Here is a 71,469-nt window from a genome sequence, read left to right as displayed (position 1 = left end):
GCTGGTTTCGAACTCCTGACCTCGAGCAATCCGCCCGCCTCGGCCTTCCAGAGTGCTGGGATTACAGGCGTGAGCCACTGTGCCTGGCCTGATGCCAGTCTTCACTCCTGCTGACACTTGGCTGGTAAAGAAGGCATTTGTTTTCTCTCTTATTCCTAGAACACATTTTATAAGCACCTACCACAGGCTATTTTTAATTTCATGTTCATTCCTTTACAAACATTTAATAAGTACCTATTATATGCCAATTACTAGCATTACAAGGAAACATAAAAATAGGCCTTTCACCCTGTGTGGGGCAAGGCAGAAGGAAAGAAACCTTTCCTTTCTGGGCATGGTGGCTCACGCCTGTGATCCCAGCACCCTGGGAGGCTGAGGCAGGAGGATCGCTTGAGCCCAGGAGTTTGAGGTTGCTGTGAGCTAGGCTGACGCCACCACACTCTGGCCTGGGTGACAGAGTGAGAGTGAGACTTAGTCTTAAAAAAATAATGAAAGAAAACATTACAATGCAGGGACCATGTGCCAGATGTGTCCTCGGTACTGCCAAATGCTCGCCACGAGCCCACGCCAGCTGTCAAGGGGCAGGGAGGGCTTTCTAGGGAGGAAATGCCTGGCTTGGGCTTTGGAGAGCGTGCAGAATTGAGCCAGATAGGGAAAAAGAGATGCTTCTTTCTACTTTTCTACTCAGATTATAGTCTGTAAATTGTAAATTGTTTCCCACCTAAAGAAGCACGGCTCCTGGAAAGGTGGCTGTTTTTAGGCTGAAGAAATGCTCCTGTAACTGTACCAGAAAGCAAGGCTGGTGGCCAAAGGACTTAAGTACTCCAATGTCAAAGCTCCCCCAAGCCACAAATGAAACAAGTTGAGCATCCGTGAAGACAAGACTACATTGGCTGGAACAGATCAAAAATGTTCGTGATGATATTTTTAAAAACTCATTAATAGCTTCTTTAGGATATTAGAGAGACATACAATCAAAAATGGATAGTTTAGGCTGGGTGCAATAGCTCACACCTGTAATCCTAGCACTTTGGGAGGCCAAGGCAGGAGAATTGCTTGAGACCAGGAGTTCTAGACAAGCCTGAACAAGAGTGAGACTCTGTCTCTACAAAAATAATAAAATTAGCCAGGCGTGGTGGCACATACTTGTAGTCCCAGCTACTCAGGAGGCTGAGGCAGAAGTTTGAGGTTGCAGTGAGCTATGATGGGGAGCTAGCCTGGGTGACAGAGGGAACACTGTCTCAAAAAGAAAAAAAAAAGATGGTTAGTTTAGGTTATTGCCTCAGAAGAAAGAGTAAAAAGAAAAAATGGGTAATTTACAGAACCATCAGGAAAACATGAACATTAGATATTTGATGGTATTTTGGAGTAATTGTTAATTTTTTGTATGTGGTGATGGCATTGTAGTTCTGTTTAAAAGTATTTTTTAAGAAATGGATACAGATATATGTATTTATAGATGAAATTTATTAAATGTTTAAAAACACACGATTCCACCCAGCAACCACACTCCTGGAAACTTAACGTATAGAAATGAAACCACTAGTATGTTAGGGAAGGGTATGTGAACAAAAACATTAATTGTGGCATCATTTATAGAGGTGAAAATGGAAATTCAAATGCATGCCCATGATAGAAGAATGATTGAATAAATTATAATGCATCCCATAAAAGAAAAAATGGAAACTAAACTAGGTGACTTGAAGGATATCTCAGTAAAAAAGTCAAGATTCAGCAAATGACTACCAACTCGGCAAACCCATTGCGTGCATGTGCATGTATGTATGTTTGCGTAGAAAACAATGTAAAGACATACACTAGGTTATCGACATGGCTGAACTGTTGGGACGGAGCACAGGCTGGCAGACAGGCTGGGAGCAGGGCAGCAACGCAAACAAGAAAGCAAACAAAGGACTGCACCAAAAAAAACCCCACAAGAATGTCCTAGACTACCAACCATATGCATAGATTTATGCAAAATCATATGGGAATTTCTATGAAGAAATGATAAAATGTTTTAAATGAAAAAGATTCTAAAATCAGAAGCTTGGCCGGGTGCAGTGGCTCACGCCTGTAATCCTAGACTCCAGGAGGCCGAGGTGGGAGGATTATTTGAGCTCAGGAGTTTGAGATCAGCCTGAGCAAGTGTGAGACCCCATCTCTACTAAAATAAATAAATAAATAAAAAATAAAGAAATTAGCTGGACAACTAAAAATATATAGAAAAAATGAGCCGGGCATGGTGGCGCATGCCTGTAGTCCCAGCTACTCAGGAGGCTGAGGCAGGAGGATCGCTTGAGCCCAGGAGTTTGAGGTTGCTGTGAGCTAGGCTGATGCCACGGCACTCTAGCCTGGGCAACAGAGTGAGAATCTGTCTCAAAAAATAAAAATAAGAATAATAATAATAAAATTGGAAGCTCCCTTCTACATCTGAGAAAATAGTAACCTGAGAAATAATAATACATCTGAGAAAATAACAACCATGGAAAGGCATGAGGCCAGAGGCTTAGTGAGCAGCGTCTGGAGACTGCAGGAGACCCCACGATGGGCACCGAACACTGGAGCTACACCCAGCCCGACTCAGGGACGGAGGTAATTTCCCTCCTTCAGCTCTCTCTTCCACTCCCCATAACTGTCCTAAACCCCGGCAGGTCTCTAAAACACTGCATTCGAAGTTTGTAATCCTCCAGCCCCGTCTTTGCGCATTCCCCATCTTACTTCCAACAGAAAAGGTTCTATTGACCCCTCATAACTTCTTGCCTTCAAATCCACACGCTTGCTCACAGGGGCACCCCCTGCCCCCTGCCGGGGGCACCCATGGGTTTCCCTCCTGTCTGGTCCCTTCTCTCCCCCACCCACCTGAGGCCCACACCCTCTTAGGCTTTCTCAGCATCTCACCTTTTCTAAGCCATATCTTGGCTTAATTCTCCTCTTCTCTCTGATTTTTTTCAAAATAAACTTTGTTTTGGTACGAAATGTACATGGCTAATATTTTTTAGAATGCTGCTTTGCAGAGATATACATGACTATGCATGTGCAATGCCAGTTAAATAGATGAGTTAATCAGATATATTTATTTCTTCATTTCAAGAAAGGGTCTTGCTATGTTGCCCAGGCTGGACTCCTGGGCTTAAGTGATCCTCCTGCCTCAGCCTCCTGAGTAGCTGGCTCAACACCACCATACCAGCATATATATTAAGCACCTGCTAGATCCAGGCACTCTGGTGTTGGGAACATGACAGAGACATGAGCTCACAGCCAGTACAGCACCCAGATGAACACCAAGGACTCAAACTAAATACAGGATGATAGCTCCCAAACCACTGGCTTCTTGTTTCATAATACAGCATTTCTGATTCCTCATTTATTCACAAACCACTTTCATAACTGTAGTAAGCCAAACACAAAACAAATTACAATTTAGGAGAGACTTTATTCAAAAAAAGACTATTGGGGGGGAGGGCTGCTGTAAGGGGGGGGGGCGCTGCAGCGGGAGAGCACTCCCGCCGAGCTCTGCCTCGCCTCAGATGCCGGGCGGGAAGGAGCTGTTCTTCTAGAGCCAGGAAAGGCTATGAAGAACCAGGTGAGGAGAAATGGGATGAGCCGGAGGAAAGGAGAGCGAAAGGTGAGTAGATCAGAGAGTATTTTACCCCGAGGCCAGCCTATTCTCAGGACGGGCTGTCTGCTGCCTCCGCTGAGGGTAAATCAAGGAAGGAAGAATTTTAAGATAGTTTGGTTAACAAGCACTTTATTCTGGGGACAGGCAGTCAGCTAATTTGTGGGATAAGAAACGGGAATTTGTAGAAGAAAGACGTTTACGTGTAAAAGAAAAATAAAAAAAAAAAAAAAAAAAAAAAGAGAAAAAAATTAAAAAAAAAAAAAAAAAAAAAAAAAAGAAACGGGAATTTGGAAGGTTGTGTCTGACCTCGTACTAGGTAAACAAGGGGACATCCTCTAGTCTTCTCTAAGTCACATGGGGAAGGGTGTTCTTTGCTGTGTGAACCAAAATTAAGGCTGTTGAGCATGTTCCAGAGTCTGTCAGAAGGTGGCATGCTTCTATTAGGAAGTTCAGGAATAGGGAGGGGAACCTCATACCAGAGTTGTTTTCTTTTTTGTCAGAGGGTACAATGCAGCGGTTACAATCATCGGCTACAGATTACAACATGTAGACTTAAGTGTTTTATGTTCAAGTCAATTAGTAACACTTAATGATATAGATATAAATCAGTGTCTTCTTTAATGTCAGGAAATTATGTATTAATCAGCATGTCAACAGTGTGAGAAAGTCATGGTAAGATTTGAAGGACTGGCAATTTTTTTTTTTTGAGACAGAGTCTCACTTTGTTGCCCAGGCTAGAGTGAGTGCCGTGGCGTCAGCCTAGCTCACAACAACCTCACACTCCTGGGCTCAAGCAATCCTCCTGCCTCAGCCTCCTGAGTAGCTGGGATTACAGGCATGCGCCACCATCCGGCTAATTTATTTTTTCTATATATATTAGTTGGCCAATTAATTTCTTTCTATTTATAGTAGAGACGGGGTCTCGCTCTTGCTCAGGTTGGTTTCGAACTCCTGACCTCGAGCAGTCCGCCTGCCTCGGCCTCCCAGAGTGCTAGGATTACAGGCGTGAGCCACCTCGCCCGGCCGGCAATAAGATTTTTTACTCAGGGACAGGATGTAAGCCACACATCATTAAGACTTTCTGCAGGTGGTTAATTTGGAAGCCTACCCAATGTGCCCTATAGGTGATAAGCCATTTCCAGAACACAAAGGGGGAGGAGGGATAATTTTAACTCATACTCATAGCACTCAGATAAAAGTCAATATTGTCAACTACTACACTTAGTATTTTCTTCTTTTCAGAAACCATAATCAAGTTCCTTAAAGAAAGCTTCATATTACTCATACAAAAAGACAACCAGTAGCATTTGCCATACAGAAAGGGTGGCTTGGCTGGTGCGGTGGCTCACGCCTGTAATCCTAGCACTCTGGGAGGCCGAGGCGGGAGGATCGCTTGAGGTCAGGAGTTCGAGACCAGCCTGAGCAAGAGTGAGAGCCCATCTCTACTAAAAATAGAAACTTAGCCAGATGTGGTGGCACATTCCTGTAGTCCCAACTACCCAGGAGGCTGGGGCAGGAGAATTGCTTGAACCTGGGAGTTTGAGGTTGCTGTGAGCTAGGCTGACACCACATCACTCTACTCAGGGCAACAGAGTGAAACTGTGTCTCAAAAGAAATCCCCAAAAAACAAAAAAACAAGAGTGTGCGTTAAGATGAAAATAATACAGTGGTATTAAATTCTAGACACTGTTTTCTGCCTTGGACTATGAATTTGTCTTTATTAAATAATGGAGATTAGTAGTGCCAAGGAAGCCCTAAAGACCTCCTAGCACTGAGGGAGGCTCACTTTGTGTTCTAATCAGAGGGTTGGAATAAAGAATAATTATTCAGTATTTGATTCAATGTTTTTAATACTACGTCCATTTAGCACCTAAAATTGTCTCATTCATTCCTTACTTTGAGAATCCCAAATAATATGTTATGATGCTAGTGAAAATTTTCATGTCACTTTTTCTTTTTTTTTGAGAGAGTCTCACTCTGTTGCCCGGGCTAGAGTGCCGTGGTGTCAGCCTAGCTCACAGCAGCCTCACACTCCTGGGCTCAAGTGATCCTGCTGCCTCAGCCTCCTGAGGAGCTGGGCTACAGGCTCCTGGCACCACACCTGACCAATTTTTCCTATTTTTAGTAAAGACAAAGTCTCACTTTTCCTGAGGCTGGTCTCAAGCGACCCTCCTGCCTCAGCCTCCCAGAGTGCTAGGATTCCAGGCATGAGCCACCATGCATGGCCAACTTTTTTAACAAAATAAACTTTTTTTTTTTTCGACACAGGATCTCTCACTCTGTCACCCCAGCTAGAGTGCAGTGGCATCATTATAGCTCACTGCAACTGTTAGGTTTCAATCTGAAACCACAGGTTCTTGGCATGCTCGTGGTCAAAGAACGAAGAATGACCAGACACGCCAAAGTTAGGCAAGCACGAAAATGAGATTTCTTGAGGCGAGAAAGATAGGATCATAGAGCAAGAGCAGGATATAGGCTTACACGGCACGGCACGGCACGCCACAGATGACGGCCAGAGCCACTGTCAGCGCAGAGCAGGCATAAGGAAGGGCAAAGAGGGAGCTTGGCTGTGGTCTGTGTCCTATTTTATAGTGTCCAGACAGAGACCTCCCTCGTTGTTCAGAGGTCACCAAGGAACCACTTTGATTAGACAGTTGGGAGTGGCATGCGCTGCGCCTTAACTACGCATGTGGTTCCAGGTCACTTTCTGGACTTTATGGTGCCCATGCAGCTCGGCCTGTGGGCTAGAGTCCTCTGCATTACTTGTAGCAGGTGCGCCAAGTTCTGATTGGCAGATTTGCAGGTTATCACCTCCTCCCTCAGGTATAGAGACTTAGGGTGGGACAGGACCGGGATGGGGGTAACAGAACTCCCTTCATCCCTAGGAGACTCAGAATCCCTCACTGTCTATCTAACACAACCTCAAACTCCTGGGCCCAAGCAGTCCTCCTGACCCAGCCTCCCAGGTAGCTGGGACTACAGGTGTGCGTCACCATGCCCAGCTACTTTTATGAGTCTTGCTCTGCCTCAGGCTGGGCTCAAGCAATCCTCCCACCTCGGCCTCCCACAGTGCTAAAATTACAGTCATAAGCCACCGTGCTCGGCCTCAACTTTATTTTTTTAGAACAGTTTTATTTATTTATTTTTTGAGACAGAGTCTCGCTTTGTTGCCCAGGCTAGAGTGAGTGCCGGGGCGTCAGCCTAGCTCACAGCAACCTCAGACTCCTGGGCTCAGCGATCCTCCTGCCTCAGCCTCCCGAGTAGCTGGGACTACAGGCATGCGCCACCATGCCCGGCTCATTGTATGTATATATTAGCTGGCCAATTAATTTCTTTCTATTTATAGTAGAGACAGGGTCTTGCTCTTGCTCAGGCTGGTTTCGAACTGCTGACCTTGAGCAATCCACCAGTCTCAGCCTCCCACAGCGCTAGGATTACAGGCGTGAGCCACCACGCCCGGCCTGCTTTTTAGAACAGTTTTAGACATACGGAGAACTTGGTAAGATAATGCAGAGTTTCTATAAACCCTGCATCCATTTTCTCCTATTACTAATATTTTATGAATGTATTTATTTGGTACTTTTTTTTTTAAGCAAGCATGAAAACGAGGTTCATTGAGGAAAGACAGGATTATAGGGCAAGAGCAGGACACAGGTTTACAGCGCGTGATCCATGCGCCACCAAGGACGACCCAACCCACCGTGCAGCCAAGTGAGAGCCACAGGAAGGGCACAAAAAGAGGACTGGTGCGCTTGCTGCAAGTAACGGCCGGCGCTGCTGTGCTGTTGCTCACTAAAGCCCACACTGTGCCGGATTCCCCAGCCTCACCTCGCGCCTTCCCACTGTTGCAAGGCGGCCCGTTCGGAACACCGCATTAGGCCCAGCGTCCTGTCTCCTTGGTCTCCTCCCGACTGTGACGGTCTCTCAGACCTTCTTGTTTTTGAGGGGCTTGATGGTTTTGAGCGTCTCTGGTCAGGCATTTTGTAAACTGTAAACTCTCAGTAGGGTTTGTCTGGTGTTTTTCTCGTGATGAAGCTGGGTTTGGGGAGGAAGTCTTTTGGAAGGAAGACAGCAGAGGTAGTGCCCTTTTCACCCGCTTCAGTCAAGGGTTCAAACTGTCAAGTGACTTGTCACTGTCGAGGTTTACTTTTGTCACCTACCAGAGGTGGTAACTGTCAGGTGTCTGCACTGCACAGTGACCCCTTTCTGCTTGCCATGCTGCGTGCTTCACAAGAAAGTCACTATGCATAGCCCACACCTAAGGGTGGGGGCATTATGTCCCCCTCTTTGGGGGCAGATCATCTACCTAAATTATTTTGTGAACTAAAATAATATCTTAAGCTCCCTCCCCCAGCTGACTGAATGGACTCCCTCTTGGCCAAGGGGATACCCTAAAACTGAGTTGCTGGCCATGAGAAGGGAGGTCAGATAGGCCTCATCATGCCTCCCTCCCTTCTTAAAGGTCCTTTGTAACCCATTGACAGGCCTAAGGTTGTGAAGACAAAGCTTAAACCACACTTGCAGGTCCTCAATTTACTTAACAAATCACTCGAGTCTGGGTATGTGTCCAGCATATGCCTGGTGGCTTGCTTCTGATTAACAGAAGCCCTTATCTTAACACAAGCATCTGGGCAGATCTTTACCCTAACTCCAGGGATCCTCCTATCTTGGCCTACCTAGAGTGGTCAGACCCTTATCTTAACTCGAACATTCCTTTCCATTTACTCTGGGAGTTTTAGACAAAGCTTAACTCTTTCAGCCAACTGTCAACTAAAGAATCCTTAAACCAACCTGTGACTTATAAGCCTCACTTGGAAACGTCCTGCCTTTTCAGGCCAAACCAAGATTTATGACATTACTGTAACCCCTGTCTCCCTGAAATGTATAAAACCAAACAGTAACCCAGCCATGGCGAGACCACTTGCTCAAGGCCCCCTGGACGTGACTCCAGGCCCTGGTCCTCAAACTTGGCTCAGAATAACTCTCTTTAAATTATTTTACAGAGTCTGGCTTCTTTTCTGTTGACAATTTGTATTTCTTCATAGGTGATTTGTATCTACTCCATTTATTTATTCAATTTTTTGTTTTGAGAATATGAACTCGCTCTTGTGTTTTAAATGCCAACCAAGCCCTCTCCACCCAGGCTCTCCTGTCTGTGTCCTTCCTCCTCTGAGCATCTCAACTATTCTCGCAGCTGGAATTACAGCCACATAGCAGGACCCCCAGCATTTCTCTGGTGGTCTAAAGCTCTCTCTGTTTTGGGGACTTGCATGTCTTCCTGCCTCCTGCCCAGGGCGACCCCCAAGCTCAGCATGTCCCACACCAAACTTGTGCTGCAATATTCCTTCCTCCCTGGGACAGCACAGCTGTGTTTATGTTTGGAAACCTGAGAGTCCTCCTCAGCTTGCCTGCCAAGTACTTCCCAGCTCTCTATACTCCTCTTCCCCTAAAAAGTTGCCTCCACACTGCTCCAGGCTGGCATCTCACCTGTCCTAGCTCAGTGGCCTTGAAACTCACCTCCCCCTGTACCCCACTGCCCTCTTCCCTGTGTCCCCTGCCCCTTCGTACCTCTCCCCTGCACCTCACTGCCCTTTCCTGCTTCCCATCCCCTTCCCTGTACCCTCCCGCCTCCTGCGCCCCACCGCCCCCTGCGCCCCGCCGCCCCCTGCGCCCCACTGCAGCAGAGTCGTTAACACAGGAGCTTGGCGGGCGGCTGCCCAGGTGCACAGCAGGGCCTGTTGCCGCTCCGCCCTTGTGCCCCCAACCTCGTGGTTCCCCCTTAAGTCCTTCCAGCCATGGAAAGCCCTGCCTTCTGCCTTTTCCCTGCCACCTTTTACTCATCATCCACATCTCTTTCAGAGTCACTTATGTGAACTAAAATAAAATGTTAAGCCTACACCCCCACCCCCCAGCTGACTGAAGGGACCTCTTCTTGGCAATCCCAGAAATACCGCTGAGTTGCGGGCAATGAAAAGGGAAGTCAGTCACACCTCATTACACCTGGGCACTGCTCTTGGAGACATCCTTCCTAAGTAGTTCTTGTAAGTAGTTCACAGGCCTCAGGCTGTGCAAGGCAGAGCTCAAACCACACCTGCAGGTCCTCAATTGACTTAACACGTCACTTGAGTCTGGGTATGTGTCCATATATTCCTGGTGGCTCATCTCTGATTAGCAGACTTCCTATCTGAAAACATTTCAAGCCTTTAATCAAAGCTTCATTTCGTTAACCAATTACAAATCAAAGAATCTTTAAATCCACCTATAATTTGTAATTCCCCATTTAGAGATGTCCTGCCTTTTCTGGCCAAACCAATGTGTGCCTCCCCTGCATTGATTTATGACTTTACATGTAATTCCTGTCTCCCTGAAATGTATAAAACCAAGCCATGGAAAAACCACTTGTTCAAGGCCGGGCGCGGTGGCTCACGCCTGTAATCCTAGCACTCTGGGAGGCCGAGGCGGGTGGATTGCTCAAGGTCAGGAGTTCAAAACCAGCCTGAGCGAGACCCCGTCTCTACCATAAAAACAGAAAGAAATTAATTGGCCAACTAATATATATAATATAAAAATCAGCCGGGCATGGTGGCTCGTGCTTGTAGTCCCAGCTACTCTCCCAGCTACTCGGGAGGCTGAGGCAGAAGGATTGCTTGAGCCCAGGAGTTTGAGGTTGCTGTGAGCTAGGATGACGCCACGGCACTCACTCTAGCCTGGGCAAGAAAGCGAGACTCTGTCTCAAAAAAAAAAAAAAAAAAAAAAAAAAACCACTTGTTCAAGGCCTCTTGGGTCTGGCTCTCCAGGCCATGGTCCTGCATATTTGGCTCAGAATAAACCTCTTTAAATTATTTTACAGAGTTTGGGTTCTCTTCCATTGACCCTTCCTTGGAAAGCTTCTCTGACCCCTCAGATGAGGGGAATACTCTCTGTTATATTCTCTCTGTATTCCTAGTCTGTAGCCCCTATCACAGCAATAATTTAAAATCATTTATTATTTGATGCCTTCAATTACTCTGCCAGTGAACAGCATTCCACCTACTATGAAAAGCCCAGCCCTTAGATGGGCCGCCTGGATTGAAATCTTGGGTCTGCTCTGAGTTCCTGAGCAACTTGCTTAAGCACCCAGAGCCTTATCTGTGAAATGGGCGGTGACGCTGATGTCTCCTTTGCAGCTGCTCATGTAGATTAAATGGGTCAATCTGTGCATGGCTCTTTCAAGAGGGCCTGGCCCTCAGCAATTGCCATGGGACGTAAATGGTAAACACAACTCTTCTCCCAAGTCATAGGAAGACTCCTGAGTCTGTTTTCCTGCTTTCCAGGGGGGGGGGGCATGTTGAAGTATAAACAAAATCTTGCAGGAAGAATGTACTTTCCCTTTCCAGTTCACCAGGCCCCTCTCCCCGCCTCCCCATGTCCTACCCCCACCCCGCCCAGCCCCTTATGCTGAGGCTTTGCCCGTGCAGCTGCCTCCGCGGCAGCCAGAGCACACTGTCCTGGGCTGCTTCCACTCCCAGAACCCTGAGGCTCAGAGTGGTCCAGTGGCTCCGAGGAAAGCTCGCAGGCCGTGCAGGGGTGGTGGGACCAGAATCCGGCCAGGTCTGCCGCCTGGGTCCGCACAGCACTCACTGGCCTCCCTGGAGAGCAGAGCGCAGGCAGAGGGGGCAGGAACGGGAGTTAGAGTGGGGGCTGACACCTCCCAGACACCAGCTGTGCGGTGTTTCCATGACTCGTTCTGGAGGTTCAATCCAGTTATGCAGACAAGAGACACTCGAGGAGGCACCACACCCACAATGAGCCCAGCCTCAGCTTCTGCTGCGGCCCTGTTGGAATAAACCGCTCCCAAAAGCGATTATTTGGGGTTGCAAAGAGAGCTCTCCCCCTAAGGAGACAGGAGGAGGCTGGTCTGGGTGGTGGAATTTACAAATTAATGTCCATCTAGTGCCACATGGAGGCATCCTGGATTTTCAAAACTCCCTCTGCAAAGGGGCCAGTCTCGGGCTCGAGTGGGCAAGGAGAGGGCAGGGGTGGGACAGTGGTCCTAGGCACTCCCAGGTAAGACAAGTTCTCTTGCTCTAAAGTCCCTTCTGCCCCGGCCCCATTTCAAAACAGACCAGGGTCTTATTATTATTATAAACACGATTATTTTTCCTTCTCTGGATTTACCGTGACTTCAGGGCCTGCAGCTCAGACTGGGCAGAGGCGGTTCCTTGTTCAGCCGCGTGCTGACCCGAGCCCAGCCCACCAAGGGGCCCATGGGCTGGGACAGGCCCCCACCCCACCCCCGCCGCGGCCCCCAGCCCTCTAACCCGGAGGAATCCAGCTGGAGAGGAGACTGGCTTCAGCCAGGCCTTTGTCTGAGATGTCTCCTTACCATCCCGCCAAGATAAAATTCAGAAAAGCAGGCCGGGCGCGGTGGCTCACGCCTGTAATCCTAGCACTCTGGGAGGCCGAGACGGGCGGATTGCTTGAGGTCGGGAGTGCGAAACCAGCCTGAGCGAGACCCGTCTCTACTAAAAATAGAAAGAAATTAATTGACCAACTAAAAATATATATACAAAAAATTAGCCGGGCATGGTGGCGCATGCCTGTAGTCCCAGCTACTCGGGAGGCTGAGGCAGGAGGATCGCTTGAGCCCAGGAGTTGGAGGTTGCTGTGAGCGAGGCTGACACCACGGCACTCACTCTAGCCTGGGCAACAAAGAGAGACTCTGTCTCAAAAAAACAATAAAAAAATTCAGAAAAGCAATTTGCTTCCCTTCCCCCTTCTTCTCAAAACCCAGCTCAGAAAAATCTCCCCCACCCACCCCGCCCCAGTCAGGCATTCAGGAGGCCGCATCTGTGGGAGGCCACAGTGGGGAGGCCGCAGTGGGGAGGCCAGCGCTTCCTGTGGCGATGTCTGCACCTCCCACAGAGCCCTCCGGACTGAGCCAGGTGGGTGAAAACGGCGGCCCACACTCTGAGTCTCTGACTTCTGATAAAACGTCCAACCAAGCTGTCCCCAGTGGCCAGATGAGGGCTTGCGACAACTCATCCTGTCTCTTTCAGTTTGACCCCCCTGGATTCTCGACTGAAAAAACATTTCCTGAGGGAGGGTCACTTTGCTATGGACAACCGGAAAGAATGTCTAGGACAGCTTTGGTTTCCTGGTGCCACAGAACATTGCTGATTAGCTAACTGGCTTTGGGATTGAAATCCTCCCTTGAAAGAACTGGAGGGTCGGTAATCTCTGTTGTGGTTTGAATGGGGCCTCCATGAAGATCTTGCCCCTAGGAACTGTAAATGTGACCTTATCTAGAAAAAGGGTCTCACAGATGCAATTAAATTAAAGATTTTGAGATGAGGTCATCTGGGCTTACCTGGGTGGGTCTTAAATCCGATGACATGAGGGCTTAAAAGAGTCAGAAGAGAAGATGTGAGAAGGCCATGGGAAGAGATACAGGCAGAGTTTTGAGTAATGCAGCCACAAGCCAAGAGCCACCAGAGACCACAGAAGCTGATACAATTTAGGGCTGTCGTAACAAAGTCCAAAAAACTGGGTGGCTTAACAGAACTGAAATGTATTCTCTCACATTTCTGGAGTTCAGAAATCTGAAATCAAGATTAGAAGCGTCTAGGGAGAATCCTTTGCCTCCTTCTGATCCTGGTGGCTCCAGGTGTGTCCCTTGGTTTGTGGCTGCATGACTCCAATCTTTGCCTTCACCTAAACATGACTTTCTCCTCTTTGTGTCTCAAATCTCACTCTCCTTTCTCTTATAAAGCCCACCCAGTTAATCCAGGACGATCTGTTCTCAAGATCTTTAATTCAGTGATGCCTACAAACACACTTTTTCCAAATGAAGTCACATCTGTAGGTTCTGAGGGTTGGGATATGGACATGTCTTTTTGAGGGACATAATTTATCCCTATCCAGTTTCCCAGCATATTCTCTTATTCTCTAGGACCTTGTTTTTAATCTCCTTTTATACACAGGGTGTATTATTATCTTGTTAATAGATTATCAGAAATTTTGAATGAAAGTTCTCTCCCAATAGTATTTGCTTTAACTTGGGATTTTACTTCTAAGAGTGAAGCCTACTGAGCTTACTTGCGCGGAAAGGGATGGGTCTCTGTGGCCACTCAAGATAAAAGTAGTCCCAAAGAGGGCATTCAGGTGACCATAACCACTGGCCTGAAGGGTCCTATGTGAAATCAGGCACCTGATCACCCTCCAGGGTCCTGATATCAAGACCCTGACACAAACACTAATAAGCCTCAGGTTCTAACGCTTTCTGTTGCTTATAACAGAATAGCTGAAACTGGGTGATTTGTAAAGAAACAATAGGCCAGGTGTGGTGGCTCATGCCTGTAATCCTAGCACTCTGAGAGGCCAAGGCTTGAGGTCAGAAGTTCGAGACCAGCCTCAGCAAGAGAATGTGAGACCCTGCCTCTACTAAAAAAAAAATTAGAAAAAATTAGCCGGGCATGGTGGCACATACCTGTATTTCCAGCTACAAGGGAGGCCTGAGGCAGGAGGATTGCTTGAGCCCAGGAGTTTGAGGTTGCTGTGAGCTAGGCTGACCCCACAGCACTCTAGCCTGGGCAACAGAGTGAGATTCCCTCTCAAAAAAAAAAAAAAAAAAGAGACAAAATTTATTTATTACAGTTATGGAGGCTGAGAAATCCAAGGTTGAGGGGCCGCATCTAGTAAGGACCTCTTGCTAGTAGGGACTTTCTACAGAGTCCTGAAGCAGCACAGGCTATCACATGGAGAGGGGCTGTGGGTGCTAATGTGCTAGCTCAGTGTTAGGTTTGCTCCAGGTGGGAACCCGAGAAGTATGTCTAGGGCAGAATGTGGCTAATACGAAACTTGGGCTGCTAACACAATAGCTGCAGGATCTGGAGCGTCCCGGGCTTCGCGGCTCTGGCAGCCGCACTGCTTCCCACGCGCTCCCTGCTGCAGACGGAGCTGTCCCTCCCAGCTCTCCCGATCAGGACGGGAGCAGAAGGACGACGCCTGGGGCAGAGGGTCTAGGAGTTGGTCGTTGGAAGAAGCTTTGGCTGCAAACAGCTGCTCTGCCCGCTGTCCTCTGCCGCCGCAGCAGGGAGCGACTCTTCACCTGCCAGTTTGGCCCAGAAACAACCGAACAGGCAGGGGGCAGGGGGCAGGGGGCAGGGGGCAGGGGTCGGCTGTCCCCGTTTATAAAACCCTCACTAAACCCCTTCCGTGCTGACTTCTTCTCGGACTCAGCCCACCCACGCCCCGCCCGGGTGAGTACCCAGCCGCGTTTCTCCCACGCAGCCTGTGTGACACGTGTCCTGTGGCCCATTCACCTGTCACTGGGGTCTCTCTTCCTCTTCTTCTAAAGCCACCAGTTCCCCTTCCTTGACAACCCACTAATCCATCAGCTCAGCAGCACAGTGACATGAGGGGTGGCACCGGTCACGAGGGCAGAGCCGGCGACCCAACCCCTCGCGAAGGCCCCACCTCTCCACACCACGCGGGGGACGGGGTTCGCAGGAGTTTTGAAGGGGACATTCAAACCATAGCAGAGGGTAACTGGATTCAGTGTTGGTGTGATTTCCATGTGATTTACAGTCTTTCAGGTCTTCTTCTGGTATCTGTAAGAGCACCAGAAAAGACTCTTTAAAATCTCTGAAATCTCACTCCGAGCTCACCTTCAGCTGGCTGCAGCAGGCCCATCTTTTCTCAGGGCAAACAGACAATTTCAAGGGGGTGTCAGAGGGGAAGATTTGGATAGAATTGATTAACCCCAACTACTAGATGTACTTTTTCTGACTAGCAACATTTCAGGGCAGCATTGTCAATATTTTCCCCCCAACTTTCTGGATATGATGATGCACGGACATCTTAAAAAACCTTTCTGTCTGGGGAGAGACTGCCCCTCTGGGGCTAGCCAATGCCTAAGAGATGGCAAAGTGCCCAGCCAGGAGCATGCATTGATTTGCAAACTAGTCAATCCAGACCCAAACCTCCCCTATCCGGCCTGTATACCCCCAGGAAGCAATATTCCTCTGCCTCAATCATCCCAGGGTCAGATGCCAGGGAACTAAGGACCACCCCTGTAGCCCAGAGCCCACAGAAATCATTCAGACTAGCCAATCGTAAACGTCCTCCTGCCCTGACTTGACTCTTTCCTAGGAACCCCCATACAGACAGTGATATAAACCCTCCCCTTGCTCCTGACTTCTGCCTCCTGGTGTCTTTCCCATGTGGCCCTGCATGGCATGCTGTGCCTCCTGTCTCTAGGATCTGTGAGTGCAATAAACGTCGTCTTTTCCTGAGACTCTCCTCCGTCTTCTCCTGTAGCCGCACCTCCCTGAGTGTCACATAAAAAAGTACAAAAGCCAGGCACGGTGGTGTGTGCCTAGTACCCAGCTCCTCGGGAGGCTGAGGCGAGAGTATTGCTTGAGGCCAGGAGTGTGAGGACTCGGTGTGCTGTGAGCACCTCTGACTAGCCGCCAGACTCCAGTGTGGTGGACACAGGAAGACTCTTAAAAAACAAACAAACATACAAACAAACAAAAACACAAAACAGCAGATATCCCAGCCCCTCCATATTTTCACAAGGTATAGCAAGACCAGTATATCACAGGCTAGTGTAGCCACAATAGGTGAGGGAAAAAGAGTGGTTCCCCTGCCATTTGGTTGTGTGATTAGAACATGGCCCTTCGTCTTGTAGAGGCTACCAGCCTACCTGTGACATTCTTGGCCGTAGCCAACATGTGTCAGGTGGGCCTCTTGTTCTTCCCACTCGTATTTAATACATATTCCTGAAGAATCTGCTTTCCCATCCCTTATTAAGAGAATTTGGCATCTTCTCACAGGGAATTTCCAAGATGTCAATGTACTCTGGTGATTACCAGGGCTGTCCGAAAAGTATTCTGCCATTGAATACTATTTTTCATATTACATGGCTGGACAGCCTTCATATATAACATTGATAATCATGGTACCCTGACTGTAGGCTATGTTTTCAAGAGAGGACAAAGCCCCCGATTGGTATTTGATAGTTAAAACAGCAGGTAAGGATGAACCCCTGGGCTTTGCTGTTTTTTTTTTTTTTTTTTTGAGACAGAGTCTCACTCTGTTGCCCGAGCTAAAGTGCCATGGCATCAGCTTAGCTCACAGCAACCTCAAACTCCTGGGCTAAAGCAATCCTCCTGCCTCAGCCTCCCGAGTAGCTGGGACTACAGGCACACACCACCATGCCCGGCTAATTTTTTCCATATATTTTCAGTTGGCCAATTAATTACTTTCTATTTTTAGTAGAGATGGGGTCTCGCTCTTGCTCAGGCTGGTTTGAAACTCCTGACCTTGAGCGATCCACCCGCCTTGGCCTCCCAGAGTGCTAGGATTACAGGCGAGTCACCATGCCTGGCCGGGCTTTGCTCTTGATGAGCTTCCAATCCTACTAACCAGCCCACAGATGCTGGGCTGTCGGTGCTCTGCTGGGTGCCCTAGATGTGGGCAGGGGTGCCGGAGGCTACTGGTGGTCCAGTGGTCCTATCAATACTCCCTTTCCTCTGGCCAGTCTGTCTTAGGCAAGTTTTCTAACCTGTAGCCTTGTTGCATGGAACACTGGTGGGCATTGGCCATCACTATTAAGACAAAACATTATCAATATTTGTTGCTAATAGAAAAAATGTCTGGCCTTGTTTGATGGAATTGGGAAAGGGCTATGATTATCACCAATGCCCTACATAACGCTGCAAGCAGAGTGCTGCATCTGGTCCAAACTTTGATTTTGGCAGAGGACAGGAAACCATCTCACAAGAGGAGTGACTTGGATGAGATCTCCACAGGCTTGGGCTCTCACCTTCTCTTCCATTTGTCATGGTATGATTTAGGACAGACAACGGACCTTCCCACCACTGGCCTCGATTTGTTTGTTCTTCCTAGCTGGGGCAAGAGTTGGGGAGATAGAGGATACCAGAAAATGCCAAAGGTTGGGTTAAAGCAGTGATGTGACCAAGAATGCAACCTACCTCCAGTGAAGGAGAAACAGTCACTTCCTCTCTGCTTCGGGGAGGGGCCAGATCAGGTGACTAGAACTGTCCAGGCCTAAAGGTCTCATAGGACACCTGCTCTCCACCTGTCAGCTATGCTCCACATTACCTTTTCAATGAGAAGTCTATCACGAATATTAATTCTGTGAGTTCTTATTATGCACCTGTGGGTTTGTGGGAATGATGCCAAGGGATCAGGGGAACAAAGAGGGAGGATGCTTCTCAGGTGTGGGGGCTCAGCCTGGATGGCAAGGGGGAGACACAGCTCCAGTTGGCCTGCCAGCCTGGTGAGAAGGGGAGAGAGGAAAGGGACCCAGTGTGCCAGCTGTTTTCAGCTGAGGCCAAAAGCATCAATGAGGGAGACAGAGACCAACTTGGCCCAGCTCCCCCGCACTGGGGCGAGGTTGTCAGGCTGGAGGGCCTTTCCTCAGAGCAAGTCAGCCACCTGCTCCTTCTGCATGGGGTGAACCTGGGATTTGAGCTGCATTACCCAGGAGGGTTTCCAAATCCAGAGGAAATGTGACTTCCCAATGACAGAGGTGACTTTGTTGGCTTTGGATCAGTGGTGGTGGGGTGCTTCCTGACATTATCTGGTGGGGACTCCAGAGACAGCCTCCTGTGGCTCCAGTTCCATTACATTCCCTCTGTCACTATCTCATTTAGGATCTGGTTTTACATGTAAGATGCACTGGTAAGTATAGCAGTTGTTCCTCTTAGACAAATGTCTGAGGCAGGAGGGGTAAATATAACCTTCCACGGCCTTGGAGCTGCTGGTGGAATGAATCCTCAGGCCAGGCAAGTGCACGCAAGTGGGTGGGGGGTAGATGTGCACAGAGTCTGCCTTCTAGTTGGAATTTCCCCCTCCCTTGGCAGTAAAGATCTGATTTCCCCTTTTTCCAGGCAGATCAACGCAAGAGACAAACTATTTAGAAACTAAAAGCCTCAATAGTTTATTTCTTGTTTAAAGTATGGCCAAATGGTTTTATTGCATTTACTGCTCCTGGACATGTAGACGCATCTACACAGAAACAGTAATCGTACTTATAAAATTTTTTAACTTTCTTATTGAGTTCGGGGCAAAGGCTTCTTGATGTGAAAATTATGTGGCTGACAAGAGCACCAGGCACCTTGCATTCATTTACCCAGGCTTCCTGCCCATGGTGGGATCTGATGTACAGAAGTACAAAATACCTACCTGGGTGTGGCTTTCAGATTCAGCCACTGCTATGTTACAGCCTTGGTGCCTCCTCATTGCTGGCCCAGGTTGACACAACCAGTCTTCCAGGAACAGTAAGACCACATTTTTGATTGCTTGAGGTTTCACTACCAAAGGTCTCCCGCAGTCCAGAACTCCACTTTAAAGACTTAAGATCATCCGTGCAGAGGATACCAGCCCTGAGTGCAGACGCGTGGGGCCGAATCTGCCTTCAGTGGAACCGTGAGCAGCTAACTGGTTGTAATGACTTATGCGAATCGGTAATGACAGCACACTGAAGGGTTAACTGGAGTTGTCGGTTGAATTGTGTACCCCTAAAATTCCAATGTTGAAGCCCCGATCCCTAGTACTTGAGAATATGACTTTATTTGGAAACAGCCACTGCAGATGCAGATGTAGATGAGGTTATACTGGAGTAGGTAGGGTGGGCCCTAATCCAATATGACTGGTGTCTTTATGCAAAAGGGAAATTTGGAAACAGACCAGCCACGGTGAGAGCACCATGTAACAATGAAGGCAGAGATTGGGCGATGTTTGTACACACCAAGGAACACCAACAATTGCCAAGAAAGCACCCGAAGCTAGGACATAGAGTAGGTTCTACCTCAGGGCCCTCAGAAGGAACAAACTCTGCTGACACCTTGTCCTGGGACTTGTTGCCTCCAAAACTACGGAACAATTCATTTCTGTCATTCTAAGCCACGTGGTGTTTGGTACCTTCTTACAACATCCCTAGGAAACTAACACAATGGGTACTCCAAGTGTCTACAGAGTAGGAAGTCATGGAAGATTCTGTTCAGGGCTTGGCTCACCCAGACAGAACCCTTCATTAGGAGCTGGGCTCCATATTCCTAGACAGGACAGAGTGGGAGGAGGGATTTAAGTGCCTTTTAAACGATGACAACTCCATTTCCATCCCACAAGCATTCGCCAAGGGCCGTCAGGGTACAGAGACAAGAGACGTTTTAGGGAGGGTGTGCAACATAATTTAAACCCAAGCTCTGCCTTCCATGAGCTCCTGCTCCTGCACCACCGGCCGCCAAGGCAAATCAAAAGGCATGACAAGCTTCCCAACCTCAAGGAGCTCTGGGGCTTCCCACCATGGACTCCAGCCCAAAAGGGCCACCTGATAATCTCGGGGTCTGCGCAGTGCTCCTCGCCCGGGGGCCTGGTGGCCAGGGACCTGGGCTCAGACTTCTGTGCCCCGGCATGGCTATTGTGCTTGGCACTGCTCCCCACTGCGCCTACACGTCCTCCTGCCCATCACCCTGCAGCAGCCGCTCTCACCTTCAGAATCCCAGGCCGTGTTTGGCAGGGTAGGACGGGAAGGAGTGTGCTGAGGGTTGGCTGGTGACCAACGGGTTGCTGCCACAGGGGTGATGCAGTCCACTCGTGGAGCTTTGAGAGCATTTGGCAGGTGTCCCTAAGACCCGACACACCTGGCACGCTGAAGCTGGTAGTGACACACCTCCCTGTTTTTTGGCACAGCAGAAACAAAACCGACTGTCTAGTGGCCATGCTCTCGTCACCTGTGGGGAGGGAGGGGACTACCATGGCACCACACGAAAGCTGGACACTACCTGAGAGCAAAGGGCAGGAGGAGGTGTGCCCTCTGCCTGGGGAGGCGCGGCGGGAGGGCGACCAGGGAAGCACCTGCCCAGAGGGCCGCGCCAGGCGCGCGCTCAGTAGGAGTTCAGGGCCTGCTTGGACCGGCGTTTCATGTGCAGGCGCTCGTGGCGGAGGAGGTCGCAGTTCTGCTTGAAGCTTTTGACGCAGTACCGGCACTGAAAGGGCCGGGCTTTGTCCTTCGGGTGCAAGCGTCTGCGGTGCCGGAGCAGGTGGTCGTGCCGCGGGAACGCCTTCCCGCAGTCGCAGCACTGGAAGCTCGGCTTGGCCTCGCCCTTTCCCGGCGGGCGATCCTCACCGGCCTCCGAGGGCCCCTGTTCCCTCTTCTGCACCTGCTCGAGTCCGTCCGGCGGCAGGTGTATCCGCCGATGCGACAGCAGGTGGGAGTTGAGGCGGAAGCTCTTCCCGCAGGCGCCACACCGGTAAGGCTTCTGGGCCTCGTGGGTCTCCAGGTGCCCGTCCAGGTCCTCGCTGTCACTGAACAGCTCCCCGCACACCGAGCACTCGTGCGGCTTCTCCCGCTCCCGGCGGCTCCGCAGGTGCCGGATGAAGTTGACTCTCCAGCGGAAGATCTTCCCGCAGTTCGGGCACACGTAGGACTTCCTGGAGGAGGCCTGCGCTTCGGGCCCCGGCTCGGCGCTGCCCCGGCGCGGGGCGGGGCTCCCGCGCTCTTCAGGGCAGTACGGGCTGTGCCGGGAGTCCTCGTCCCCAGAGCTGGACAGGACAATCTCGATGGTCACCTCCTCCTCCAGGCTGTGCTGCAGGGATGGTGGGTCGCCTCCAGCTACAGGAAAGCACGGTGCAGGTTAGTGGCCCTCCACCCGGCCCTTAGGAATCTGACCCAGGAAGGTTCCGCACGGAGTCCGGAAACCCACGCTTTTGCGACGCTCCTTGGTGACCAGGGCTGGACGTTCAGCCAGTCCTGCAGGGGCCACTGCTGCAGCCCGAGAGAAGGAATTCTTAGCATGGGCCATGTTGTGTCCAAAGCAGCCTGGGGCCTCTTTATCCTCTTGCTCCCTCTTCCTGGCCATTCCTCCCTAAGCCCCACCCGGATCCTTTTATTCCCTAGCCACTGAGAACCACCTCCCCCGCCCCTCAAGCCCTAAGAGTCTGTATTTGTCTGTGTAAATCTTTGACCACTTACACATTATTTATTGCCCCCTTACTTAGCCAGGTATAGGGAAAAACTCTATCGGGATATGTTAAAGTACTTGGGAGAGAGGGAGATGCTACATTCTATACATGGAGTTCTAGGAAGGTGCCAGCTACCATGCTCTGCACACTTAAATGCTCCAGGGACTCTGCCAGACTTCCCACATGCACAGCCCCATTTGCTCCTGGATATTATTATTATACCACATTAGACACACAAACAAACTGAGGGGATCTGCCTCAGGGAGGAGGGCTGCAGTGGTACTCAAGCCCTGCTGGGATGACATTAAGGCTGCTGCTGCCCAGGGTCACTGAGTGCCCCAGCATCTCCCCCTCTCAGTGTCACTGCACATCTGAGGCCCTCAGTGCTGATGGGTAGAGATGCTTCAGAATTTCTAACCAAGGCTGAAGCGGGCTCAGTGGATCCCCAGTCTGTGATGGTGGAAGGCGGTACCATGGGAGGCGTGAACAGGCAGCAGGGAGTCCAGCCTGAGGTCCTGACCTGTGGCCCATGACACTGGTGGCCTGTCTCCTCACTTTCATGAAATGTGGAACTCAGGTCTAGACCCTGGGGTGGGTAGGAAGGAGATGGGCCCTCCCAGATGTTAGTAAAAACATGGTTGGTCTTTGGTCTGGACTTACTGACTGGAGGGGGAGGGCGCTGGCAGGTTAGAGCAGCTTTGGGCAGGTGCAGCTGGACAGACAGAAGCAGGGCAGGAAAACCCAGAAGCTACAGAGAGCAGGAGAGAGGATGGGCAGTGGCAGAACCTGTGGGGGCATTTGTCCATTGGTCAGAAGGCAAAGGAGTGGGGTCAGGGAGAAGGTGAGACTGTGGAGCAGGCCAGGAGCCTGCTGAAAACCCATGCAGTGTCAGAGAGAAATCACCAGATGAGGCAGAGTGTGTTTCATGCTCATCTGTCCTCCTGGTTTTCTAGTTGCAGAGGCCTCGTTCCAGCCAGACGGCTTCTCTGAGCTTGGGTCACTTCATCTGTAAGGTGAGCATGTCACTGGCAGCCCATCGTTCCAGGTTGTTGGTGGGGTAACTGAGGTCCTGCGTGTGACGTACTCTGTGGGCCCCATAGGGTGGACAAGCTAACTTAACTAACTTTCATCAGCTGTCGATGAGAAGACACCCGACCAGCAATTCGCCTCTGTTAACTGTTAATGGATGTTGGTGGAGAAGGAAAAACAGTGCTCTGGTAGGCTGCTAAGACCTGGTCTGTTAACTGTGTGAGGAGCTGGAATTACAACAGCAGACAGGGCACGCTATGGGCTGAACTGAGCTGGCCTGAAAATTCCTCTGTCAAGTCCTAACCCCTAGTACCTCAGAATGGACTGTTTTTGGAGATGGGGTCTCCAAAGGGGGGAAGGGGGAAATGGGCATTTATTGAAATCTTAAAATCTGTACCCCCATAATATGCCGGAAAAAAAAAAAAAAAAAAAAAAAAGAGGCAGTCAAGTTAAAATGAGGTCATATGAGTGGGCCCTAATCCAGTAGGAGTGGTGTCCTTATAGGAAGAGGAAATTTGATGCAGACCCAGAGGAAAGACCATGTGAGAACACAGTAAGCAGCGGGCTATCTATAAGCCAAAGGAAAGGCTTCAGAAGAAACCAACTCTGCTGACAACTCAGTCTTGGACTTGTAGACTCCAGAATTGTGAAAAAATAAATTTCTATTGTTTAAGCCATGCAGTCCATGCTACCTTGTTCTGGTAGTATTGGTAGACTAGTACAGACTTTGGCACCAGGAAGTGGGGAGCAGCTGTAACAAATAACAAAAAATGTAGGTGTGATTTTAGAACTAGGAAATGGGTAAAGGCTAGAAGAGTTTTGAGGTCCATGTTAAAAAAGAAAAGCCTTGAAGAAATGGTTGGTAGACACATGGACATTAAAGGTATGTCTAGGCCGGGCCTGGTGGCTCATGCCTGTAATCCTAGCACTCTTGAAGACTGAGTCGGGCAGATTGCTCGAGGTCAGGAGTTCGAAACCAGCCTGAGCAAGAGCGAGACCCCCGTCTCTATTATAAATAGAAAGAAATTAATTGGCTAACTAATATATATAGAAAAAATTAGCCGGGCATGGTGGCGCATGCCTGTAGTCCCAGCTACTCGGGAGGCTGAGGCAGGAGGATTGCTTGAGCCCAGGAGTTTGAGGCTGCTGTGAGCTAGGCTGACGCCACAGCACTCACTCTAGCCTTGGCAACAAAGTGAGACTCTGTCTCAAAAAAAAAAAAAAAAAGGTATGTCTGGTGAGAGCTCAGGCAGAAATGAGGAATATGTTATTGGACACTGGAAGAAAGGAGATCTTTGTTATAAAGTGGCAAAGAACTTGGCCAAACTGTATTCTGGTGTTTTATGGAAAGCAGAAATTGTAAGTAATGAATTTGCATATCTAGCTGAGGAGTTTTCTAAACAAAGTGCTGAGGCATTGCCTAGTTTCTCCTTGCTGCTTATAGTAAAATATAATAGGAGAGAGATAAATAAGGAAATCTTATGTAAAAAAGAACCAGGACATCAAGATTTGGAAAATTCTCAGCTTCTCCATATTGCAGAAACAAAGTGTATTCTGGAAAGAACACCAAGAGCATGACTGGAAAATCATTTGCTGAAGAGATAATGTGTACAACTCACGGATCCAATCAACCATCTCAGGAGCAGGCAGGAATACAGACAGGGTTATCCAGGAACAATCTAGGGAAGACTCCAGTCTGATGGCTTGGCTCCCGTGAACTGCACAGGAGGGCAAGGTTTTGAGAATTTTATACTAGCAGAAGCACTGCCAACTTGGACTGAAGGGAACAGAGATGGAATGAAATGAAGGAATGCTGTTGGACTTCCGGGATTTCACAGAACGGGCCAGTGGAGCTATCTGGCTGCGAACACGTATTATCCTTTGAGAAAAAGGAAGAATGATCCCAAAGGCAGCTCAGGGGTTTCAGGGCTGCCATTGCCATCACCGGTCAAGGGGGCACAGGCCAGGGGGTGGAGGCATCACCTTCTGACTTCCAAAGTCAGGGCTGCCACCCTGGTGGGCCTGGAAGGTGGTAACCTGGAGGACAAAACTGAGCCGAAGACTGTTCTTCCAAGGGAATTTGCCCTGCCGTAGGTTCTAGACTTGCTTGGGACCCATCACCCTTTCTTCTCTCCAGTTTCTCCATTTTGGAATTGGGTGGGGTGTTACCAAATTGACTGTCAGGATAATGTTAGGAAAGACAGGAAAGAGTTATTGATCCAAATGCCAAAACATATTAAATCACTTAATTTTTTATAGTAACTCTACAAGGCAGCTATAACCATTATCTTTGTTTTACAGATAAGAAATTTAAAGCAGAGAAATGAAGTTGCCCAAGATTTCAGAAGAACTGAGCCCAATGTGGGTGGAGGGCCAGAGCCTGTGGCCACAGGGTAGCAGGCAGCCAGGCTGCTGTGAGTGCCCACGGGGCGGGGTGGGCTAGTCTGTAGTGGGTGGAGTGGTAAAGGCCTGTGCCTAGGCCGTAGCTGACACCTCAAGAAGGGCAGTCTGTGGGCTGGAGATAAATGGTTTCCTGTGAGCTGGAGGGGTAGAGAAAAAAGCAGGAAGGATAGGAAGCTAGATGTGAAAAACCAAAATAATAAAGGCATTATTAAAAAAAGCATAGAATAGTCTTATAAAGTTAGGATGGGGAGGCTTTCATAAGCAAGACATAAAACCAAAAAGATGATGAATAAATGTATTTACATTTTAAAAATATAAAAAAACCACTTTTATATGCTACAAGAGCAAGACACATAAAGTTTTTTTTTTTTTTTTTTTTGAGACAGAGTCTCGCTTTGTTGCCCAGGCTAGAGTGAGTGCTGTGGTGTCAGCCTAGCTCACAGCAACCTCAAACTCCTGGGCTCAAGCAATCCTTCTGCCTCAGCCTCCCGAGTAGCTGGGACTACAGGCATGCGCCACCATGCCCGGCTAATTTTTTTTTTTCCTATATATATTAGTTGGCCAATTAATTTTATTTCTATTTATAGTAGAGATGGGGTCTCGCTCTTGCTCAGGGTGGTTTCGAACTCCTGACCTCAAGCAATCCGCCTGCCTCGGCCTCCCAGAGTGCTAGGATTACAGGCGTGAGCCACCGCGCCCGGCCATAAAGTTTTTAAAAATCGGAGAAACTACGTGTAAAGACATAAGAGGAAACAGATTCACACCCATGATTTTCAGTTTCCATGAATCCACAGAAAAAGCCAAGTATGGTTCGGTCACATGCAGTAAAGACGTGGTGTGGAGCCTGGCAGACTGAGTCTGGACCCTTGCCCGCCACCCATGGCCTGTGTGCACTGTGAGCACTGGAGCCGGGCGAGTGACTTCAGCTTTTGGGGCCTCGGTGCCCAGCTGCTGAGAGGTGCCGTCGCGGCACCCGTGTCAGAAGGTGCCGTGAGGACACGATGCACACAATCAGGCAGCACTTTGTGCTGGTGCAGAGCTCGGGGCATAAAGAGAGCTTCACCATGTGGCTGGGGGCTGGTCCCACGGCAGTGGGTTATCAGAACTTATAGAACCCCTCATTGCTAAATTTGATTGGCTTTAAAAAAAAAGAAAAACAAAAACACCCCCCCCCAAAAAATGTGAGTGGAAAAATGCAAAAGAGAAAAAAAGGACAAATGAATATTAAATAGGCAATTCACAGAGAAAACACAATAAACAAAAAATAAATATTCCGCCTCAGTGGCAGACACAGTAACGTTTTCATCTGATCGGCACAAACTGAGCAGTTTGGGCGAGTCCTGTGTGAACGTGGATAGGGAGAGGCAGACGCTCGCTGGCTAGCGCCGGGCATGGGCTGGCAGGACAGGCCTTCGGAGGGTGAGCTGGCAGGAGCTGCCAAGTAAAAATGGTGCCTGCTCTTTGAAATCTATCATCTCTGCCCCTTCTCAGGTAGCAACCTTGGCTTCCCGCCACTGGAGCAGATCCTGTGTCAGGGCTCAGTAACAGGAGAACGGAGTTGAAACCCCCCTGTGTTAATGACATCCATCGACCTTCTGAAAGTACTCGGACAGGGCTGAGGGACATGCCACAAGCAGAGAGAGGCTAGAGAAGATTCCAAATGCACTGCAAACAGTAAGCCTGCATCCAACGGAGAGTGGGCCTCTCAGGCTCTTTAGAAAACCAGGGGTGGACATCCATGCTTGTGGGGAGGGGTCTCATCCTTTCAGATCTACCGCACCGTAAAAGCCCCTTTGTACACAACAGTGGGCTGAGCACAAATGGGTACATGCCCTGCACGGAGCTAGGTAAAAATGACACAAATCTTATCTTCAAAAGCATCACAGGTAAAAGAGATAATGTGTGTAAGTCAGTCTCCATAGCTGCAGAAAACCACAATGACACAGTGGGTTCAAGTAAGAATCAGAGAGTTGGGTTTGGTATTTAGAAGAATGCCTGAAACTGAGGATGTTATAAACAGCAACAATTTATAGTCTTTGCCTCTGGAGGTGGTGACTTTTACCAAGATGACTCAACGACGATACTGTGGCTATTTCCCTGAGGGCAGTAATGGAACACACACTTTCCAGAAGTTCCTTGCAGCTCTGGCATTCCAGAAACCTGCTGTTTAATTCCAGGACTCTGTTGCAGGATTCTGGCCATCCATGCTCGGGGAAGAAATGCACTCTCTACAATAGTGCTGCCTCAGCCCACCCAGGAAGGCAAGGAGGGAGAATGTGGGATTGGGAGTCAGCTGGAGAAAGACCCCAGCACAATAGAACCAGAGCAATAGTTGATAATGTCACAGGCAGGGTCAGCGGGGATCTCTGAGTTTAGCTCCTAAATGTACCCTGCCCCACCACTGCCACTACGCACACACCCTGCCCCACCACTGCCACTACGCACACACCCTGCCCCACCACTGCCACTACGCGCACACCCTGCACACCACAGACACACACCACCCTGCCCCACGTGCACTGTGCTGCACGTGGGGCCACACAGCACCACCCCTCCCCCACCACGCAGACACACCGCCTGTGAGTGTCCACACAGGCACACACGGCCCCACACGCCCCAGACCCTTCCTTACCTGGGCAGGTGCTTTGAGCCAGCAACGTCTGCTGGCAGGTCTGGAACTCTGGCACCTGCAGCTCGTCTTGTTTCCTTCTTTCTTCCACCTGGAAGGGCTGGAGACTTGGAAAGTCTGTCCAGAGGAGAAAACAGAAACGTTGATTTGTCTTGCACCGACAGCGCTATCTGGGGGAGATATCTGAAGGGATGCCAGGTTGTGATCCCAGGGTGGTCTTGAGCTTTCTCCTGGGGCCTGGCACAGGGTGGGCACTTAATAAGTGTTTGCGGAGTGTGAACTCGAAGGCAAAACGGGCCAGGTCCATGAACTCGGGTTCTGAAGCTAGACAGATCGATTCAGATCCTGGTTCTGCTCCATCTAACTCTGTGGCCAGAGACACATGACTGCCCCAAGCCAGAGGCTACTTCCACTGACTGTGGCAGGTTTTTCAGATGCCACTACAGGCAGATGCTCCACAGTGTGCCTGTGCAGACCCTATGGGGCAGAGATGGGACGGAAGCTACCACGCCCCACTGAGGCTTCTGGGTTCTTGTTCCTGCTGCGTATGGTGCACCAGGACCTCGTCTGCTCCGTGCCAGCTCCAGCTCCCAAAGGGGAAGGAGGTGCGGGCTGCTGCCAATTCTGTACACAGCTATTTTCCCCTGAAGGAGCAGATGCTTCAAAGCACCAAGGCATGGAGGTTACAAGTTCTGTTGACACAGAAAGCCTGGAAGAGGACTGGGAACTGCCACTGCTGAGCCCCAGCACCCCCCATGCTTCCGTGTCCTCATGCAGCCCTGTATAAGGCTGGGTGGAGGACTGACAGGTGAGGCACCTGAAGGGACTGTGCTCAGTGCCGGGCTGAGACACTTCCTCTCCACCCAGGCTTGTCCTGGGTGTCTGACTCTTAGAGGAGTCACTAGATCATTAGCACAAACCAGGTGTTACTTATAGCAGAGGAGAAAGAAATCCCTATTATTTCCTAGTCCCCGGTAGAGGGGGCACAATCCCCACGCCTGGCAAAACTAAGATCTTCCTGAATCTTTCTGAGAGAAGTCAGGGACAAGGCAAGACATGCAAGACAAAGACAAAAAGCAGCTAGGGGGACGGGGGGGAGGCACCTGGGGGCTGCAGAGAGAGGCCAGGGAATAGACCTGCCTCTCTGGCTGGCAGCAATCTTTCCCCCATTCTTCCACCCAGTTCTGGAATCACTACTCACCCAAGTAGGAGGCCTGGGGCGCTTCTTTCCCCAGAAGGTCCTGCAACTCTGAAACCCGTGGCTCATTCTCCTCTCCCTGGGAGAGATCTGGCGGGGCAGCTGGGTCATCTGTTCACAAAAACGGTAAAATATGTTTATCAGTGATCTGCTCCTGCCAGCACCCAGAGCAGGCCCAAAAGAGAGAAGGTGGAGGGATGCCAACAGGTCATGGCCTGTCACGTGTAAAGTGGAAGTTAAAAGAGAGGATAAGACAAATATAGGAGAAAAGCGAACGCATGTTATATCTGGTTCTGTGTGACAAACAGCCAGGTGAGCCCGATCCACATGTGGTAAGACGGCAAATCACGGTCAACTGGACGAGCTGCCCACAGGGCTGCTATGTGCAGAGGACCTCCCACCAACGATGGGGTGAGCAGAGGGATCTGATGTAGCTCCAAGTTCCCTGATTTTTTCCCCCTATTTTTAGTAGAGACAGGTCTTGCTCTTGCTTAGGCTGGTCCCAAACTCCTGAGCTCAAGTGATCCTCCTGCCTCAGCTTCCAAGGGTGTTGGGATTACAGGTGTGAGCCACCGCGCCAGGCCCCAGTTCCCTGATCTTATGGCAAGAGGTTGACTCTTGCTCAGAGTGAGAACCCCAAGTTCCCTGGTTGGGGGTGGGGAGGGTAAGTCTTACTCGGAGGCACTGAGACTCTGCAGTCCTCTTCAATGATGAACTCTCCATAGAAGCCAGTCTGGGCAGGGTCTAGGAGGGACCAGTCCTCTTCAGAGAAGCACAAGATCATGTCCTTGAATGGAGAAGCCCGATTCTGAAAGCACAGGAGAAGACGGGTGCTCAGTGCAAGGGCGAGGCAGTGCTAGTCTATTCAGGCTGCTACACACAGCACAGACTGGGTGGCTTATAAACAGCAGAAATTTATTTCTCACAGTTCTGGAGGCTGGAAGTCCAAGATCAAGGCAGATTGGGTGTTTGGTGAGAGCCTGCTTCTTGGCTCAAAGACAACTGTCTTTTCATTATGTCCTCATGTGGTAGAAGGGGCCAGGGAGCTTTCTGGGGCCTCTTTATAAGCACACTAATTCCATCATGAGGGCTCTGCCCATGAGACCTAATCACTGAGTGGGGCAAAGGCAATACAGAAACCTAAACATTTGTACTCCCACAACATGCTGAAATGAAAAGCAAATAAATAATTTAAATAAATTTTTTTAGGCCGGGCATGGTGGCTCACGCCTGTAATCCTAGCTCTCTGGGAGGCCGAGGAGGGCGGATTGCTCAAGGTCAGGAGTTTGAAACCAGCCTGAGCAAGAGTGAGACCCCGTCTCTACTATAAATAGAAATAAATTAATTGGCCAAGTAATATATAAAGAAAAAATAAGCCGGGCATGGTGGCATATGCCTGTAGTCCCAGCTACTCAAGGAGGCTGAGGCAGGAGGATTGCTTGAGCCCAGGAGTTTGAGGTTGCTGTGAGCTAGGCTGACGCCACGGCACTCACTCTAGCCTGGGCAACAAAGTGAGACTGTCTCAAAAAAAAAAAATTTTTTTTTAAAAGACCTAATGATTTCCCAAAGATCCTACCTCCTAATACCAGCACACTGGCGCTTAGGATTTCAACATATGAATTTTTGGGGAGACAAAAACATTCAGCCCATATCATCCTACCTTTAGCCACCCCCAAATTCATATCCTTCTTCCATGTAAAACACATCTATTCCATCCCAAGAGCCAAAAAAGTTTTAACTCATCCCAGCATCAACTCAAAAGTCTTAAGTCTAATGTCTCATCAAAGTATTATCTGAATCAGATATGGGTGAGACTCAAGGTATGAGTCTGGCTAAGACAAACTGCTCTGTAGCTGTGAACTTGTGAAATTGGTCACAAAAAGGAAAACATAAAAGAAAAATTTTCTGAAGTGGCCTGAGATGGCGACAGTTTGGACTTAGGGTAATAAAAACGAGGCCTATTAACAGAAGTCGAGCTCTCACTTGCAAGGCTGGGATTTGTCAAATATTTCACTGACTTGACTGATTACAATTTTGCCTATCAGAGGAAGCACTAAGGCAGGACGGAATTAATCATCCCTCTCCAGACCTTAAGATGCCTACATACTAGTTAATGTTTTACCCTATATAGGTTAGCCACATATTTGCTTTGTCTTATGTATAAAGTCATTTAGCGCCAATCAGAATTGTAAGAATGTCACCTCTGCTTCACTCTCCCCTTCTCTCTTTCTATGAACAGAAGGTAAAATTGCTGAGCCTCACCCAGCCTGCTCCGGGATGCATTCTCAGTTTGCGCTGAGTCTAAGTCTCTGGGTTTTAATCCTCACACTTGGCTCAGAATAAAACTAACTTTGATCTCTTTACGTCTATAGTGACTATTATTATTATTATTTTTTGAGACAGAGTCTCACTTTGTTGCCCAGGCTAGAGTGAGTGCCATGGCGTCAGCCTAGCTCACAGCAACCTCAAACTCCTGGGCTCAAGTGATCCTGCTGCCTCAGCCTCCCGAGTAGCTGGGACTACAGGCATGTGCCACCAGGCCCGGCTAATTTTTTATATATATATGTGTGTATATATATATATATATTAGTTGGCCAATTAATTTCTTTCTATTTTTATAGTAGATATGGGGTCTCGCTCAGGCTGGTTTTGAACTCCTGACCTTGAGCAATCTGCCTGCCTCGGCCTCCCAGAGTGCTAGGATTACAGGTGTGAGCCACCATGCCCGGCCTGTGACTATTATTTTGAATTCTGGTTTATATGTTCTTCCAACACACAATGGTGGCACAGGCATAGGATAGTAAACCTTCCCATTTCAAAAGGGAGAAATAGAAAACAGGTCTTAAGTAAGCCTGACACCTACAGGGCAACCATTAAACCCTAAGACTTAAGGATAATCCTCTTCGGCCTAAAGCTCTGCCCTCCGGGCCTTCTGTGTCAGAGGTCCCACCTTCCAGGTGGAACAGGAGTTGGGTGGCTCTGCTCCTGGCTTTGGGTGTCCCCATACTTTAGGTGGTTCTGCATGGTGGCCCCACCTCTGTGCCTCTTTCAGAGGTCCAAGGCTCCCTTGGGCTGGAATTGCACTGATGACTATACCAGTCTGGGGGTGCAGGGGTGGCTGAAAGGGGACCCTTGGCTGTGGCCCCATGCTTGCTGGAGATCTTGCACTCTAGACCTGTGATGGGAGGAACAGTCTTGATGATTTCTGAATTGTCTTGGGAGTACTTGTCTTAGACAGTAGCTCCTAGCCTCAGTTTCGATTTCCTAATCAGATGATCATTCCGCTTCACCTCTTATGTTCGTTCCTCAACAGGCTCTCTCAACCTTTTTAACATAGACACAGTTCCAGATCTTTAAGTTGTGCTTCCCTTTTGGGGGACAATTCCATCTTTTTTTTTTTTTTTTGAGACAGAGTCTCGCTTTGTTGCCTAGGCTAGAGTGAGTGCCGTGGCATCAGCCTAGCTCACAGCAACCTCAGACTCCTGGGCTCAAGCGATCCTCCTGCCTCAGCCTCCCGAGTAGCTGGGACTACAGGCATGCGCCACCATGCCCGGCTAATTTTTTCTATATATATTAGTTGGCCAATTTCTTTCTATTTATAGTAGAGACGGGGTCTCGCTCTTGCTCAGGCTGGTTTCGAAGACAATTTCATCTTTAAATCATTTCTCTCTTTTCACATTTTACAAGCTGCAAACTTGCTTGGATATTTCCATAGCCAAATATCCAATTTCACTGCTTGCAAGTTCTACCTTCCTCAAACACTAGGGCATAAACACAATTCAGCCAAGTTCTTTGCCAATGTATAACAAGAACGGCCATTCCTCTAGATGCCAACAACATGTTTCTTGTTTCTACCTGAGACCTCATCAGAATAGCCTTTATGGTTCATATTTTTACCTACATTCTGTTCACAACCACTTCGGTATTCTTTAAGAAGCCTGAGACTTTCTCTACAGATCTCCTTTCTCTCTGAACTCTCACAAGAATTGCCCTTAACAGTCTGTTAGGCTGGGTGCAGAGGCTCACACCTGTAATCCTACCACTTTGGGAGGACAAGGCAGGAGGATCACATGAGGCCAGGAGTTCAAGACCAGCCTGAACAACATAGCAACACTTTGTCTCTACAAAAAACTGAAAAATTAGCCAGGTGTGGTGATGTACACCTGTAGTCCCAGCTACTCCAGAGGCTGAGCCAGGAGGATTGCTTGAGCATGGGAGTCAGAGGTTGTAGTGAGTTGTGATCTCACCATTGCACTTCAGCCTCACAACGAGGAAACAAACAAGCAAAAGTCTGTTCACAGCAATGCAGGCTTTTTCTAGCCTGCACTTCAAAACTCTTCCCATTATCCAGTTCCAAAGCTGTCTCCACATTTGTAGGTATTTGTTATAGCAGCACTTCCACTTCTTGGTACCAAGTTTCTTAGTCCATTTGGGGTGCTATAACAAAATACCACGGACTGGGTGGCTTATAAACAACAGAAATGTATTTCGCATAGTTCTGGAGCTGGGAACACTGGGAAGGCTATAATCAGGGCACCAGCATGTCCCGCTTCTGGTGAGGGTGCATTTCCTTCTTTATAGGTGGTTGTCATTTCATTATGTTCTCACAGGGCAGAAGGAGAATGGCAGCTCTCTTGGGCCTCTTTTTTCTTTCTCTCTCTCTTTTATATTCAATTTCTTCTTCACAGAATCTTGGACCTCTTTTATAAGGGCACTAATCCCATTCATCCCACCCCATAACCTAATCATCTCTGAAAGCCCCACCTTTTAATACCATCACTGTGGGGGTTAGAATTTCAACATATGAATTTTGAGGGAATGCAAACATTCAGACCATAGCACTAGGGGGAGGGGGCCAGGCTCCAGGGTCTATGCTGCCTCATAATTCCTACCCTGAGAACCACTTCACACCTATTTTGTTTGGCAGAATCCAGATAGTGGATGCCTCATGGGGTGGCCAAGGAAATGGCCACCAACAGGTCTTCCTATTCAGGCTGCACACCTGCAACTCCCATGGTGGGCTGCTGGGCAACGTCCACCAAATTGCCACTGTGCTCACCCTTCAGTGCAGAGATTCCATTTCTAGAGTTCACTTTGTACGTGTGCAATGTGAGGTCTCTATAAGTTCCTTCACTGCAGCCTTGTTATGACAGTTAAAGATTGGAAATAGGCCAGGTGGGGTTGCTTATGCCTGTAATCCTAGCACTCTGAGAGGCCAAGGTGGGAGGACTGGTTGAAGTCAGTAGTTCAAGACCAGCTTAAGCAACAGTGAGACCCTGTCTCTATTAAAAATATAAAAATGAGGCCAGCGAGGTGGCTCACGCCTGTAATCCTAGCACTCTGGGAGGCCGATGCGAGCGGACTGCTCAAGGTCAGGAGTTCAAAACCAGCCTGAGCAAGAGCGAGACCCCGTCCCTCCTAAAAATAGAAAGAAATTAATTGGTCAACTAAAAATATATAGAAAAAATTAGCCGGGCATGGTGGCGCATGCCTGTAGTTCCAGCTACCCAGGAGGCTGAGGCAGTAGGATCGCTTGAGCCCAGGAGTTTGAGGTTGCTGTGAGCTAGGCTGACGCCATGGCACTCACTCTAGCCTGGGCAACAAAGTGAGACTCTGTCTCAAAAAAAAAAAACACACACATATATAAATTAGCCAGTCATGGTGGTGCATGCCTGTAGTCCCACCTGTTTAGGAGGCTGAAGTAAGAGGATCGCTTGGACCCAGGAGTCTGAGGTTGTAGTGAACTACGATGATGCCACTGCACTCTACCCAGGGTGATAGAGTAAGACTCTCTATATAAAAAAAAAGACTGAAAAAAACCTTCATGACCATCAACAAAAGAAATGATTATGGGCCGGGCGCTGTGGCTCACGCCTGTAATCCTAGCTCTTGGGAGGCCGAGGCGGGCGGATTGCTCAAGGTCAGGAGTTCGAAACCAGCCTGAGCAAGAGCGAGACCCCGTCTCTACTATAAATAGAAAGAAATTAATTGGCCAACTGATATATATATAAAAAATTAGCCGGGCATGGTGGCGCATGCCTGTAGTCCCAGCTACCCGGGAGGCTGAGGCAGAAGGATCACTCGAGCCCAGGAGTTTGAGGTTGCTGTGAGCTAGGCTGACGCCACGGCACTCACTCTAGCCTGGGCAACAAAGCGAGACTCTGTCTCAAAAAAAAAAAAAAAAAAAAAAAAAAAAAAAAAAAAAAAAAAAAAAAAAGAAATGATTATGTAAACTACCAAGGGATGACCTTATGTGTTAGAAAGAATGAGGACATCTCTGTACTGAAGGGAAATTCTTTCCAAGGTATGTTGTAACAGGAAAAGCCCTTGTGGAGAAGAGAGTTCAGACTGCACCATACTCAGAAAGCGAGAAGGTCAGCTGCTTCTGAGGAGGGACCTGAGACTTTGGGGTTGGGTGGAGCAGGGAGACTTTTTTATATACTTGGACCATGGGAATGTGTCAAAAAACCAATTTTTTCACTTTTAAAATGATGGTGTATCCATATAATACCAGAAGTCCTTTATAGAATTAATTGGAAAGGACTCCAAAATAAAATTTTTGTTGAGAAAAAATACAACTTATAAGACTTTTATATTATTAATATCTATGTGAAAAATAACAACAACAAAAAACCAAAGTAGAATAATTTTTAAACATGTCCTTGCATCCACCTGAATCTCTGGAAGATTGCCAGTTACTGCCAGCCACATGCTTTCCCTGGTGACAGGGCCCAGGCATCCGGACAGGGCTGGGAAGGAAAGTTTTTAATGAATGTTCTCTGGTACCTTTGTACTCATCCTTCTCCACACACACACTTTTTTCCTTTAAACTAAAACCTGGGAAAAATACAGAGAGAAACTTGCTAAATATAAATTGTGTCTTTAAATGTCAACTCTCAGGAGTACAAGTGAAATTCAACAGTCTTCCATATATCTACAACTATTATTTTGTGAGTATGTAAATCCTATTTGACTAGAAAAGGTTGGAAGCACGATGCACGATGCTGCGCTATGTTGTTGAGAACGCAGGAAAATGGGTCCTCAAACACACCTGGGAGGACTGCACGTTTATACACGATACTTGGGAGCATGTAACAAAAGCAAACTCTGAGATCCAGTAATTCACATTTGCAGGAAATTTTCCTAAGGAAATAATCAGAGATAAATGCAAAGACATATGTAAAAGGACATATAACACATTATTCCATGGAGGTTTCTTCTCTTCTTTATGCTTTTCCCTAGTGTCTGAAGATTTGTTTTGAGCATGAGTCATTTTTAGTGCATTATTAAAAATGGTGACCACCCTGAACAAGAGCGAGCCCCATCTCTACAAAAATTAGAGAAATTAGCCAGGTGTGGTGCCACATGCCTATAGTCCCAGCTACTCAGGAGGCTGAGACAAAAGGATTGCTTGAGCCCAGGAGTTTGAGGTTGCTGTGAGCCATGGCGATGCCACAGCACTCTAGCCCAGATGACATAGCAAAACCCTGTCTCAAAAAAAAAAAAAAAAAAAAAAAAAAAATCGAAACAAAGTACTCATGTACCACCACTAAGACTTAAAAATTGTTGACATATAGTGATCTTAGATTTTCTTTGGCAGGGCATGGGTGTCACAAGTGGGACTGTTGTCTCTGAGCTTCTTCTGCTCCCAGTCCCTCCCCTGTCCTCCACTCTGGACATGGTGTTTAATATTTAGAGCATGCCTTTTACACTTCAACAACATCTGAATACAGCTAGAAAAGATACCACAATAACATTTTAAAAACTGTTTTGTTTGTTTTGAAATGTTAAACTTGCGTTACACTCACCATCATGGTTAAGATTACTTCATGTCAATACATGTAAGTCTGGTTCGTTGATGTAAACAAATGTGTTCGATTTCAAAGTGTGCAGTTGATTTTACCCATTCTCTATTAATAATGTTTAGGTTTCTTCCAGTATTTTGCTATTAGAAACAATAGTTCAATGAACTCTCTTGTCTACCTGCCCTGTCTACCTGTCCATATATAAAAGCATCTCTAGTATATATATGTAGGAGAATTATTATACTAGACCACCAGGAACACATCCTCATCAATATTAAATATTTCCACATCATTCTTCAAGTGCAGTACCAAGTACAGTCCCAACAGCAGCACACTGGTACCCCTGTCTCCAAACACCTTTGCCAACACTGGGTGTTGTCACGTGTCTCAGACTCCGGCGATGCCCTGGGTGTGCAGCAGCCATAGCATAATAACCCCTCTTTCTCTGATGAGTATCGCTTCATGGGTTTATTGGAGAACTGGGTTTCATCTTGTTTGAGATGCTCATTTACTTTCCTTGTCTATATTTCTATTGCCATTTTTTTAAATTGGCTTATAGTTTTAAATAGTGGATATATTTCACTATTATTACAGACAGGATAACATTATTTCAATTTTAAAGTTAAATATAATCTAAATGTGTTTCAATCATTCATGGTGGTATAAGTAATCAGTAAAATTGGTAATGGGATCAGTATCAAGAAAGTATTTAATAAATTGATAAAAGAGCTCTGAAATCAGAAATGTGATTTTGGAACAAATAGACTGATATAGAAGAGAAGAAAAAGTACAGAAACAAAATTTTGTCAACAGAAGTTTAATTTACAAGAAAGAACAAAACAAGGAAAGAGAAAGATGATTTTTATCCAGTGTGCCTGATATAAATTATTGACTATTTAGAAATATAAGTAGAGTCTTATTCTTAATCATAATTAACATAAAAACATTAGAGAACCAAAAGATTTTTAAAAAAGGTCTGTCAGGGAATAAAAATAAAGAAACCATATGAAAAAAATGACTGGCAGGTGTTTTACATAAAAATTATAAATACAGCAATGAAACAGCATGAATGAAATTAAAAGATAAATGACAAGCTGAAAACAAATGTGCATCATTTATGAAAGGCAAAGGGTATACCCAGAGCCCATGTAATGAAACTGGAAAAGCCTTCTAGCCCAAAAGAAAAAGAAAATGGACCAAGAAAGTAGGTATCTAAAAACATAAAAGAAAAAGATCACTTTCACTAATATATGAAAAATTCATATAAAGTACCATTATTGGCTGGGCGCGGTGGCTCACACCTGTAATCCTAGCACTCTGGCAGGCAGAGGTGGGCGGACTGCTCGAAGTCAGGAGTTTGAAAACAGCCTGAGCAAGAGCTAGACTCCATCTTTACTATAAATAGAAATTAATTGGCCAACTAATATACATAGAAAAAATTAGCCGGGCATGGTGGCACATGATTGTAGTCCCAGCTACTCGGGAGGCTGAGGCAGTAGGATTGCTTGAGCCCAGGGGTTTAAGGTTGCTGTGAGCTAGGTTGACGCCACGGCACTCACTCTAGCCTAGGCAACAAAGCGAGACTCTGTCTCAAAAAAAAAAAAAAAAAAAAACATGATCCTTTTGTAGTTCATAAGCGTGATGATTGGGTTTTCACGCGCATGCGTGAGATGTGCCTCCCTCAAACCTTGTTACGACATGGGCACATTACCCGTCTGACGTGAACTTCAGAAAAAAAAAAAAAAAAACAAATAAAAACAAATAAAAAACACCATTATATCAATCATCACTTTGATGAAGATTAAAAAAAAATCATGGGCGGGTATATACATATATAATGAGTGAGATGTGCACCATCTGGGGGATGGTCATTCTGGAGACTCAGACTTGTGGGGGGAGGGGGGAAATGGGCATTTATTGAAACCTTAATATCTGTACCCCCATAATATGCCGAAATAAAAAAAAAAAAAAAGAAAAAAAAAATCATGAAATTTCATCATAAAAATGTCATGCTGGAAACACTTTAAACACCACTTTAGCCTAAGAAGCCCAAATTCCCACAAACCAATCACAAGAAACTTCAGAAAGCTATAGTAACTAATGAGAAAATTTAAGGAGGTTGCTGGATACAAAGTAAATATACAGAGGTCAATTTTTTTCATTGTTTTTTGGAGACAGGGTCTTGCTCTGTAGCCCAGGCTGGAATGCAGTGGCATGATCATGGCTCACTGTAATACCCAACACTCTTGGGCTCTAGTGATCCTTCTGCCTCAGCCTCCTGAGTAGCTAGGACAACAAGCACATGACACCATACCTAGCTAATTAAAATAAATTGTTTTTTCTTTTAGAGACAAAGTCTGGCTGTATTGCCCAGACTGGTCTCGAACTCCTGGCCTCAAGTGATCCTCCTGCCTGGAAGATCAATTCCAAAGTGCTAAGATTATAGATGTAAGCCACCATGCTTGGCCTAATTGTATTTCTGTATACTAGTGACAAACAACAGGATGATGATGATATATATAGATATTTTAAAAAACATATCATTTACAATAGCATCAGAAATATAAAATTCTTTAAAAAATGTTTATAAAATATTTAACTGAGCTGAACAATGAAGGACTAAATAAATGGAAGAATTTAACATATTCCTGGACTGGAAGACTCCATATATTATCAAGACGTCAATTCATGCTACACTGATCTATGGATTCAATGCAGTCCTATACTAAACTCCAGGAGGCTAGTTTTTAGAAATGGATGAGCTGGTTCTAAGATTTATTTGCACATGCAAAACACTTAGAGTAGCCAAAAGAATTCTAAAAAACAACAATCAAGTCAGAGGACACATATTATCCCATTGCAAAACTTGCTATAAATTTATAGTGGTATGGCATAAAGGATCAAAACATAAGTCAGTACAGGTATAGTCCAGATGTACACATGTATGTGAACAACTGATTTTCTATCTGGGTGACAAGGCAATTTGATCGGTGGAAAGAAAAATCTTTTCAGTGAATAATGCTGAAGGAACAAAATATCAACATAAAAAAAAATACGCCTACACCTCACATCATATACAAAATAATCACTTAAAATGAGGCAAAGATCTTAATGTAAAACCTACAATTGTAAAACTTACTAAAGGTGTAAACACAGGAGAAAAATCCTTGTGGCCTTGAAGTAAACAAAGATTTGTTAGGACACAAAAAGTACAAAACCATGAAACACTGATTGGACTTCATCAAAATTAAATTGAAGTCCACTAAATTGGACTTCATCAAAATTAAAGACGTCTAATCTCAAAAGACACTATTCAAACAATGAAAAGGCAAGTCATAGACTGGTAGAAAATATAAGACATATATCTGAGAAAGGACTTTTATCCAGAAATATGTATGTGTGTGTATATATGTGTGTGTGTGTGTATTTTATATACATATATATACATAAATATATTTTTAGAGTTCTTAAAACATAGTAAGACGATAAGCAACCTAATATATAAACAGGGAAAAGATTTGGACACTTCAAAAAACAAGATGTGTAAATGGCTCACAAGCACATGAAAAGATGTTCAACCTAATTAGTCAAGAGGGAAATACAAATTAAATGCACAATGAGACATCTACTTTTTTTTTTTTTTTTGCTATTTTTTTGAGACAGAGTCTCACTCTGTGCCCTGGGTAAAGTGCAGTAGCATTATCATAGCTCACTGCAACCGCAAACTCCTGTCCTCAAGTGATCCTCCTGTCTCAGCCTTCCAAGTAGCTTAGACTACAGGTGTGTGCCACCAAACCCAGATAATTTTTCTGTTTTTTGTAGAGATGGGCTTGATTTTGCTCAGGCTGGTCCTGAACTCCTGACTTCAAGTTATCCTCCTGCCTTGGCAACCCAGGATGATGAGATTATAGGCATGAGCCACTGTGCCAGGCCTGAAATATCTATTTTAATGACCAAAGTTTAAAATTTGGTATAGATGTGGAGTAACTGGAACTCTAATCTACTGCTGGTAGGAATGTAAGTGGTAAACTACTAAAGAAGGGAGTTAGCCATTTCTCATATAATCAATCGTATACTTAACCTATGACAATTTACTCCTAGGTAATTACCCAAGAGAAATGAAGACATATGTCCACCAAAAACTTATACATGCATATTCAAAGAAGTTTCATTCATAAGAGCCAAAAATGGAAGCGACCCAAGTATTCATCAACAGGTAAATGGGGGCTAGTGTGGCGGCTCATGCCTGTAATCCTAGCACTCTGGAAGGCTGAGGAGGGAGGTTGTTTGAGCTCAGGAGTTTGAGACCAGCCTAAGTAAGAGTTAGACTCCATCTCTACTAAAAATAGAAAGAAATTAGCTGGACAACTACAAATATATAGAAAAAATTAGCCAGGTATGGTGACGCATGCCTGTAGTCCCAGCTACCCAGGAAGCTGAGGCAGTAGGATCGCTTGAGCCCAGGAATTTGAGGTTTCCATGAGCTAGGCTGATGCCACACACGGCACTCTAGCCTGGGCAATCAAGTGAGACTCTGTCTAAAAAAAACCCAAAACAAAACAAGAAAACCAAAACAAATAAATAAACAAAAACCACAAGTAAATGAATAAACCAATTGTGATCAGTCATTTAATGGAATACTACTTGGCAATAAAAAGGAATGACCGGCCGGGCGTGGTGGCTCACGCCTGTAATCCTAGCACTTTGGGAGGCCGAGGCGGGCGGATTGCTCAAGGTCAGGAGTTCAAAACCAGCCTGAGCGAGACCCCGTCTCTACCAAAAATAGAAATAAATTAATTGACCAACTAAAAATATATACACAAAAAATTAGCCAGGCATGGTGGCGCATGCCTGTAGTCCCAGCTACTCGGGAGGCTGAGGCAGGAGGATCGCTGAGCCCCGGAGATTGAGGTTGCTGTGAGCCAGGCTGACGCCACGGCACTCACTCTAGCCTGGGCAACAACGTGAGACTCTGTCTCAAAAAAAAAAAAAAAGGAATGACGTATTCATGCATACAATATGAATGATGCTCCAATCACTGGGCTGTCTAAGAGAAGCTGGCACAAAAGACCATATGCTGTGTGATTCCATTTATATAAAATTCTAGAACAAGAAAAACTAATATCTGGGACTTGATTCATTTAAACAGCTTCTGCATAGCAGAAGAAACAAACAACAGAGTAAACAGACAACCTACAGGATGGGAGAAAATATTCACAAACTATACATCCAATAAAGGGCTAATATCTAGAATCTACAAAGGAGAAATCAGCAAGAAAAACCACAAACGACTCCACCAAAAAGTGGGCAAAAGACATGAATACAAGTTTTTCAAAAGAAGATAGGCCAAGAGACATATGAAGACATGCCTGACATCACTAATCATCAGGGAAATGCAAATTATAAACACAATGGGATATCACTTTACCCCTGTCAGAATGGCCATTATTAAAAAGTCAAAAAACCACAGATGCTGGTGTGAATGCAGAGAGAAAGAAATGCTTACACACTGCTGTTGGGACTGCAAATTAGTACAACCCCTATGGAAAACAGTATGGAGATTCCTCACAGAAATAAATGTAGACTTACTATTTCATCCAGCAGTCCCACTACAGGGTATCTACCCAAAGGAAAAGAAAGCATTTTATCAAAAAGATACCCGTACTTGAATGTTTGTTGCAGAGCAATTCTTAATCACAAAGATGTGGAATCAACCTAAGTGCCCATCAATTCATGAGTGGATTAACAAAATGTGGTGTGTGTGTGTGTACACATGGAGTACTACTCAGCCATAAAAAGAGATGAATTAATGTTTTTTGTAGCAACTTGGATGGAGCTAGAGACCATTATACTAAGTAAAATATCTCAAGAATGAAAAAACAAATACCATGTATACTCTCCAATAATTGGGAGCCAATCAATGGGCACACATGGGCACAGACAGAAGTAAAAGTCATTGGAAATCAAGAAGGGAAGAGCAGGGGAGGAGGAGAAGGGTAAAAACCTACCTACCAGGTAAAACGAACACTACTCGAGTGATGGGCACAGTGAAAGCCTTGACTTAGCATTATAAAGGGTATCCATTAACAAAAACATTTGTACCCCCTTAATCTTTTGAACTAAAGAAAAAAGAAATGAAAAGCTAATCTATAGTGATAAAAAGGAACATGGCTTTACTGCAAAAAGATACATGGGAACTTTGGGTGATGGAGATGTCCCATATCTTGACTAGTGATGGTTGCATGGCTGTATATACTTACCAAAAACTCTCTAAACTTTACACTTAAAATAGGTGCATTACATGCAAATTATGGCTCAAAAAATTGATTTAGAAAAGTAAAAACGTAGGCTGGGCACAGTGGCTCATGCCAGTAATCCTAGCACTCTGGAAGGCTGAGGTGGGAGGATCGCTTGAGGTCAGGAGTTCAAGCACAGCCTGAACAAGAGCGAGACCCCTTCTTGGTGGCGCATGCCTGTAGTCCCAGCTACTCGGGAGGCTGAGGCAGGAGGATCACTTGAGCCCAGGAGTTTGAGGTTGCTGTGAGCTAGGCTGACACCACTGCACTCCAGCCCAGGTAACATGGTAAGACTCTGTCTCAAAAAAAAACCAAAAAAAACCCCCAAAAAACAAAAAAAAAACAAATAAAAATTAAAACATAGAAAAATAAAAATGCAGAAAGCAGTTTAAGTCATACTGGTGACTGTGCATGTGCGTACTGTCAAATATCGCTTCAGAGCCCTTATCCCAGTGACCAGAGCTGACATGACCCATGCAGGGCACATGACCATTGATGCGGCTCAACGTAACACACAACCCAGCATGGTACTCCTGCAAAATGTGTGACCTGAATGTCACCATGAGGCACACCTCACCTGAGGGAAGTCTATATCACAACCATTCTTCTACTCTTCAGAACATACCAGTGTCACTTCGACAGCATGACCAACGTGGAAGACGCGAGGAAGAAATGTCAGAGACAGGACAACATGCGAAGCAGTGATGCTGGGTGATCATCGTTTCAGTGTTAGATTTCCACAAGGCAATAATGGTATTGTGGTTATGTAAGACATTGTCCTTGAGTTTAGGAAATAATCCCCTTGGCGTGCATAAAGGAGCAAAAATGTCTGTTATCTAACTATCTAAGGATTCAGGGAAAACTAAAATAGGGCCGGGTTGCTGAGAAAGAGAAAGGAAGAGAGAGAATGAATGGGGAAAATGAAGTGAAGCGTATTTGGAAGTCTCTGTGCTATTCTTATGATCTTCCCCAACTTTGAAATTAGTTCCAAAGAAAAAGTTTAACATAAAAATAAATAAATAGAATACCTGAAAACTTCTAAATTTGGATCAAGGTTTTGGAACAGGGCTTCTTGCATGTACATATGAATTATCTGAGTATCTAGTAAAAATGCAAATTCTGACTCAGTCAGTGGGGTGGAGCCTGAGAAGCTGCATTTGAACCGGCCGCTACGTGTCGGGGTTGCTAGGAAGAGGTCAGTGTGGAACAGCCTGTCTTCCCACATTGTTCCACACAATGGAAAACAGCCTTCAGGAAGCTGCTGAACTCCTTATAGAGGCTTGTGGGAAACAACCTGATGTTGGTTTTCTTTTTTTTTTTGAGACAGAGTCTCACTCTGTTGCCCGGGCTAGCGTGCCGTGGCGTCAGCCTAGCTCACAGCAACCTCAAACTCCTAGGCTCAAGCGATCCTCCTGCCTCAGCCTCCCGAGTAGCTGGGACTACAAGCATGCGCCACCATGCCCAGCAATTATTTTTTCCATAATTTTTAGTTGGCCAATTAATTTCTTTCTATTTTTTTAGTAAAGACAGGGTCTCAATCTCCTGACCTCAAGTGATCCTCCCACTTCAGCCTCCCAGAGTGCTACAGGCATGAGCCAACACACCCAGCCATCCTGATGTTGGTTTTCTTAGTGGGGGAGAAAATGGTAGTTGCCACTGTTGACAAAATAGGAAAGAATCCAGCACTCAGACTGCACTGCAGGGAAGGGCGTGTGTGAGGTGGGCTGTATTGGGAGTAACTGGAAAAAACTGGGAGTATGTATTAATAAGAGATTTGGCTGTTTTTTCCTTTTCCCTTTGGTTGGGTGTTTCAGAATCTATACACATAAAACTTAAAATAGAAACAAAGCTTAGTGTGCAAAGATGGTCATGGCAGAATGGAAACAAATCCAATTCTGAGGGCCAGGTGAGTGAATAGACAATATTCCAATCACTGACAGAATCTGACACACCCACTTAGCAGGACACCTGGGGAACTTTTAGAATCATATGGAAAAATGCTTACACATTGGGCAGAAGCATAAAAGTAAGACAAAATTATCTACAGCCGGATCCTAGTGAGGCACACAAACAAAATGGCAGAGAAGAGTCCAGAAGGAAGTTCATGCGAACATTCAACATTCAGAGGTCTTCTCACATGATTGGGAATGAATGATATCCTTTCACTTTCTAAATCTTGCTTTTTTTTTTGAGTCAGAGTCTCACTCTTGCCCAGGCTAGAGTGCTGTGGCGTCAGCCTAGTTCACGGCAACCTCAAACTCCTGGGCTCAAGCAATTCTTCTGCCTCTGCCTCCCAAGTAGCTGGGACTACAGGCATGTGCCACCATGCCCGGCTAATTTTTTCTATGTATTTGTGGTTGGCCAATTAATTTCTTTCTAATTTTAGTAGAGACGGAGTCTTGCTCTTGCTCAGGCTGGTTTCGAACTCCTGACCTTGAGTAATCCACCCACCTTGGCCTCCCAGAGTGCTAGGATTACAGGCGTGAGCCACCAGCCCTGGCCTTCTAAATCTTGCTTATTTTTTTTTTTTTTTTTTTTGAGACAGAGTCTCGCTTTGTTGCCCAGGCTAGAGTGAGTGCCGTGGCGTCAGCCTAGCTCACAGCAACCTCAAACTCCTGGGCTCGAGTGATCCTTCTGCCTCAGCCTCCCGGGTAGCTGGGACTACAGGCATGCGCCACCATGCCCGGCTAATTTTTTTATATATATATCAGTTGGCCAATTAATTTCTTTCTATTTATAGTAGAAACGGGGTCTCGCTCTTGCTCAGGCTGGTTTAGAACTCCTGACCTTGAGCAATCCGCCCGCCTCGGCCTCCCAAGAGCTAGGATTACAGGCGTGAGCCACAGCGCCCGGCCTAAATCTTGCTTATTTTTAACATGAGAATGGATGGGGAAAACAGATAAATATGTCTATTTAAGATTAAATCTTCCAAGGAGACTTTTCTAATTCCTACTACTAAGTAGAACTAAAAGCCCTGGACATTGTACATAAAATAAATACTATAAGACTTTGAAAAGTGGACAGAGGGTGGCAGATCAGCTGGAGACCTTGGAAGCCAAGGAACAACACATGGTGAGTTCCCTGGTCTTTCTTTTTGCCTTATGTATCCCAGACTTGAAGCAAAAGGAGCCAGCAACCCAGAAATGCCAACAGGCACAGAAAGAAAAAAAAAAGCCCCAGCAAAAGCCTGCTCTCTCAGCCACAGGGCCAAGAAAGCAGGAGGCTGGCAAGACAGTAACTGCTCTACTCCAGTCAAACTCTATAGAAAAAACTGTGGCCCTCCTCACCAACACCAGCAGAGAATGAGTGGGAAGCTGAGATGTTCACCCACACCAGGCTGCAATGAGGTGCCTTAAGACCCCTGCTGCGGTGGTCTCAAAGAAAGCCAAGCAGGCAGCTGGAACTTCCATCCCTGCTGGCTGATGACAAGGCCCCCTGCCCACCATGGTACCAGCAGAAACAGTGTAAAGAGGGTGGGACTAATAAAAGCACTTGGAAAAAAATATAGCTCAAGACTTCCCAAATTTAGAAAAAGACACAACCCTAGAAATTTTAGAAGCTGAGCAAACCCCAAAAAGGTTAATCTAAAAAAATTCACACACATCGGACACACCGCATAATTTACCTTCTAAAAATTAAAGGCAAAAGAAGAAAAATTTTTTGAAGCAACCAGAGTAAAATAATACCTTTCTTAGAAGGGAAACTTTTGAATGATAGCAGATTTCTCACCAGAAAGCATGGAGGCCAGGGGTTAGTGACATAATATTTTTCAAGTGCTGAAAGAAAACTGTCAACTGTAAATCTTATATTTGGTGAAAATATCCTTTAGGAATGATGGAGAAATGAAGAAATTCTCAGATGAAGAAAAAATAAGTAAGTTTGTTACCGGTAGACCTATTTTAAAAGAATGGCTAAAGGAAATTCTTTAACAAAAGAAGGAAGCTTGGAACATAAGAAAGAAAATGGTAAACTAAAATATAAACAAATAAATAGGTTTTCCTTTTCCTTTTGAGTTTTCTAAATAATGTGTGATAGTTGAAGCACAAATTCTAACACTTTCTGATGGGTTTTAATGTATGTAGAGAAAATATTTAAGACAAACATAATTACAAAAGGGGAAGGGTGAGGGGATGTAAGTTTCTACACTTTACTCAAATCAATAAATTGACAATACCAGTGGGAATGATAAGTTATACATATATATTACAATACCTGGAATAACCACCAGAAGAGCTATACAAAGATATACATATACTCAACACACTAAGTAATCAAAATGGAATTTTACAAAATGTTCACGTAACCTACAGAAAAATAGGAAAAAGAAAACAGAGAAACAAACACAACCAGAAAAACAGACTTAAGCCCGAACTTGCCAATAATTACATTAAATATAAATGGTCTAAATAAATCAATTAAAACACAACAATCACCAGAGTGGATTAAAAAACATAATTCAAATATATGTTGTGACCAGGCACAGTGGCTCACTCCTGTAATCCTAGCACTCTGGGAGGCTGAAGTGGGAGGATCGCTTGAGGTCATGAGTTCGAGATCAGCTTGAACAAGAGCGAGACTCCATCTCTACTAAAGATAGAAAAAATTACAGTAGCTGTGCCTGTAGTCCCAGCTACTCGGAAGGCTGAGGTAGGAGGATCGCTTGAGCCCAGGAGTTTGAGGTTGCTGTGATACCACGGCACTCTAGCCCAAGTAACAGAGCAAGACTCTGTATAAAAAAAAAAAAAAAAAAAAAAAAATTAGTTGGATGTGGTGGTGCATGCCTGTAGTCTCAGATACTTGGGAGGCTTAGGCAGGAGGATCACTTGAGCCCAGGAGTTTGAGATTGCTGTGAGCTATGATGACACCACTGAACTCTAGCCCAGGTGACAGAGTAAGACGCTATCTCAAAAAAAAAAGGTAAAATAAACCCAAAGCATGTAGAATAAAGAAAATAATAAAGAGCAGATAGCAATAAAATTGAAAACAGAAAAATAATAGAGAAAAATCAATGAAACAATGAGCTAGTTCTTTGAAAAGATTAATATAGTTAAAAACCTCTAGCAAGACTGATAATGAAAAAGAGAGAAGACACAAATTTACAAATCAGGAATGAAATGGATATCACTACAGACTCTAGAGATACCAAAAGGATGACCAAGGATTATTAAAAATAACCCTACATGCATAAATTTGACAATTTATATGAAACGAACCAATTCTTCAAAAACCATATACTACCACAAGTCATCCACTATGAAATAGATAATATAACCATTAAGGAAGTTGAATTTATAATTAAAGTTACCTTCCACTCCACCTCTAGTCAAATATCCAAGTTTGTATGGTTTCACTAAAGAATTCTACCAAATGTCCAAAAAATTAACACCAATTCTACCTAATCTCTTTGAGAAAAGAAGAGGAGGGGACACATTCCAGTTCATTTTATAAAGCTAACATATTACCCTGATACCCAAACTGGAAAGAAAAAGAAAACCACAGACCAATATATCCCAAGAATATAGATACAGAAATCTGGAACAAAATAACAGGGAATAGAATTCAGCAATCAGCAATATGGAAAAAGAATTTTACACCATGACAAGAAGGGATTTGTTCCAGGGATGCAAGGCTGGTTGAATATTCAAAAATCAATCAATGTACTTTACCACATTAATAGGTTGAAGAAGAAAATTCACATGATATCAACTGAAGCAGAAAAATCTTTGCAAAATTCCACACCTATACATATTAAAAACTGTCAGAAATATAGAAACTGAGGAACTTCTTCAACTTCATATAAAAGAATGTACCAAAAAGCCTATAGCTAACATTTTGTTTGTTTGTTTTAGGCTAGTAAAGTGAAGCGGTGGGAGTGGAGAAGGAACAAAGGGATCTATAACTGGTTGTGACCGATTAGTTGTAAACACCACTGCACTCAGACCAGACCTAACATTACACTTAACACTGAAAGACTGAATGATACTTTCCCCCTAAGATCAGGAACAAGGCAAAGATCTCTGCTTTCCTACTGCTATGACACATGGTATTACATGTTTTAGCCATTGAAATGAGGCAAGAAAAGGAAATAAAGCCATACAAATTGGAAAAAAAGAAAGAATGCTCTCATTATTTGCAGATGACATAATTGTCTAAAAAAACAAAATCAGAGAAATCTATTTAAAAAATTCTCCTTGGGCCAGGTGTGGTGGATCACCTGTAATTCTAGCACTTTGGGAGGCTGAGGCTTGGTTGAAGCCAGGAGTTGGAGACCAGCCTAGGCAACATAGCAAGACCCTATCTCTATAAAAACAATAATAATAAAATATTAGCTGGGTGTGGTGGTGTGCACCCCTATAGTCCTAGCTACTCCAGAGGAGGAGTCAGGAGGATCACTTGAGCCCAGGAGTTGGAAGTTGCAGTGAGCTATGATCACACCACTGCAACCCAGTCTGAGCAATGGAGTGAGACCCTGTCTCGGAAAATAATAATAATACTAATAATAATCCTCCTTGAACTGATTTATAAATTCAGCGAAGTTACAGAATACAAAATAAACATATAAAACCAATATAAAACATACAAAACCAAAACTTCTATGTACTAGAAATGAATATGCTGACATCAAAATTTAAAACACAATATCATTCACAACTACTCAAAAAATGAATTACTTAAGGAAATCTAACAAATCATGTATAGAAATTATATGCCGAGAGCTGCACAAGACTGATGGAAAAATCAAAGCAATAAATAGTTGGAGAGGCATAGCACATTCACAGATAGAAATTCACTTACTTTCATCTTCTACAGCTATCTTAAGAAAAAAAAAAAGAAATTCACTTACTGTCAAGTTAGTAAAAAATGCCAATGCTTCCCAATATTTTTTTTTTGAGACAGAGTCTTGCTTTGTTGCCCAGGCTAGAGTGAGTGCAGTGGCATCAGCCTAGCTCACAGCAACCTCAAGCTCCTGGGCTCCAGCGATCCTACTGCCTCTGCCTCCCGAGTAGCTGGGACTACAGGCATGCGCCACCATGCCCAGCTAGTTTTTTCTATATATATTAGTTGGCCAATTAATTTCTTCTATTTTTCAATAGTAGAGACGGGGTCTCACTCAGGCTGGTTTTGAACTCCTCCTGACCTTGAGCAATCTGCCTGCCTCGGCCTCCCAGAGTGCTAGGATTACAGGCGTGAGCCACCGCGCCCAGCCAATGCTTCCCAATTTGATATCCAAGTTTAATGCAATTTGAATCAAAATCTCACATGATTATACTAAAATTCATACATAAAGGCAAAGAGACTAAAATAGGTAAAATGATTTTGAAGAAGAATAATAAAATGGTAAGAATCAGTCTGCTCAGTTTTAAGACAATATATAGCCACAGTAATCAAAATTGTATGGTATTAGTGGAGGGGGAAACATATAGATCAATGAAGCAGAAAAGAGAACCCAAGAATAGACCCACTCAAATATGTCCAACTATTTTGACAAAGCTGCAAAAGCAATTTAATGGAGGGACGAGACCCTTTCAACAAACATTAGAAGCATTGGCAATAAACATTCACTGTCAAAAAAAAAAAAAAGAACCTACATCTAAGTGGCATACTTAATACAAAAATTGTGGATGATGGTCTTAAATGCAAATGGATCACAAATAAAGGGCTTAAATGTATCATGGGCTTAAATGTAAAATGTATAACTAAGTAACTTTTAGAAGAAAACATAGAATAAAATCTTTGAGATCTAGGATTAGGCAAAGAGATCTTAGACTTTATACCAAAAGCATAATCCTTAAAATAAAAAAAATGACAAATTGAACTTAATCCAAATTAAAAACCTTTGCTCTGCTAACAACCCTGTTAAGGGGATGAAAAGACAAACCACACGAATAGTGGTCACCAGAGGCTGGCGCCTTGGGGTGGTAAAGGGAAGTTGGTTAAGGGGAACACACACACAGATGGAAGGAATAAGTCCTAGTATTGGATAGCACGATAGGGTGCTATCGCAGTTAACGATAATTTATTGTATATTTCAAAATAGCTCAAACAGAAGATCTGGAATGCTCCCAACACAAAGAAATGATAAATATTTTAGGTGATGGATACCTCAATTGCCCTGATTTTATTATTATACATTGTATGTTTGTACCAAAATATCATATGTACTCCATAAATATATACAACTACAGTGTATCAATTTAAAAAATTTCAAATACTAAATTATATCTTCAGGCCAGGCACGGTGGCTTACGCCTGTAATCCTAGCACTCTGGGAGGCCGAGGTGGGAGGGTCGCCAAGGTCAGGAGTTCAAAACCAGCCTGAACAAGAGGGAGACACCATCTCTACTAAAAATAGAAAGAAATTAATTGGCCAACTAAAAATATATAGAAAAAACTAGCTAGGCATGGTGGCGCATGCCTGTAGTCCCAGCTACTCGGGAGGCTGAGGCAGAATGATTGCTTGAGCCCAGGAGATTGAGGTTGCTGTGAGCTAGGCTGACACCATGGCACTTACTCTAGCCTCGGCAACAAAGCAAGACTCTGTCAGTCAGTCAATCAATCAATCAATAAAATCTTCTGACCTCAAAAAATAAAAAGAGAAACTACAGAGTAGGTGAAAATATTTGCAAAACACGTATCCAACAAAAGAAGAGTATCTAGAATATGAAAAGAGTTCTCAAAACTCAACAGTATAAAAGTAAAATGGCCCAATTAGAATACTGGCAATACCAAGAAGAGGAAAAAGAATGATAAAAGAAGACAGAAGAAAAAAAAATAACAGAATACTGGCAAAACCATGAAAAGGCATTTCACAAAAGAGGATATGGACATGACAGATAAGCACATGAAAAGACATTTAACATCATTAGGCATTACAGAAATGCACATTTAAAACACAATGAGATATATTAGCACACACCTATTAGAATGGCTAAAATAAAAAAAATAATGACAACACCAAATGATAACATGGATGTGGAGAATGTAGATCACTCCAACACTGCTGTTGGGAATGTAAATGATAGCCACTCTGGGAAACGATAGAGTAGTATCTTATAAAACTAAATTTTAGCTGGGCACAGTGGCTTATGCCTGTAATCCTACCACTTTGGGAGGCTGAGGCGGGAGGATGGCTTAAGGCCAGGAGTTCAAGTCCAGCCTGGGCAACATAGTGAGACCTCATCTCTATGAAAACAACAAAACCCAGAGAAATGAAAACTGATGTTCACATAAAAACCTGTACACAGATGTTTACGAAGCTTTATATTATAACAGTCCCAAACTGGAAACAACCCAGATGTCCTTCAACAAGTGAACGGTTAAACCAACTGTGGCACTTCCACATGACGGCCTCTACTCAGCAATGAAAAGGAATAGACAATCAATACATGTCTGACCTGGATCAAGCTCAACAGAATTATGCTGCAGGAAAACAGCCAATCCCCAGAGGTTACATACTATATGAATCTCTTTCTATAATATTCTTGAAAACCCCATTTTAGAGATGAAGAACAGATTAGTGGTTGCCAGAGATTCATGAGAGGGTGGGAGTAGGAAAGAAGTGGGTGTTGGTATAAAAGGCAATAGGAGGGATCCTTCTGATGAAGCAAATATGCCGTATCTTATACATGTCAACGTCGATATTCTTGGTTGTGATGTTGTACTATTTTTACAAGATAGATTTTTACTATATATATTATCGTTGAGTGTAAAAAAAATTCAAGGGATCCCTCTGTGTTATTTCTTACAATGGCATGTGAATCTATAATTATCTAAAAATAAAAAGGTTAATTATTGATAAAAAAAGAAAAACAAATCTTTATGTACACCCATTCACAGCAGCATTATTCACAATAGCCAAAACACGGAAGCAACCCAAGCATCTATTGACAGGTAAATAGATAAAGAAAAATGTGCTATATACATACAATAGAGTATTAGTCAACCTTAAAAGAAAGGAAAATTCTGACACATGCTACGACATGTATGAACCTTGAGAACATTATGCCAGTGAAATAAGCAGTCACAGAAAGATAAATACTTCATAATTTCATTTACATAAGGTATCCACAGTAGTCAAATTCATAGAGACTAAAAGTAGAATGGGAACTGCCAGGGGTGGAAAAAGGGAGAAATGGGAAGTTATTGTTTAATGGGTGAGGAGTTTCAGTTTGGGAAGATAAAAAGTTCTAGAGATTGGTTGCACAACAATTTGAATGTACTTACCATTGAACTGTATACTTAAAAATGGTTAAGAACAAAAATTTTATGCTACATGTATTTTGCCACAATTAAAAGTAAAAAATAACAAACAATTAAAAACACAAGACCTTCATGATGATGAACTTTAGTTTACCAGGCAGAAACTAGGTCTTCAGAAGAAAGATAAATAAGCACCGATTTATCAAAACTCCAAGGACAGGGAGGCTGAGGCAGCAGGATCGCTCGAGCCCAGGAGTTTGAGGTTGCTGTGAGCTAGGCTGACGCCACGGCACTCACTCTAGCCTGGACAACAAACCGAGACTCTGTCTCAAAAAAAAAAAAAAAAAAAAAAAAAAACTCCAAGGACAGATACCAAACCTTATTAGGTATTAAATTCACAGCATCCTCTTTTGTACTGACTGAAAGTAGCAATTTCTAGTAAGAATTATGGGCTTTGCCTCCTTTGCATCAACAGCACACAGCAGGCGCTGACACGCATGTGCTGAGCAGCGGGGTGTGTGGGTTAGCACAGCTCTGGCAGGGCGGAAGGCAGGAGCCCAGGTAACCTGGCTAACTCCTGCTCATTCCTAGTTTTCCCCACTCCTTGTTTAAAGTCGTGTCAAACGAGCTGTGTGGAAAGCAAACTGTTCAGCTTCCTACATTCTGCTGAGATGTGTTCACAATGTGTCTACTGTTCGCCATGCAGTCTTCTGATGGCCGAGGAGCAGCTGGAGAAAGCAGGAGCCACACCTCCTGTTCCCATGGGAGGGGATAATGCCATCATTACTAAATGCCATGCCTGCCAGTGGAAAGTGTCAGAAGGAGAAATGAAGCGGATATAGTCAGAAAGCATGGCCAAAGGCGGCAACTGCACTAGAGAGGTGAGTAAGAACACCTGCTAGACCAGCTCCCGCCCCAACTCCTCAGAGCACCTGCGTAAGCAAGCCATGCATGGACATGCCAACAGGGAACATGCCAAGGAAATTTCTGAACAACCTACTGCATGGTTCTGTGATGGCACTGAAACTATCTGTGTTTTATTCCTTCCATTTCTGAAATACAGATATTGATGAGATAATTTTTACTTTTTGAGACAGAGTCTTGCTCTGTTGCCCAGGCTGCTGGAGCGTAGTGGCGTGAGTATAGTGCTGGGATTACAGGTGGGAGCCATCATGCCCAGCCATTATTATTAAATTAAAAAATACCCTGTGAAATAACAGAGCAAAGAGGTTTCCCTTTTTCATAGGAGGGGAACTTAGAAATGCTGAGAGGTCAAGTGATGGGGACTAAGGACCTCTGTTTTCCGCCATTGTTGTCTGCACAAAGCTTCCCGAAGACGGCCTCGCAGTCAGCCTAGAGAGCAGCTGGGACTAGGGGGGCAGGACGGGGGATAGGTGTCTGGTAAGCTCATATCCTGCCCGTTTTAGTTTTCATGGGCTGGGGCTGAAAATCCTGTGTGGCAGTCAGCAAGCTGGCTGGGGTCCTGGGAAGCTGCCCTGGAGCTTACAGAGGCAAACGTGAGATTGCAGACTTGTAGCAATCACTCACCGGGGGCAGCTGGAGAGTGGCCACCTGCTGTGCATCCCTCATAGTCTCTTCCTGAAGAAGGAAAGCATCTTGTGGCACTGAAAAAGATCAGAAAACCGTGTCCCAAAGCCAGCCAGGCCTGGCGCTGACAACTCCCGAGCTGCCTGGGGCTTTTGTCCACTTCAGTTTTGGTGAGCAAAGAAAACCACATGACAGGTCCCAACAGGGAGCTGTTTCATGGTGCTTTTCTGAAAATGCAAGGTTTCTGCTCTTACCTGGAAAATGAGGATTACAAAATGATGCACATGAAAAGCACTCTGCAAACCAAAAGGATTTCTGTTACTTTGTTTTCAGATACAACAATGGAAGCTATAACAGGGAATGCCTAGGTTCAAGTTGGGACGGCCAATAGATAAATAGCTATTTGACCTCCAGTAGGTCCCAGGACCTCAGCTTTGTCATACAAAATACGGGAAAAATAAAGGTTAAAATATTGCAGAGCTGAGGTACCAGTAAGGCCTGTTGGCAATGAGGATCACTGTGGAACTCCAGTGTCATATAAATTTATTTATACATTTATATAAGGGCTGTCTGGGAAGTATCCAGCCATGTAACCATTCTTCTTATATTAACAATGGCTGGATACTTTCCAGACAGCCCTCCTAAGTTTATAAACTGCAAAGATCCATTAAAAAGACTGTTAACCAAATATTGGTGAAGATGTGGAGAAAAGGGAACCCTTGTACACTGTTGATGGGAGTGTAAATTAGTACAGCCATTATAGAAAACAGTATGAAGGTTCAAAAAATTAAAAATAGAACTACCAAATGACCCAGCAATCCCTCTTCTGAGTATATGGTCAAAGTAAATGAAGTCAGTATCTCAAAGAAATATCTCTACGCCATGCTCATTGCAGCACTATTCATAACAGTCAAGATCTGGGTTCAACCTAAGTGCCCTTCAAGAAATGAACTGATATAGAAAATCCGGTACATATACACAATGGAATACTAGCCTCAAAAAAGAAGGAAATCCTGTCTTTCGTGACATGGATGAACCTGGAGGACATCATGCTAAGTGCAATAAGCCAGGCACAGAAAGACAAATACCGCCTGCTCTCACATGTGGAATCTAAAAGTCAAATTGACAGAAGCAGAGAGTAGAATGTCGGTTACCAGAGGCTGAGGAGGAGGGCCTTCTGGAGATGTTTGGTCAAAGGATTCAAAATTTCAGTTAGATGGGAGGAATAAATTCAAAAGTTCTATTGTACAACTTGGTAACTATAGCTTGTAACAATGTACTGTATACTTGAAACTTACTAAGAGAGTAGATTTTAAGAGTCTTCACCACACACACACAAAAAGATAACGATGTAAGGCAATGCATAGGTGAGCTTGAATCTTTTTTTTTTTTTAAAGAGACAGAGTCTCGCCATATTGCCTACAATGGCTTGGAACTCCTGGGCTAAAGTGATCCTCCTGCCTGAGCCTCCAAAGTAGTTGGGACCACAGGCACAGTGCCACTGTGCCCAGCTAATTAGCTTGATATAATTATTTCACAATGTATACATAAATGAAAACATCACATTGTATACCATAAATATATATATATATACATATATATATATATATATTTTTTTTTTGAGACAGAGTCTCGCTTTGTTGTCCAGGCTAGAGTGAGTGCCGTGGCGTCAGCCTAGCTCACAGCAACCTCAAGGCAGAAGGCTCGAGCGATCCTTCTGCCTCAGCCTCCCGAGTAGCTGGGACTACAGGCATGCGCCACCATGCCCGGCTAATTTTTTATATATATATCAGTTGGCCAATTAATTTCTTTCTATTTATAGTAGAGACGGGGTCTCGCTCTTGCTCAGGCTGGTTTTGAACTCCTGACCTTGAGCAATCCGCCTGCCTCGGCCTCTCAAGAGCTAGGATTACAGGCGTGAGCCACCGCGCCCGGCCCATAAATATATTTTTAAAAGTCCTTTAGAAAGGCACTGTCTTCTGTTCCTAGAAGAGCACTTGGTACAGTACCTTAACAACCATCATATCAAAGTGTGGAGTGTGGCTTTGGGACCATCTCACCCTGCCCTATTTTAGGCTACCAGGCCTCATGTCCTAATGTTTTCTCTTCTGATTGATAACTTTACCTTGCTCAGGCTTCTGCAATGAGCTTATAAAAATAAACTTTGTGTTTCAAAAGGTGCTTCTTTCACAGAATACTTGGAAAGCTGTACTATACTCTCTTGATTTAGAGAAAAATCCCAGAGGTCAACCCCAGGTGTGTTAAGTCAACATCAAAACCAACCCCAGAAGCCAGTGTCCCTGACCTTTCAGACCTGGGATGCAAAGCCTTCAGGAAACAGCAGCTGCAGGAGCAGCTATTTGGAACAAAGGACTGGGACAGGAGCTGATGCAGATGGCAGTGACATTCCAGGGGTCCCAGTGGAAGGCAGACTCTTTACTGCTGCCTGAAGGGGACACTCAGGTTGGGAGGGTGTGGACTTGAGGAGGCAGTATTTTTTGTGTACATGTTCAACTAAGGTTTATTTTTTCATCTCTTTAATTTATTTTCATCTCCCAGCTTTATTAAGGCATAATTGACAAATAAAAAGAATTTTATGTATTTTGTGTAAAAAAGTTGTATACAATGTGATGTTACATTTTTACATTGTAAAATAAATCAATCTAATGAATATTTCTATTGCCTCACATACCATTTTTTTTGTGATGAGAACATTTAATATTTACTCTCTTAGTAGTTTCCAAGTATAAAATGCATTATTTTTAACTACAGTCACTACAGATCTCCAAAATTTATTCATACTAACTGAAATTCGTATTCTTTGACCAACCTCTCCAGGAGTCAGTATTTTAATTCTGCTTTCTCACACCTGCCACCTCCTGGGAGATGGACTATAGCCTGACTCTACCTTTGGCCATGATAAATGACTACATGGACACTTTTAAGAATCACTTTTCCTGCACCAGAGCTCAGCGGGACCTGGGCACCTCCTGCCAGCACTGTAGCAATAAATAAATAAATAAATATACAAATTTTAAAAATTTAAATTTTTTTAGTTAAAAAAATTAATTTTTAATTAATTGCTTCAGAACTTCACCAAGAAGCACCTTGGTGCTTAGGCTGTTGTGGCTCTGGAAGCTCTCCCCTCTCCCGAGTGCCTTCCCACACCCCACTACAAGGCCTCTCCCATGGCCTCCTACTTTCTGCATAACCCAGGCTGCTTGCTGCAGTCCCAATCCCCAGAGAACTCAGATTTGACTGTGTTTGGAAATAGGGTCTTTAAAGAGATAATTCAGTTAAAATGATGTCATATGGGTGGGCCCTAATACTATCTGACCGGCATCTTTTGTTAGAAGAAGAAATTAGGGGCCGGCTTGGTGGCTCAAGCCTATAATCCTAGCACTCTGGGAGGCCAAGACAGGTGGATTGCTCCAGGTCAGGAGTTCGAGATCAGCCTGAGCAAGAGCAAGACCCCATCTCTACTATAAATAAAAAGAAATTAATTGGCCAACTAATACATATAGAAAAAATTAGCCGGGCATGGTGGCACACGCCTGTAGTCCCAGCTACTCGGGAGGCTGAGGCAGGAGGATTGCTTGAGCCTGGGAGTTTGAGGTTACTGTGAGCTTGGCTGACGCCATGGCACTCACTCTAGCCTGGGCAACAAAGAGGGACTCTGTCTCAAAAAAAAAAAAGAAGAAATTAGGGGCCAGGCATGGTGGTTCACACCTGTAATCCTAGCACTCTGGGAGGCTGAGGTGGGCAGATCACTCAAGGTCAGGAGTTCGAAACCAGCCTGAGTAAGATAGAGACTCCATCTCTATTAAAACTAGAAAGAAATTAATTGTCCAACTAAGAATATATAGAAAAAATTAGCCAGGCATGGTGGCACATGCCTGTAGTCACAGCTACATGGGAGGCTGAAGCAGGAGGATGGCCTGAGCCCAGGAGATTGAGGTTGCTGTGAGCTAGGCTGACACCACGGCACTCTAGCTCGGGCAACAGAGTGAGACTCTGTCTCAACAAAAAAAGAAGAAGAAGAAATTAGGGCCAGGCTCGGTGGCTCATGCCTGTAATCCTAGCACTCTGAGAGGCCGAGGCAAGGGGATCGCTTGAGGTCAGGAGTTCCAGACCAGCCTGAGCAAGAGCGAGACCCCTGTCTCTACTAAAAATAGAAAAAATTAGCTGGGCATGGGGGCACATGCATATAGTCCCAGCTACTCAGGAAGCTAAGGCAGGATGATCACTTGAGCCCAGGAGCTTGAGGTTGCTGTGAGCTAGGCTGACGCCATGGCACTCTTGCCCCAGCAACAGACCGGGACTCTATCTCAAACAAAGACAAAAAAAAAAACAAAAAAAAAGAAGAGATTAGGACACAGATGCACATAGAGAAAACACAATGTCAAGACCCAGAGAGAAGCTATCTACAAGCCCCGCAGAGAGAGCAGAGAGGACTCGGAAGAACCCAAAGCTGCCACACCTTGGTCTCGGACTTCCAGCCTCCAGGGAGTGCGTTTATTATGTAAGCCAGCTAGTCTGTGGAATGTTATGGCAGCACAAGCAAACTGACACAACTGTCCTGACTTTTAACCAAACACAGGCTTAAGAGTTTATTTGATTTGTATGGAAGTCAGTATAGTTTTGACATAGTGAAATTTAATAGGTATTTTGGTTCATTTACTAAAAAGCTTTTTATAATGCCAAGCACAATTACAAATCACAAGAAAACATTCTGGCCTCTCAGATTCTCTTTTTCCTTTAGGAAAGTGTACGGCAATGCTTCAAGCCCACCCAGAATAACTTACTCACCAGAGACTTCCTTCAACCTGAGGGCACCAAAATTTCCCATGATAATTACTTCAACTTAAAGTTTTGAGTGGCTCAGGCCTTGTGCTCAACATTTTATGGGTTGGATCTCACTTCATCCTCAAAAAAATAAAAAAAGTAACTACTCTCTCTACTGGACAGAGGAAGAAACCAAGGCTTTGAGAGTTTAGAAGCATGTGCTGGGTCATACCTAGAAGATTTTAAAGTCGAGTTTATCTGGTGACAAAACTATCTGCCTGTAGCCACTGTACATTTTGTATAGACATTCAAGCCATGCCTAACAGCCATTCAGGCTCCATACACGGAAGCCTTTTACAGTATTTTTATATCTCCTTGCAGCATCACAATGATTTTGCAGCCAAGGAAATAGAGGTTCTGAGAGACAAGAAGAAATGGCCATGTTCAGCTCACATTACCGGTTCTAGTTGTATAGTGACGGTCCCTGGCTGTCCCCAAACTGACAAATCCCACAGAGATGCACTCTCAAAGAGATGAGGAGGCACAACCTTAAAGACACCCACCTACAGAAGAGTTTCTCTCTGGGAAGACATAGCACACGAAGAGAACAGACATCCTCCTGAGATTCTAATTCAATTGCTCTAGGGAGGGACTCACTATACTCCTCAGGGTATAGGAGAAGAGCTTTGATGTATAAAGTTATCAGCTTAACAAAAACCACACCCAGCTCACAGTATGGGGTATGCAGACTCCCAGCTCACCCTTCCACATTCCCTAAGGCTGCATACCTGTGTCTCCATTGAGTTGGCCTGGTGCTCTGCTTGGGAGCCCAAAACCCTGTGCCAGGGCCACAGGCTGGGCATCCTGGCTCTTTGCAAGGTTGCTCTGGGACTCCACTGACAGCCGCTCCTGCTCCTGTTCCAGAGGGCTGTCCCCATCATCAATCACCACAGGGTCTTCACAGTGCTTGAGCTGCAATCCGAGAGAGATTTTCAGGGCCAGGTGGGGAGGTTCCCTCCCTCCCTGGGCCCGCTGACCATAGAGTCCACAGCTGACCACCAAGTTCAACCTGAGCCTTGGATGGGGCTGGGGGGAAGGGGGAATAACACAATCATGCCCAAATTGGAGCCTTTATGGAGTGAAACCTGTTTTCTTAGGAAACTCCAGTCTGAGCCTAACCAGGCTGAGCATGGGGCTGTCCAGCCCAGGTCACTCCCATCCCAGTCCCACCCCTCCACTCACCCACTGCCAGGGTCTCCCAGGCTCCCGCTCCAGCGCCTCCACGGCAGTCACAGCCTGCTCGCCACTCTCGGGCTCTTGGGCCCGCACCCAGCTCTGAATCTCCCGGGGCAAGATGGCCAGGAATTGCTCCAGCACCAGTACTTCTAAGATCTGCTCCTTGGTGTGCCTCTCAGGCCGCAGCCAGCCCCGGCACAGGTCCCAGAGGCGGCGCAGGGCCTCCCGGGGGCCTGCTGCCTCCTGGTAGCGGAAACGGCGGAAGAGGCGACGAGAGGACTCAGGGCTGGGAAGCTCCCCCTGGGGGCTAGGGTTCTCTCCAGGTGGGCTCCTCATTTTCCTGGGCTCCTCACTTTCTTTTGGAGCCAAGACTCGGGGGCACAGGGCTGTGGGCATGATGGGATTTGATGGGGGTCAGCAGCAGAAGACGACCCTATTTCCAAACAGAAATCGCTGGCTTCAATGTTCTGGTTTTCTTCAGTCATTTCTGGGGAGTAATGATAGGGAAACTGACAAAGCCCACAGAGACCAGCCCTTTGGAGAAGCCTTGGGAAGTATCAGTGTGGTTGATCCTTTCACATGAGAGTGGGAGAGAATGATCCGCCCCATCAGTATCATTACATGTGGATACCCCTAAATGGGTGACTAAATGAACAAAGCAGGAAATCTGGGAGAAGAGTGGTGGCATTTCAACATGACATTGGTGTTTTAAGCATCCCAGGAGACCAACAGGGCCACATACAAGAAAAAGATGTAATCAAGACTCTCTGGTACCTTTGGTAGCCAGGTCCTCCTGGAGAGGACCCGAGATAGACGTGTCAAGCAGGCCACTACCTTGAGGCTTTGGAGCCAAAGTCGCCGTCCTTGTTCTTAAGAACTTTACAAACTGAGCTGGAAAGACAAAGACATACATGCATTAGAAAAACCTTCAAAGTGTATCCAGGAATGGAAAATTTATCCTGCTGATGGTGGACCACTGGTGCTGCATGCTGGACGGTCAACAGAGCCAGAATCAGCCTCTCCCAGCAGAGCCTGCACTGGGCAGCAGGGGATAAGCACAGGCAAGAAGACACCCAGACAGAGATGGGGAGAGTCACAAGAGGTGGCCAGATGCAGTTTACCAGAGAGAAATAACACTGTGTTTAACATCAGTGCTTTCGTATGAGAGTTCCACCCAACCCACTTGAACATTTCAACAGTAATCTTTGTCATATATGAAAAGATACCTTGACCTTCAACCTTGTCTCCACCTTCTTCCCTAGTGCTGCCTTCTTCAAACCAGTCAAGGCATGACACACACCTCACAGACCTTCCCCCGCCAGGACAGAAGAGAGGATCACTCACCGCACAGCTCTCAGCCCTCACGGAGACCATGGGTGTCACAGGCCACGACATACATTCCCACGATGGGAGTGAGGGGTCCCCACACCTCCTAGGCTGTGGTGTCGACAATCCAACCCAGCCAACACACAGAGTGGGACAACAGAGAGGACGGGTGTACCTGACTGGGGTTCACTGATCCATGCTTTGGGACACAGGGAAGTGAAAGAGCAGATGGGGACACACATGCGCCACTGCCATCAAGCCTCTCCGGTCTCTAGGCACAGCCACTGGCCCTCCGCCCCCAACTGTATGTGGGTCTCCAGCCTGGCAGCATCTTAACCTCCAACAGGTCACAAGGTGCAGATGGGGCAAAAGAAGACAAGTGATGCCAGAAAAGCTACAAAGCAACTGAGTGGCACAGGAAAAACCCAAATCTCTGAACCTCTTTGCTTTCCAAAGTAAAGACGCACAGTCAGGCAGGAGGGGACTGTGAAGGAGTCTGGCTGGACCTGCTGCAGCTCTCCTCACCACCGGATTCCCTTCCCCAGCGCGACGGCATGTGGCCGCCCCCCGGCCCCACCCACTCTGCTCACCTGCCCCCTCTGGCCGCCTGCGGGTCCCGACTGCTCGGGTCCGCCGCGAGCCGAGGCACCGAGCGCCCCCCTCAGCATCCCGTTCCTGCGGGGACTCCGCTCGGAGTCGTCTCCAACCAGACAACCGTGCTCCCCTTTGTCACCCGGGCACCTGACGCGCGGGAGGCTCCGAGGATCCTGATGAATGAACTAACGTTCGCGGGAGGGCTCCGCGGGGCGGAGCTAGCGCCCGGCTCTCGGAGGAGGGCCGAGCAAGGAGCAGAGCCGGCAGAAAGGCAAGGAGGCGCTCGGGGCCCGGGGAGGGACGCTCGCGCTCGCGCCCCGCCGCTTCCCGCCGTCCTCACCTCCCGGCCGGGAGCGCCGCCCAGCGCCCGCCGCGGAGCCCCCTGCTGCGGCGGAAGTGCGGGGCGGCCGCGCCGCATCCTCCAGCGCTGCCCCGGGGTCCTCGCTGCGGCGCGGTCTCCGCAGGGCCCGCCGCGCTCGGCCCGCGCCCATCCAGGAACCGCGGCTCGGCCAGGGGCAAATGGAGGCGCCTGAGCAACAGCCGTGCCGCCGCGTCCCCGCCCGCACGCCCGCGACCCCTCGCCCGGCCGGGAGGCGGCGCCCGCACGGCGGGGCGGGGCGGGGCCGGGCGCGGGCCGCCGCACTCACCGCCGGGCGCGTCGGGTGGCGGGCCGCTCAGGCCTGGCGTCGCGGGAGCCCGCCGGACGCCGCGGAAGGAAAGGCCGGAGCCCTCCGGCTCCCTCCCCTGGGACACTTCCTGCTCCGCTCTAGGACCGGGGAGGTCTCCGCATCTCAGTGGTTCGCTCCCCGCCCCCCGGCCGCGGTGTGCGCGGGGGTGACATCCGACACCCCCGGCCGGCCCGCCCGCCCCGCCCCGCCCCGCGCGCACCCGGCCTGGCCGCCGCGCCGGGGCCGAGGGGCGCCGCGCCCGGGCCGAGTGCCGCCGCGCCGGGGGCCGAGGGGCGCCGCGCCCGGGCCGAGTGCCGCCGCGCCGGGGGCCGAGGGGCGCCGCGCCCGGGCCGAGTGCCGCCGCGCCGGGGGCCGAGGGGCGCCGCGCCCGGGCCGAGTGCCGCCGCGCCGGGGGCCGAGGGGCGCCGCGCCGGGGGCTGAGGGGCGCCGGGCCCGGGGGCTGAGGGGCGCCGCGCCGGGGGCTGAGGGGCGCCGGGCCCGGGCTGAGGGGCGCCGCGCCGGGGGCTGAGGGGCGCCGGGCCCGGGGGCTGAGGGGCGCCGCGCCGGGGGCCGAGGGGCGCCGCGCCGGGGGCTGAGGGGCGCCGCGCCGGGGGCTGAGGGGCGCCGGGCCCGGGCTGAGGGGCGCCGCGCCGGGGGCTGAGGGGCGCCGGGCCCGGGGGCTGAGGGGCGCCGCGCCGGGGGCCGAGGGGCGCCGCGCCGGGGGCTGAGGGGCGCCGCGCCGGGGGCTGAGGGGCGCCGGGCCCGGGCTGAGGGCCGCCGCGCCGGGGGCTGAGGGGCGCCGGGCTGAGGGGCGCACCACGGCGGCCTGGCTTCCGCGGGCCCGCGCGGGGGATGGGGCGGGCGGACGGAGGCAGGGGCGTCGAGGCGCGGCGGGCAGGGGCTGAGGGCGCGGCGGGCAGGGGCTCTGCTCCCCGGCCCGCGACCCCGCTCGCCCAGGCCCGCGGCGGCGCGGCTCAAAGCGGGAGTGGGGGCGAGGGGCGAAGGAAGGGGCTCCCGCGCTCCACCGCCCCGTCCCGGACCCCCGAGGCCAGCCCGCCCGCCCGCGCCGCGGCAGGCCCAGCCGCTCCAGCCTAACCCCTCGGGGCCGCCCCAGCCGCCTCCGGGCCGCGCGGCTGCAGCTCGCCCACCCCGTCCCCGCGCCGGACACGCCGGCGTCGCCGTGGGAAGGCTGCCCGCCGCGTGGCCGCCCGAGGGCCGGGCGGGTCGCCGCCCCTGTTCACACGGGCACCGGGAGGGCCCTGGCCCCAGGTCGTGTGGCGCCGAGGGCAAGCGGGGCCTCCGGATCCCGCCCCGAGACCGGGCGACGGGGCTGCCGGCCAGCACCCCGTGCTCACTGCGTCCACAGTCTCGCTGGCGTCCCGGGACGTCCGCACTGTGCGGGCTCCGGAGCGTGGGCGACAGTGCGCCCGGTCCCTGAGCAGCCCGATCCCCACAGCCTCTTCTCCACCCGCCCGCACTGCAGCTGGGCTCTCCCACGGAAGAGAAAAATCTCCATCTACTGGAGGGGAGCTGCCTCGGGTAGCTCTGATTTCCTTCAGGGCCTGTTTCAAGGGCAAGCAGAAGGAAACCAGTTCCCCCAGAGAAAGTGGTTTGGCCAAGGAAGTGGGGAGAAGGTGGTCGGACCAAGGCACAGGATCCCTTAGCTGCGTGGCTCTTCCCACTCCACGGGCTTGGGTGCCTCCATTTCCTCCTCTAAATTACTGGAATAAGCACTTCTGACAAGCAGAATTACTGGGAGCCACCATTTGTTAAATGCCCAGATTCTGTGACTTTAGCAGGAGATGGACTAAACAAAGGAGTGGCACTGTTGTTTGTAAACAGTGATTGTTCCCCACATCACAGTCACACTGGGCAGGGCTGTCCTGGAGCCTAAGGATACCAGTAGGAGCCACCTCCCTTGACCTTGTGTGATTCATGCTCACCTTTCAGGAGCACCAGCCAGGAACCATGACCTAGAGGAGAGGCATTGGGGGGCGGGGACCAAAAATCAGCAAAGGCTGGTCAGGCTTAGGCGCTTTAGCAAACGTGCCAGCCTGTGGTGTTCTGCAGCAGTCCTGCTGGAGCTCCCAGCCCTGTGACTGGCCCAGGAACCAGCAGTTGAGTGTTTGGGGATTGGTGCTCATAGCTCTGCCCCCTTGCAAACCTAAAGCAGATAAAATGTAAGGCCCACAGTTGCCAGCAGACGGCATCAGATTAATTCCCAGTACTCAATCCGGTTCCTTCTCTGAAATGACACCTCCCTGCACAGCTGTCCCTCTCACTGTTACCCTTGTGAGGCTCGGAATATACTTTTTGTTTCTTCTGCATTTGGCTCAACACGGGTTAAGAGTCTGGGTTCTGGAATCAGATCACCTGGGTTCAATCTTGCCTCATCAATTCCTAGCCAGGCGAGCTCTGGCCTATGCAACCTTTCTGTACCTCAGTTTCCTCATCTGTAAAGGAAGGATGATGCTCATTTCTTGACTTTGTGGGATCATTCAGCAAAAGTGTACTGAGCACCTGCTGGGCATTTGTAATGCTAGGCACCCTTTCAGGAGCTCAGATACATCCGTAAACACAACCAGCTCAACTTGCTATTGGAAGGGAAGCAAAGTCAATGACGTGGTCTGCACTGTAGAAATAAAAGGGAGACAGTGCTGGGGAGGGGCTGGTGATGGTCACAGTATTAAAGAGGATAGGACAGGCCTCACTCTGAAGGTGATATTTGAGATGAAGGAGTTGGTCAAGCTTGTAGCTGGGTGGGCCTATCCCACTTACTGGCCACCTTGACAGCAAAGGCCCTGGGGTAGGGAGACGTACAAAGCAAGGTGGCCAGTAAGCAAGCAGGGGCACTGGAGACCATGGGAAGGTGTTTTCCTCTGCACCAAATGAGGTATCACATACTGTTGGTGAAGCATGGGGAGGAGGACCCTGCATGTGTATCCCACTCAGGGACCATCAGCAGTCATCATGCCTGATGTGTACATTTATTCGGTTTATATTATGTTGCTGATTGTGTATGTTTTTATGAAATGTTTGCTGTGTGCCAACAGTTATTCCATCCTTGGGGAAATCATGGTAGACAGAAGAAATATCCTAGTTCCGAGAAGCTGGGAGGGGAATCAGGTAATAAATAAATGACTCTGCAATATAATGCCATTAATGATAGGTGTCATGAAAAAAGTAAAACGGTAAGGAGGAGCATGCTGGGACAGTCAGGCAGGGCCTCTATAAGGAGGTGACATTTGAGTGGGGAGCAGGTGGGGGGCACCTGAGCAGAGGTATGTGGGAATTCCAGCAGAGGGAACAGCATGTGTGAAGGAGCTTGCAGCATGAAGTGGGAGCTCACTTGGCTGGGTAGAAGAATAGTGAGAAAATGAATGGTGGGATCAAGTGACTGGATTTTGCACTCATTAGAACATTTCAAGTAGAGGGGTGTGGCCTGATGGGATCTTTATTTTACTGAGATTACTAGACAGAACAGATTGGAGTGGGACAGAGGAAGAACAATTCTTATTAGCAACTGCTGCAGAAATCCAAGCAGGAGATACTGGGTTCTGGAGTCAGGAGTCAGCTGGTGAAGGTGGAGTTGGTGAGCAGTGGCCTGATGCAGGCTCCATTCAGGCTCTGCGTTAAGGCAGAGCAGAGATTTCCCAGTAGCCTGCTGTGAGGTTAAAGGAGTGAGGAATAACTGCAGTTCCAGCCTGAAATGGTTGACTGGAGTATCCATCCAGAGATGGGGAATTTCAGGAAGCAGATTTCTGGGAAAGAGTTGAGTTTGGGGTTGAGATGGTAGGTTTGGGACTTGCTGGTTTCAAGATGCCCAGTAGACAAGTAAGTATTAACGACTCTGTGGAGAAGAAAGCCACAGCTGCAGGTGGAAGTCTAGGGTTGGAGCATGCAGCATGAATTGAGAGTGGATTGAGAAGCCCCTCTGGGAGGGCAGACCCAGGGAAATGCCAGCACTGACCCCAGGGAAGCCCCATGGGAGGAAAGGAAGGGGAAGAGGGTGGGGCTGTTGTCACTTTGAGGTAGAAGGAAAACTGTAACTGCAAGTGCAGTGCCCTGCACTCCCAGTGAGGCAAGCGTGTTTCAAGGAAGAGGGAGGGGTCAGCAGGGATAAATGCTGCATAGAAAGTTAGATGAGCAAAAACCACTGACCATTGAATTTGGTGAAGAGCCCCCCTGAGCAAAGCAGAGACACGGAGCTACTGGGCCAGCGTACTTTTTGGAGAGAGAAGGGAGATGAGGGAGTGGAGACAGCCCTGGAGAAAAATGGCTGTGGCCATTGGTCCCATCTTAAAGATGGGAGAAATGACAGTGTATGGCCTAGAAGAGGGAGTCCTGGGGTCCAGGGCCTACTGATAAAGAGATTGGTTCTGATAAATTTGGAGTCATTCAGAAGGCTGCACTCAGGGATCCATAAGGCCAAATGTGGCCCCAAGACCACAGGTTCCCTACCCTTGGAAGGGGAGGCCACCTCTAGACCCCAAGGCCGGTCAGTAGGACCTGTGTAGTGAGAGTCTGTGGCATGCTTCTTCCAACTTTAACAGTCAAGTAAAATAAGAAATGGATGTGATGGTTTATTTTATGTGTTGATGAGGCTATGGTAACCCAGTCTAGATGTTTCTGTGAGGGTGTTTTTTAGATATGATCTGTAGACTTTGAGTACAGCAGATTACCCTCTGTAATGTGAGTGGGCCTCATCCGATCAGTTGAAGGTCCTAAGCAGAGACTGAGGTCCCCTGAGGAGGAAGGAATTCTGCCTGTAGTAGGCCTTAAGACTCAAGTGGCAACATTGACTCTTCTCCAGCCTGCCCTGCAGATTTTGGACCTGCAATGCCCATAATCTCATGAACCAATTCCTTAAAAGAAAGCAATCAATCTCTCACATGCTCATCCCCTCACTCTTCATATCTTATTGGTTCTGTTTCTCTGGAGAATCCGGACACAGGGCCCTCAGCTGAGAGCAGGAAGGAGATGTGAGACAGTCATTTTGCAGAGTTTAAAGGTTAATAGACTGTGGCAAAGGAAATGATAAAGTATACATAACATGGAAATTGAACTGCACAGGGAAATAGGATGTGCAGCTTTCCTGAAATCCAATAATCTACAAGAAGGCAGCCATTACCCCTTTACATCTCCCTTTGGGAGGAGGTCATCATTCCATAAAATATGCTCATAGACCAATGACAAATACAGGTGCGTAAAGAAGTGAAGACTTGTCATCCCATTGCCAGACCATCTGCATCTGCCTTCCCTGGGAGCTGTTAGAAACAACCATCGTGAACAACCACAGCCTGCTTGGCTAACCAGGCACTGGGGACTTGTGTGCTCTTTGCAGTGTGAGCAGTTCTGTTGTAAATTGGTCAGTACCAGGTCTGGGCATGGCAGATGCTCAACAAACTGTAGCTTTATGAACAGTCCCAGGAATAATAGTGCTGGTTCTTACTGTGACTGTTACTCACCGACCTATGGAAGTGCAGACAGCAAGGCGTTGATCTGGTCCCTCCATATCTTGCAGAGGTTGTGGCCTGTGGATTGGGCTCGGAGAGAAACCACTGCAGTGGAAGAGCTTTGCTTGATTGTGTTTTCTCACCATACAGGCCTCCCAATTGTCACAAAGGCCTGTCCATCTGTTTTTTGTTTGTTTGTTTTTTATTGAAAACAAAAATACTTCTAGACCTACAGGTAGGCTGATGTAACTGACTGCTCAGGAGCTCCAATGCAGTGTACCTCTAAAATGGCCAAGTATTGAACACCATAGTTTTAGGCTAGAAAAAAAATGAAAAAAAAAAAATAAATAAAATGGCCAAGTGTTCACTAGAGAGAGAGAGGTGATATACTTTTCCTCAAAATCAATGTTGGGGCCGGGCGTGGTGGCTCACGCCTGTAATCCTAGCACTCTGGGAGGCCGAGGCGGGCGGATTGCTCAAGGTCAGGAGTTCAAAACCAGCCTGAGTGAGACCCCGTCTCTACCATAAAAATAGAAAGAAATTAATTGGCCAACTAATATATATAATATAAAAATCAGCCGGGCATGGTGGCTCGTGCCTGTAGTCCCAGCTACTCGGGAGGCTGAGGCAGGAGGATTGCTTGAGCCCAGGAGTTTGAGGTTGCTGTGAGCTAGGCTGACGCCACGGCACTCACTCTGGCCTAGGCAAGAAAGCGAGACTCTGTCTCAAAAAAAAAAAAAAAAAAAAAAAAAAAAATCAATGTTGGGTGTTATGGTCAAGAAAACAAAACAAAGACCCCAAACATCGGTATTTGAGAACTGATCTTGAACATTGGGGTGTTAGCACCTGCTCAGCCAGACCACCAGGGACAAGCCTGTGGTTTGATAAATTCAGATTTATTGAATAACTTTTATCAAATAATTTTATTTGATAAAGCAGATTTATTGTCTTGATGCAGTGACAGGGGGCAACCCAGAGGAGGCTGGGACATGGTTTGATAAGGGAGAGGTCTTTTGTAAGGTTTGGGTCCAGCTGAAGGACGGAGGAGGAGGAAGATGTCTGGTATGTTATGAAAGGGGGAGTAAGTCTCCCTTGTGGGGTCTTTAAGGGTCACTCCAAAGTGGTCACTGCAATTGCACTCCGGGAGGCATGTGAAATTAAAGGATTTATTGTATTAACGAGACCTAGAGAGGGAGGCACTGCATGCCATGCAGTGGGCTAAGGGGGTGGGCTCAGCCATTCACGATGCAGGTGGGTACCTGAGAGAAATGGACCTGTGTGCACACGCCTTTATTGGGGGATGGGTGGAGTACACAAGCAAAAGGTGTGAGGGTTTTACTGGTGCATTTGAATCTCACTAGGTCACAGGGTAGGGCAAGAAGGGGACCTTGAGGCAGAGGCCTTAACACACTGGTACACCTGGTTGCCTGGGTGCTCACAGTCTATTTGTGGGGATATTGATGCATCAGGAAAATATGGAGTTTAAAACATTTAAAGTTAGGCACGATGGCTCACTCTTATAATCCCAGCACTTTGGGAGGCTGAAGTGGGAGGCTCTCTTGACCAGAGTTTGAGGCTGCAGTGAGCTGTGGTGGCACCACTGCACCCCAGCCTGGGTGGCAGAGCAAGACCCTTTCTCAAAAAAAGTATACCAGGGAAGTGGGGGTCACATCTGCATTGATTGTTTAGAGGAGGGCTCAGGAGAAGTGGGGTTAATTGGGGGTTGGGCTGTCAGGAGGTGAGGATGGAGCTCCCCCAGTTGGAAATGGGTATAGCAGGTGGGTCTGGGATACTCTTGGCAGGAAAGCGGGGCCTGTTGTAGCACAGCTGCTGTAAGACCTTGGGGGAAATGCTACACCCTGTGAATGCTCAGCTGCTCCATGGAGCCCCCCAGCCTGATGGAAGGCACGGCTGCCAGTTCTCTTTTCAGTGTTCGCAAATTTCTTGTTTTCCCTCCCAGAAAGGTTGTGACTCCTTTAGGAGGGAAATGCCCCGGTCTTGCAATTCCTTGGATGTTTCCATGAATGTGATTTGGTCCTTTCTGAACTTCCTTTCTGTCTGGTTCTGTTTTTTTTTTTTCCTTCCTCCCTCCCTCCCTCGCTCCCTCCCTCCCCCCCCTCCCTCCCTCCCTCCTTCCTTCCCTCCCTTCCTTCCCTCCCTTCCCTCCTTCCCTTCCCTCCCTTCCTCTCCCTCTGTTACCCAGGCTAGAGACAGTAGTCTCAATCCTTCTGAGTAGCTGGAACAACAGGCATGCACCACCACACCTGGCTAATTTTTTCTTCACTCTTGCTCAGTCTAGTCTCTTGAAACTTGTCACCTTTAGCTTTTCCCTGACTCTCTTTTTTGAGATGAGGTTTTGCTATGTTACCCCCGGCTGGTCTCAAACTCCTGGGCTCAAGCAATCCTCCAGAGTAGCTGGGATTATAGGCACATGCCACTGCACTGGGCTCTTTCCCTGCCTTTTGTCTCCCACACCCCACTGGTTAAAATTCACAGTATCTTCCATCTCCCATCCATCCATCGACTCCTTTCATTCAGCTTGCCTTTGTCAAGTTGTTTCCTGTATCGAGATAATTGCCAACAGATTTCATGCCTTATTTCTCTTCCTCTGAGTTAATTTGACTTGGCATTTGCTGGGTGTCAGCTCAGAAAGAGCCGCCTCGCTCAAGCGTGAGCAAGTGGGGCTTATTCTGGATGACCT

The 71,469-nt window shown here is 47.0% G+C and overlaps 1 protein-coding gene and 1 non-coding gene across 3 annotated transcripts; one reads left to right on the top strand and one right to left on the bottom strand.

Annotated features, from left to right (window-relative positions):
- Positions 1–18,544: 18,544 nt before the first annotated feature.
- ZNF496 (zinc finger protein 496) lies at positions 18,545–63,399 on the bottom strand. Of its 2 annotated transcripts, XM_012752016.3 has the most exons (9): positions 62,985–63,399; positions 61,499–61,615; positions 60,731–61,157; positions 60,277–60,460; positions 54,704–54,780; positions 29,530–29,662; positions 28,858–28,965; positions 27,660–27,773; positions 18,545–21,245 (listed from the first exon to the last, which is right to left on the bottom strand). In XM_012752016.3, the coding sequence occupies exons 3-9, from the start codon at positions 61,118–61,120 to the stop codon at positions 20,518–20,520; spliced, it is 1,734 nt and encodes a 577-aa protein (XP_012607470.2). In that variant the 5' UTR covers positions 61,121–61,157; positions 61,499–61,615; positions 62,985–63,399; the 3' UTR covers positions 18,545–20,517. The 2 variants fall into 2 exon arrangements, with proteins under 2 accessions (XP_012607470.2, XP_075865387.1); XM_076009272.1 differs by lacking the exon at positions 62,985–63,399 and having other exon boundaries at positions 61,499–62,615.
- On the top strand, positions 38,277–38,380 carry LOC142875348 (small nucleolar RNA U13). Its single transcript, XR_012922729.1, has one exon. It is a non-coding gene; the product is annotated as a small nucleolar RNA U13 (small nucleolar RNA).
- Positions 63,400–71,469: the final 8,070 nt, after the last annotated feature.

Source organism: Microcebus murinus, chromosome 13 (genome assembly GCF_040939455.1).
Source record: "Microcebus murinus isolate Inina chromosome 13, M.murinus_Inina_mat1.0, whole genome shotgun sequence".
Taxonomy (NCBI): Eukaryota; Metazoa; Chordata; class Mammalia; order Primates; family Cheirogaleidae; genus Microcebus; species Microcebus murinus.
Note: the sequence above shows the minus strand (reverse complement) of the source record. Positions and strands in the feature narration are given on the sequence as shown.

Bases quoted from the DNA above. Each gene is read 5' to 3' on its own strand.
- ZNF496 (XM_012752016.3), bottom strand. From the start codon at position 61,120: ATGCCCACAGCCCTGTGCCCCCGAGTCTTGGCTCCAAAAGAAAGTGAG. The intron at 60,461-60,730 runs GTGAGTGGAGGG...CTCGGATTGCAG, and splicing joins CTGGGAGACCCTGGCAGTGG to CTCAAGCACTGTGAAGACCC. The intron at 54,781-60,276 runs GTATGCAGCCTT...GATCTTTTTCAG, and splicing joins CCAACTCAATGGAGACACAG to TGCCACAAGATGCTTTCCTT.